The following is a 62,863-nucleotide window of genomic DNA, read 5'->3' as shown; positions in this document are numbered from 1 at the left end:
ATTAAAATGTTCAAGAGTATATTGCTTTTAGCCTAATAAAATAGATAACATATAATACTAATAGATCTTGTGGATTGATTTTTGTCTTTGGTACATGGACTGGTGAATAGAACACTTTTGTTTTATCGTCAATATACACTTTGGTACACGTAGCGTAATTGAAAGTTAAAATACGCTAAGTTTAAGTATTCTTAAGTTTGAATAAGAGATTATTTGAAATATTGTTAGATGTAATTACTGTAATATTTTTTGTGATGTGATATATATGAGATAAAAAGGCACTTGACAAGACAAAAAGGTTGATTGAAAAATATATTTACGATGCAAACAACTTTTTCCAATAATATCTATCAAAACAATTGTATAAGTACGAAAAACTGTTTAACATGTAATTTTTACAATAATTTATCTTTTTAAGCTTGCTTCACAATTATACACTTAGTTATGGCAAGTGTGGTTAGAATGACAACTAACTTTCTCCTTTAATTGAAATTAATGGAATTATTTCTCTAGGTATATATCTCAAAACATTTGAATATATATGCTGTCATGTAGAGAAGAAAGACAACTAAAATCATGTAGATTCTCAATTTATGTAGGCATATGGGTTTTTGTATGCTTTCTTCCTAGTACATGTGCCTTGTACTGTGTTCTGTGCCACTGATACTCACAAGTCACCATGTGACCCTTTTTTTTCTTTTTCTTTTTTACCCTTTCTTTATGTCAAAATTTAATAAAGGATCATATGTTTATTAAGAAAAGTGATTCTACATGCATCTATGTTTATTTCATTTTGTAAATAGAATTTCTTTTAAAACTGTCCACTCATCATTTTTTACTAACTTTTAGAAGCAATCAAATTCATTGTTTAATAATAGGAGAATTATTTGATTCACAAACATTCCTCCATTCAAATCATTTATTAAGATAGAGATTTCTTGCATTGGCCATTTATTTCCTTGACTAATTGCTGAATAATTTGTGAAAGTTAAGGTATCTGCCCGGAAGATTTATAATCTCTCTTCTAACTGGAGGTCACACGTTTAAATCTTGTATCAGGCAGTCTAAAAATATCCAAAGGATATGCCTTCTCTTGTATAGATGGGCATTTTCTTCTAACTCCTTATGAAACACACTTGGGTTGCTTTTCCTCTTATAGTAGGATAGTATATATGTTATTGATTATAATTTAAAAAATTGAAAATTAACAAATGCTTTTTGAATGAAACAAATAATAAAGAAAAATGATTCTTCCAAATTATAAACTACTATAAATAAGCACCATAATAAAAGCTCAAGATTTATCTTTAGATTTTATGTGAAATACTAAAGACAATTATATAGGCTCTAAATTCATAATAGTTATAATAGTATCTAAATGCATATGATTCAATTAAACAAAATAAAGCCAAAAAATTTCTTTAGTTAATTTTTCATAATTTTTTTTCAATCTCAAATAGATCATTATTTCCTTTTTATATTTTGACTTTTCTTTTATGTCTCTTTATATTTTTTTTTTGCATTTAAAGACTTTTATGCCTTCAAGAAAGTTAAAGGTTACCATAATTTTGCTAGAGGGGGCTAACTTCATTTAGGAAAAAACTGTGTACTGCACCACTTTTTCTTTTTTGGCCGCCCTTGTATTTTGAATCATACAAAGTCTATTATACTTTCACCAGTCAATTGTCGACTTTTTTCTTTTAAATTTTTGTTTCTTTTTTGGCTCTTCCAAGGGGTTCAAAGCTCTCTACTATTTGTCTCCCTATCTATTGTAAGTATTAGCATCCATATCATCGTGATACGTGTGTAAAATGATATGTGATATCTAATTTAGATATCTTAGGACATGCAAATATTAAGTAAAAATATGTCAAGATTACGACTACTTATCACAAAGATTTCAACATCAGATAAAGTTAGAAAATGTGCCCCATATATCCTAAAGATTCAACTAAATATCCAATAGTGGAGCTTGTTTGAAATTACATCTAAATCAATTCCACTAGAAAATTACAAGTTGTAGGAGTGTTCACCATTAGAAATAGCTAGAGGGCCAAAATATCCTGATATGTATTTTTATGGCACAACAATGTTTTGATATAAAAAAAAAGTATATACTTTTTATAGTGCTTTTGCATTTATCCTTGAAAGACTCAATAATGTGACGTTAATTTAAGTGAAGAAATCAAAACTGATAAAGCGAATACTTTTTCAGAAAATGAAATAAAAAGGAAAAGGAGTTATTTAATAGTATGTGTAAAGTGAAGTTCAATTTAAAATGGCCAAAGATACCAGTATTGAGTAATCTAATTTTCATTAACTTGCTAAAGGGATTTAATTTAGAAAACACTTGTATCATATGGCAAATAAATGTACCCTATAGAAGAACAACAAGAACCAAAAACGTTTACATAGACAGCCATATGAAATAAAGTTTACTGAGTAAAAGCATATAATTAATTTAAGGCCTAATTTAGAGCATAAATCCTCCACCTTGGTCAATAATTTGAATAGAAAGTGATGTTTATATAGTTCATCATTCAATTGTTCACTTCAACTGTAACCACTATAGCATAAAATATATTTCTCTCCATGATAGATAGATGTATACGACATGTAATAGGACCCAAATGACTATTTAGATTTCTATTTTTTATCCTTGAGTGGTATACGCATTCTCAAAAACTAAAAGATGCCTTTAAAATCGTGTCATGTCTAATTTTAAAGAAAAAATAGATACCTTGATGCATTCTTTGCATTATTCTTTTCTTACACATCACATGCAATTTCCAAAACCAAGTTAAATTGGCTCATCTCACTCACATCTTCCTATATTCGTCATCAAAATTATGCTATATCATGTTGTGAACAATCTCAAATTTATTCATTATCAAAGATGTAATCATTGTTGCTTTCTTTGTTTCATGTTTTTGTTTTGTAAAATTTATACTATAATTTTACAGCCATTAATAATTTTTTTTGGTGGTAAATTTTCACTCTAATCTAGGATGGTCGTCTTAGTTTTACATGAGCACTACAACTGCTTCATAAAAGTTATCTATGTTATGTTATCAAAGTTTATGTATGCCTTTTTGTGTTGGTAGTGATAACTACACATTTTTAGTGATTTAAATGTGCTCTATTATTTAGTTTTGGTATGTTTTACTTATTTTTATAGCTAATGGTCTAAGTGTGAAAATTTGCATTTCGATGGATTAGAGTGGTGAAAACTTCATGATTTTGTATATTTTAATGATTCAATCATCAAATAGAATGAATTGAGAAGATATTCATATGATTGTTGATGGTTTGAAGTAATTTAAAGATAATATGAAGTGCAAGAAGCTCAAAAGATGAAATACAATTAAGGATATAAGAAAGGGAATTTGACAGTTTTGACACCGGATTAAGGTGGTTATTGAGCAATTTTGAAGCTAACACATATCTCTACATTTCTTATGAAGCCATCAAAATCCAGTTCATGAGTTTTCCTAGTCAAAAAGTCCAAATACAGTTGGCCATTTTTGTTGTCAAAAGCTAAAAAAGAGTTTTGACCAAACAAGGTTATTTTGGTCATTTCTCAGTCTATAGAGCTCCAAATTGGGTGATTCTTGAAGCATTGGAAAGTTAACTCAAAGGGTTACAATTTCATATTTTTCACAAGAGTTAGTTCAGTCTCCAACATCAAGCAAAAAGCAGTGAAAATTGGTACAAAAATAGAGCAAAATTGAAAACTGATCAGAAATGAGGAAACCTGCAAAAAAGGCAATGCGCGGGCCAATATGCCACCTTATGGGTGCGTATTCTTCAAACGAACTTGCAACTTACACATCAACTTGTTCTGCATTCACACAACTTTTCCAGCTTATCTACAGCTCAAATTTTCGGTTGATGCTACCCAAGAAGACCTAGCAAAGTGTAAAAGAAGCTTTATGTTACTTCAATGAAGACTTTTTGACTCTCTTAACATCTTTATATTGCAAGAATTATTAAAAAAAAAGAGTAGTGAAGAAGTAGTCTAGAGGTAGTTTCAGAACAAGAACATGGTCATTTTCTTTTCTCTCATTAGGAGAGAAAGTCTTGTAAGGAGAAATTTGGAGAAATTCTTCATTGTACAACTCATTTTGGCGAAAAATTTGAGGATTTTGGAAGCTTGTTCATCTATTTGGCTAAGCTTTGCTTATCTATTTTTACTTGTCATTCCATATGAGTTCATGCAATGAATCTATGAGCTTATTTGTCTTATTTCACATCATGAGCTAAACTTTTAGATTTAGGGAGTAGATGAAACTTTTGGTACCATAACATGAGTTGAATGTGATTTATTCTTGATACCTCTTGTATTAACTTGTCCATTTATATGTACTTATTACTTGTTGTTACTTGATCACCAATAACAAGATGTTAGTTATTGTTACTCAATGAAAATTGATAATAATGATGGAACAAGATAAATGGAACTTAAGGAGTAAGTTCACGAGAGTAGAGGTATACTTAAATGGATTTTCTTACCATTTCATGGAGTTAAATAACTAGTTAGTTCTTTACCATGAGAATAGGAAAGACTAACTAGTTTAAGCCACTACATCATGAGAATGAGTTTTGGTACTATTGGAAATGAATCTCTAGTTAAACAAGAGTAGTAACAAGAGGAAAAATTCATTAACTTGTATTTTTGGACCATAAGTGGATTCCACACCCTAGAACTTAATATTTAGTAATTTTTCTCTAAATATTTCTCTCTATAAGCTTGTTAGTTAAAAAGTAGTAAGCAGTTTTGGTTGCTTTTTCCTGCTCTTTATTTGATATTAGTCTAAATAATAAGGTAAAATAAGGACTTAGTACTTGCATATTAGCTTCTCGTGGGATCGACTTGAATATACCCTAAACTACTAAGTTGGCCTGTACAGTTGTACTAAAATGGGTCTATTTGGCTTGTTGAATACATTACATATGCTCTTTGGATTTATTTATTCTCCTCTGATGGGAAAGTTTTATTGACAATTTTTAACAAACAATAAATCTTGAAGTCTTTGAGCTAATGAACAAGCAGTTATAAATAAAAAAGAAATAAAAATCTTGAGATGAAAAAACACTTAAAAGTGGTTTTTGTTTTGATATACATGTCAAGAGTAGCTTAACATAAATAGTTTTTCATTCCAACATACCTGCCCGATGGTCAACAAAACTAAATCTTGGAATTTTACAAACTTTTAGGGACCAATGCTTTGCAACTCATATCCCTCAGTTGCAATGTGAATAAAATTTCATCTTGCAACCTTTAACCTTGTAATTATTTAGAAAATAATGTATTCATGTCCAATACTACAAAAAGGCAAGTACACAAAATTAGACGTGATTTTGCCCATGCGCTTTAATCGTGTAATTTTTTGGTTAAAAAAAAATCCTCATGGTTCTTTTTGGCTAATTCTTTATTCTTGCTCCTTGTCATGAGTGCAGTATACTGCATCCCTTGAATTGCCAGGACACCAGCAACTGAGTCTTCATGAGTAAAACTCACATTCTTGGACTCCATTGACTCTTGAAATAGGTAATTTGTTGGAAGATAGAAATAAGTGGTAGTGATGGTCTCATCAAGCGTGCCAAAAATTTATAGCACAACTTTCGTTACCTTGAATAAAAGACAAGAAAACTTTTATAAATATCAAATATATTAAATTAAAGAACAAAAGTACATTATGAATCAACATATGTAGATTAGGTCTTCAAAAAAACCATCCAGAGCCTTCCTGCATTTAAATGACTTGTAACTTAAGAAATCCATTTAATTTAGACTTTAATAATAGACCGACTCAAATAGTTCAGTATGAATTAATAAATCAATTAATCCATTTCAATTTAAATGGACAGTACAAATTCGTCAACCCAAAACATAATAGACTTTCATATTTTAATTTAATTTAATTAAGATCAATTCAATTTATTTAATTTTGATAAAATAAATTAAATAAATTTTCTTTCGCTACCGCCAGCACAATCCCATATGATACCTCCACCACCAAAGGAGCTTGGGTTGCCAATTGATGAACAATCAATGTTAAGTTTAACTTAAGGTGATGTCAGCAAAGACCAAGGAAGTCGTAGTGAGCCTCATAGCTTGAGCCACCTAATAAATGGAACTATCCTGTGCTGTTGGAAAAGGTCATCCTCTGGGCTTCTTCACACAAATGGACAAGCAAAACTAACTGATTGAAACAATCCAAACACCTTACGAGATATTTGATCCGTTGTTGTTGCAATAGCATTTTTGAAATGAGCTTTATTTCTAGATTTCCATAACTCCCAACATATAAATGAGGGGATAATTAGAATAAGCTCTGCCCAAACTGAGCCACCCAAAGAGTGCATCCACCTACCTGAAGTTTTGAAATTATATCATTAGCTGAAGTACGTGCTGGTATTCCCAGGTTGTGCTGAAAATTCCCTCAAACAAGAGTTGCAACTCGACAACGTAAGAACATATAGGTTTGGCTATCTTCACTGCTGTAGAATTGAGCATTTAGAAGGCAGATGAAAGCTAATCTACATCAATCTGTCTGGAAAGGGTAGCAAGCCATTAAGCAACAACCACATGAAAAATGAGATTTTAAGTGGTGTATAAAGGCCGTATGTATTCTAAGGCTAAAGCAACCTTAAACATCCAACTTCGTAAAGGACACCATGCCAACAAATCTTGGCCTTGTGAACGGTGTATTTTGGAACTCAAAATTTACATTCTCTCCTGCAAAAAAAGAGTATCCTGTGCTGGTTCTAGACTCCAAACTCCATCTTGGAATAACTCACTGATTGTAACATTCGGATTTGGCAGCTGCAATTTATTTTGAGCAAGAGGCCCTGTCCCCAACCAATTCTCAAACCAAAATGAGTTGCGTCCATCCCTATGAAGAATCTGAGAATTGCCTTCCACCGAAGCTCGAGCTATAAGCATCCGTTTCCAGGTTTTGACGTGTACCAGCTTCGATTGAACTATATATAGTAATATGGTCATATCCATTTACATACTTGGTAGTCATAAATTGAGCACAAAGGCTTGTAGATGTTCTAATCTTCCACCGAAGCTTACGCCGGCCATCATTACATCGTTCAACTTTAGGATGCCAAGGCGATTCTCCTCTTGAGGGTAACACAGTTTGTCCCATTGCATCCAATGTCAATGCTCTTTGGCATCTAATTCACCCCAAAAGAATTTGAACATTATACTCTCCAATTGATTTAAGATACGTTGAGGGGGCTCCATAATTGCAAAATTGTAAGGGGATAGATGACGAGACATAGCAAACAAGTACGGCCTCCCATAGATAGTAATTTTGAATTTCAGCCAGCAAACTTAGCCTGCATCTTCTCAACAAGATGTTGAAAGTGATCTCTCTTCCGCTTTCCTTTTGCTAGCACATAACCCAGATAAACAAAAAAAAAAAAGGCTCCTTCCTTTCAATAGCTATGATTTAAGTCAACAATCTGGCTCGAGCAATTGTGCACCTATAAGACACCTACAAGAAATAATGATGGGCATTTGATATAAGTACAAGTTTAATTCCGAATTTTACCCGTTTGGACTGCAAGTATACAGGTCAAATTAGTAGGTTAGGGCAAATATCGGGTCGATCCCACGGAGAGCGATTTTTCAAGTACTAGGTCCTTACTTTATTATTTAGAATAACAATAAATTGGAGTAGAAAAAGTTATAGCTACCGTTAACTAACTAACTCTAACTAGCTTGCAAGATACAAAGGAGAAAATTCACTAAAAACTGGAGTCTAGGGATATAGATTCCACTTATGGTATAAACAATACAAATGAATAGATTTACCTCTTGTTACAACCCTTGTTTAACTAGGGATTCATTTCCAATATTACCAAATCTCATTCTCATGATGAAATGGCCTAGAATAGTTGTAAGGCCCAAAGACAACCTAAGAGGGGGGGTGAATTAGGTTGATTAAAATCTTAATCAAATTTATGCAATTTTTTGCTTAATAAAAATTTACCTTCTTTTCTAGTAATGATCAATCAAGTAGATTAGAAGAAGAGAGCAATATTGATTCGAAAAACAAGTATAGATAAGCAATGAGAATTTTATTAAACAAAAAAGAATAAGATAGAATATCAAACCGATTGTCTACCAAGTTTTCCTCAAACTTGAAGACCAATCACTAGGTTGAGCAACTTCTCTTTGATGAAAGATGATCAACTAGATGTACAATGGAGGGAGCACTTCCTCCTTGCCCTAAGCCTCACTTAGTCAAGCTAAGAAGTTTTACAATTACTCAGATAACCCTCAACAAAGCTACACCAAAGAAACTTTCAATCACAAAAGAAATGCTCACAAGAAATTCACACCACTTGGAGAACAAATCTAGCTTTGGAGACTATTTTCAAGCTAAAATATCTCTTGAGATCTTGTAAACAAAGTGTGCAAAAGTTCCTTCTTCGTTCAGAATCATTTGTATTTGAAGGGGACCAAAAATGGGCTTCATTAATGCTTCCAACGGATAGAAGGCAGATGAAGAGTCAGCTAGCCGTTGGGGCTGTCGGACGTCCGACAGCTTAGTCATCGTCCGAGCTTCTGTGTCCGAACGTCGTCCAAAGAGTTATCAAAGCTTTGTGGAATTTTTAGGACGTCCGATGAGATTGATGTGCGTCCGAAGCATGCGTCCGATCCTTCAAGACGTCCGATGCTTCCTTACGAGCGTCCGACAGAGTTTCCTTCTTGATGTTCTTCATCCTTTCGGACGTCCGACAGATTCCTTTTGGACGTCCGGTATGAGTACCCTGTTTTTGCTTCTTCTTTTGGTTGATTTTCTTTCCTTGATTCCTTTGTACCTGATTCTCTAAAAAACAAAACTTTTATATTTGGAGAGAATTAGATAAACATTTCAAAGTGCTTTTGTGATCATCAAAATCAAGAATAACAATAGTCTAGTTTCCCCTATTCTCATGGTGAATAACTAGTTCTACTCTTGTTTCTTTCATGAAATGCAAGTTTAATCCATTTAAGTGTACCTCTATTCTCATGAGTCTACTACTCAAGCTTTACTCATGTTGTTCCATCATTATTACCAATTTTCATTGAATAATAACAACTAAGAGTTTGTTATTGGTGATCAAGCAACAACAAGTGGTAAGCATGCACAAATAGACAAGTTAATACAAGGTGTAACAAGTGTAAATCATATTCACTTCATATCAAATAATCATAAGCTTCATCTACTCCCTAGATCTAGAAATTTAGCTACTCATGTAAGATATAACAAGAAAACACATTGTTTCATTGCATGAACACATCATGAATCACAAGTTAAAGATAGAAAAGGAAAGCTTAGCCAAAATAATGAAGAAGCTCCAATTGATATTCAATTCCTTCAACAAAATGGTGTACAATGAAGTCTCTAATTGTTCTCCACAAAAGGTCCTAGCTAGAGAGAACAAGACAAGACTTTCTTCTAAATTCTCTTCCTAAAATCTGATATGAACTTCTTCTAATATGATCTACGCCCCCTTCTCATGATTCTAACCTCTAAAAATGTTAAGAGAGTCAAAAAGTGGTTTTTGATAAGACATAAAGCTTCTTTTCTCTTCCTTTTTGCTTCAGAAGCATGTGCAGCCAAAATTCTCTCTCCAACTATAGCTGGAAAGTAGTGTGAAAACAAGGCAAGTGGCTGAGCAAATTGTAGAAATCAGGCTACAATACGCTACTTAAGAATACGCGACTTCACCCACATTTTCTCAAGTCGCGTATTCACTTCTGTGAATTTAGCCTCATTTCAACTGCTATTTTCTTTATGATGGGGGCCGAACTAGCTTTTGTGCAAAACATGAAAGTTGTAGCTCCTTGAGTTAGATTTTCAATGCTTCAAGAATCATCTACTTTGGAGCTTTGTGGATTGAGATATGATCGAAATACCATTGATTGGTCAATCCCCTGTTTCAGCTCTCGACCACACAAAGAAGCTTATGTGTTTCAACTTTTTGACCAGGAAAACAACTGAATTGGACTTCGATATCTTCATACCAAATGTAGATGTATCTCTTAGCTTCACAATGGTAAAGATCACCTTGATCTGATTATTGTAGCTCAAGATATAGCTAAAATACGAAAATGTGTCAAAACTTTCTTCACTTGCATCTCTTCATTTGAATGTTTGCACTTCATGTCTTCTTAAAACACTTCAAATCATCACTAATCATCCAATTCTCTTCTCAATCCACATCCTTTGATGATTGAATCGTTAAATCTACAAAAACATGAAGTTTTTACCATTAAAATCCATAGAAATGCAATGTTTGCCATTTAAACTACAAAATACATATTTTTACCAAAACCCTAGTTAATTAGTTACAAAACTACTTAAAACACACCAAAATTAACTAATAAAATACACTAAAAACACGTAAAATATACTCCTGTCAAATACCCTCACACTTGAACCATTACTTGTCCTCAAGCAATTAGAAATACAACCCAACAATGATCCAAAATTTTGAAAATAAACATATGTGCACAAGTCAACTTCATTTTCTCAAGACAAGGTAAATAACCATTATGCAATCATTCATTAATCCTCAAGTACTCATAATATTAAGTAAAGGAGAGTTAATTATACCTTAATTATGTTAGTTCAACTCAATTTCTCACATTTACCCAATGTCTCAAGTAAGTAACTCGTATGGTCAATAAAAATGCTATATAATCCCATGATCATCTTCTTATTCAACTTAGGGAGGGATTTATTCATATAATATAGTTAAATGTTACTCAAGTTGTGAAAGTGCCTTTTGACGCGAGGATCGACATTTTTAGATGAAGATCACCGGTTACTCAATACTTCACATACTCAAGTTGCCTTACATACTCTTAATTCGAGTACCATTTTACGCGAAAGTCGACATTTTTAGATGAAGACTCCCGGTTACTAAGTACAAGAACCATTGGAGTAGAGCAATTCTTATTCTCTTTTCCTCTTTCTTCTTCTTTATTTTTCAATTTTTTTTATATCATTCATTTTTTTCTACTTGTTTTTTCTTTTAAGTAAGATAATAAACATTTCCTCAAAAGAATAATCATGAGAAAAGTGTTACACTTATTGACCATATTAATCACTTAACTATGTAAAATTGAGTAAAGAGAAGAAATTTTACTAAACATGTAAAATGTAGGCATAATTTTCTCCACTTTACTAGATATACTTTTCTACAGATGCAAAAATTATAATCACATAATAGTCATTTCCAAGTTAAATGAGAAAGAAGTTCTCAAGTCACATATATCTATCTCAAAAGTAGAAGGAATTTGAACTACTAATAGTGTGAAACCCTTGGATAAAATCGAAAAAATTGAAAATTTTGGGGGCAATTTTGGACAAGATTTTGAAAAAATTTTGACAAAGTTTTTCCTTAAAATTGGATGAAACTCCCTGCCAGCAAACCCAAAAGAGACGACATTTAAGCACAAGAAATATTTCCAATAACATGTCCAAACATTAAACACAAAAATACTACAAGTACCACACATTTCCTCCCCCACATTGAAAATACACATTGTCCTCAATGTGTAGGGAAAGAAAAGAAACAAAAGCTAGAAAGAAGTACTCCCTAGTACAATGGTTGAGGTCCAGATCAACCATGAATCACGAACCGCTGCCAAAATATATAAAATTTACTCACACTGTTCCAAAGATGAAATGGAAGAGAAAAAGGACAAGTTAAACATCCGTCAATACGAAAATTAAAAGAACTAGAAAGAAAAGAAAGAAAAGATGAATCTAGAGATGCAGCTTCAATCATCCTCTTCGTCGTCATCTTCATCGCCCGTGGGATGTGGATGGATGCCAAGATGATCTTCAATGTGGAGTAGGCGGGTGCTCATTCCGGCAAGCTGGTTTTCAATGTCGTCCAAGCATCCAAAAAGTCGCTGCTAATTGGATTGGGAGGAATGCAATGGCAGAGGAGGTGGTGGTGCCACGGTAGACAGCCCGGCTTCTTCTTGAGCGCCTTTTGTCATCTTTTCCAACCAAGTCGAGGGATGGTTTCCGTGCCAACACCTAGATGACGAACGATAGAAGCCGATAATTCGGTTCTAGGCATAACAAATTGCCGTTGTATACCTACAAATTAACTTCAAAATGCTTGAACACCAAATAGAAGAGATGAGGAAATGGCAATATGAATGAAGTTATCCGCTGCCTTGCTGTAGACCTTATATGACTAATGATGATGTTCGGCAGGGGAATCCGACCGTAGGAGGAGTTCTGATTGTGAAACATATAATCGAGAAAATAAATGTCACTTTTGCGGACCTCCGTATGCCTGGTCTTCGTAGGTATGACGTTGTGGGCCATCATGTAGATAATGAGACGGTGGCGAGGTTCGAAAACACTCGCCAACATTGTCTCCTCTCTTAAGGATCGAAAAGGTTAGTACTCAAGACCAAATCTATTCATGGCCTATGACGGATCCCACCGCCTATTTGGTGCAACGAATCCCTTTTTCAAGTCGACCGCCCGGCCTTGATCACTACACCCCAAGATAGCAGCCAGGCGCTCACGTGACACGACTATACGTCTCCCACGCACCCAAGATTCCACCATCTCACCACTATGGCGTGCTTTATACTCAATGTTGGCGTAGAACTTGCGCACCAAGTCCGGATAGTAGTAAGTCGGCAAGGTGAGAATCGGCGCCCAACCAAGTTGATCGAACGCCTCCGAGATGCGATAAACCATTTCAACTTCTGGACTCACGTGCATCTCAAAAATGAATTCCAAATCAGTGTGCTCCTCGTGCCACTCTTGATTCCTTAGAGTAGAAAACCTGACACTGTTAAAAACGGACGCTACGGCACTACGAGAAGTGCCCTCACCCGGTTGTCGGCTAACCGGTTGAGGAGAAGGTGACCTCTCCTCTTCACTTACTTCAACCTTCTTACTAACCTCAATATCATTACTACTGGAGGACGAATATACAACCTGTTTTCCTCTAGCTATAGTACCCTTTTTTAATGGATCAAATACACCCTTAAAGCAAATCGCGGGATTGAGTTCCTTGATCAAATTTCGCATTTTCCACCTCAAATGGTCATCTTTGTCTCCATTTACCAAACCTATAACACAAAAACAACAAACTAACTTAATTGCACATGTTAAACATAAAATCATACCAAATTAACATCTTTAACAAAAACATTGGGTTGCCTCCCAACTAGCGCTTTTGTTTATAACCGTTGACTCGACTCAAAAGGTTTGGATCTTTTTTATGTCTTTGGGGAGTGATTTTCTCCCCACGGGTCGAAACTCCCGAGCCATTCCACCGTGTGACAAGCCGTGCATGTATTACCATCGTCTAACTTTCTCAAATGCCAAGAAGGAGTATTAGACTTGTCATATAAAGGCTCGACTTCACTTTGAAGTAGAATTTGCTTGCCTTTTTCGAGTCGATTTAACTTTTCACCTATTCCTTTTTGGAATGGCGAATTTATTAAGCCAACTTCCATCCTTGTCCTCGTCTCCCTTGCTCCTACACCATTGAAGTTAGTACTAAGGAGATTTTTAAATTTCACATCTTCACTCAATTCCTGGTTACCCTTTTCGTCACATGTCATATTAGAAACAAAAGCAATAGGCTCTATACCCCCTTCTTTATTAATCAAATTAAATTTCAATTCCTCACCATTAACTCGGAATAAAAGCTTACCTTTTTCCACATCAAATGGTTTGTGTAGTGGATAAAAACGGTCTTCCTAGAATAATTGGCATTTTCACATCTTCCTCAATATCTAAGACAACAAAATCCACCGGTATAATAGATTGCCTTACCCTCATAAGCACATTTTCTAAAAGACCAATTGGATGTGTAATTGACTGATCGGCCAACTGCAATGTAATATTGGTAGTTTTAAGCTCTCAAAGTCCCAATCTCCGGGGCAACTGATCGTGGCATAAGTGACACACTTGCACCTAAATCACATAAAGCATTAGAAAAATGCAATTGACCAATAGTGTAAGGAATAGAAAAGCTTTCCGGATCTTTCAATTTAGGAGGGAGTTTATTCGTAATCAATGCACTGCACTCCTCCATTAACGCTATCATTTCATTATCCACCAGCTTTCTCTTTTTTGACATGATATCCTTCAAGAAACGAGCATAAGAGGGAATCTATGTAATAGCATCAATGAAAGGAATGCTAATGTGCAATTGTTAAAAAATTTTAAGGAACTTGTCAAACTCCCTATCCTTTCTATCTTTCTTCAACCTATGAGGAAAAAAAATCATGTTGGAATTTAACCTGGAGGGAAGTGTATCAATATCAATGACAACATGATCATTTCGGCTTTCTTTCTCCCATTCAACTACCTGCTCCTTATCTTGTTCACCACTTGAATTGCCAACCTTAGGTCCCTCAACTATTCTACCACTTCTAAGAGTGATAGCATTGACATGCTCTCTCGGGTTGACTTTGGTTTTACTTGACAATTCTTCAGGGTTTCTATTGTTAATAGAGTTGGCGATTTGACGAATTTGAACCTCTAAATTGCTATACATCCCGGTCAATTGGTCCAACCTTTCTGATGTTCCTTTGGCCAATTTTTCTACCACAATCTCTCAATTCGGCTTAATATTCGTCTGTTGTGGCCTCAGTTGGAATTCTGGTGGGTTGGTCGGCCTTTGAGAATTACCTTGATCTTTCCAACCAAAATTTGGATGATTTCTCCACCCCGAATTATATATATTCGAGTATAGGTTGTTTTGAGCATTCCTGTTGTAATTATTAACAAATTGAGCCTACTCAACATCAACACACTTGTTAGGGTCGTGTTCTCCTCCACATTGTAAGGATCGAAGACAACCTAAGAAAGCGTGAATTAGGTGGTTTAAAAACTAGCAAAGATGTGAGTCACTTTTTCTAGAACTTGCCCTCTTTTTCTAAAGGACCTCACAAAGGAACAATTAATGAATAAGCAGAAGTGATTGTGAGTAGAAGAAATAAGCAATTTATATTGCAAGATAGTAAGTAGAGAGATAGAATAGCAAACCAAGTTTCAAACTCGACTTGAGTTTAAATATCACTTTATACAGCAAGTTTCTTCAAGTTGATCAACTTACAACCAATCTCTTGTGTACAAAGGAAGGATCACTTCCTTCGTGCCTCAAGTCTCACTTGATCAAGTAAGAAAGTTTTTCAATCACTCGGATAACCCTCACAAAGCTACACTATTAAAGAAATTGAAACACACTTGAAAAGCTTATTGAAAATTGCACAACTAAGAGTACAAATCTTCTTTTTGGAGTATTTTCACACTTGAGTCACTCAAGATCTGATGTAGTCTCAATGTGCAAAAGTAATTCTGAAGTGGTTGACTTTTTCTATTTATAAGGGACCAAAAAGTACTCCAATAAATGCTGTCAACGGATAGAAGGTAGCTGAAGAGTCAACTAGCCATTGGTGGTGTCGGACGTCCGATAGGCAGGTTTTCTGCATCCGATCGCAGGTAGTGAGTTCAAGAAGTTTTCTTGAAATGTTTATGACGTCCGGTACTTCAATACTTTGCGTCCGAAGTGTCGCACCGTTTGTCGGACGTCCGGTACTCAGGTATTGTTCATCTGAACGAAGTCAGTGAGTTTAGAGAGCTTGGCTCATTTTTCTTCGGACGTCCGAGAGTGAGTTCCTTACGCGTCCGAAGTTACTCGAAGGTTGTCGGAAGGCCGATGCAGACTTTTTGTGCGTCCGACACATGCTTCAACATTTGTTAGTCAGTTTTGCTCCAAATCTGAAAACATCTATTTTAGGGAATATTAGTGTCATCAATTTGTTTTGTCATCATTAAAAGATACGGACTGAGATGAACAATCTCCGCCTTTTTTATAATGACAAAACAATGGATGGAGCTAAAGAAATTTTAAGTATAGCTCTCCCTTACACATACTCCCCCTTACATAATGCATCTCCTTCTTTGCATCTCCCTTCAGCTTAGAAGAGGTTGACTCCCCCTCACATAGAGAGTTCATATTCAATCCATTTCTCCTCCTTTTTGTCATCATTAAATCAACCATGGCCATATTAAATCAACCATACTCAGCATTCATGCAACAAATCATGAGTCAACAAATCATAGGAATACCAAATTCATTACAGACCAACAGACATTCATCCAAAATATTGTCCAACAAATTCATATCCAGAATATTGTCTAACAAACAGTGTCAACCATTCATCCAAATACATAGGAATAACAAGTCACAAGTTCAAAGCACACAAAATATCTAAATATTCTTACAGACCAGCAGTGAAAGAAAAAGTAGAAGTCTTAATGCAAAACACATAAGGTTTGAAATGCAAAGGATGCCAAGAGTTAATTATGAACTACCATGAGGTGCATATGCCCAGAGGTGCCTAAAATGTGATCTTGGAGGATCCAGGTCTTCTTCTAGCCAAACAAAACTAAGCAGGGTCTTCTTCCTCAGTATCCTCATCCTCATTATCGTCCTCCTCTTCTTCAGTTTCTTCTTCAATTGCCGGATCTTTTCCCTTGTCTTGTGGTTGAGAACTGGAGGCATGGTACTCTAGAGTGGCCTCAGTGGTTGGCTCAGTTTTAGACTCCTTTCGGTGTGCATTTTCATTTTCAGGAGGAATGGGAGGTACGAGCAGATTCCTTTTGGCAACAAAGGTGGCTTGTTGATCAGAAGTCATGGTCATCATCAAGCCATCTTCAAGAAGCAAGATATGTTGTTTAAGGTCCTCAAGCAGAGTGATGACCTCAAGGTTGGATGAAGGAAATTTAGAGACTGATTTTCTGGGATGAATGGTAAAGGGTGTCACATACATTGACTGGTCACGAGAAGTCCTAGGGTGACAGGGGTTTCATGAAGATTTTTTCTCCTAGACTCAGAGATAATGTTTTTGTAGCACCAGTGACCCTAAAAAAATTTCAGATTTTTCCTCTCAAAGTAAGTCTTTGAAAACACAGTTGATGCACTCTCTTTTGGGGATTTGCCAGTAAAAGAAATTTAAAAATGATTGAAAATAGGAGTCAAAAATTTTTCATAGGACAGTTTCCTACGGCTGTCAGAACTTATCTTGAGCAAAAACTTACACATGACAAAACCAAAATTAATTCAGATTTTTTCCAAAAAATAGTAGAACAAGTAAAGTTTCACTTTATTTGCATCAGTTCGGTGGCCATCAGTGGGCACCAACAAGTTTGAAATTATGGTGAAAATAATCAGATTCTGAGGGTTCAGATCCTCTAATCTAGCCTCAACAGGAGTATTAAAATGAGATTGAAAGTAGGTCATTAATTTTACAACATGAAAGTGATGGTATGCAGAGGGAAATTCCTCGTATGAAAAGAAGTTTACAATTTTGCCTTTAAAACCACTTCAATTTTGGTTTCCAAAACAGAGTTAACAATGTCAGGATTCAGTTCAATGTTAACAGAGTTGACACGAGAAATGAAATCAGTATGTGATCTGCCTTTCCTAAGATTAGCAAAAAACTGATGGAGCATGTCAGGATAGTATGTGTTTGGAATGGTTAACAGATGGGTCCATTTTTGGAATTCAAACAGGTTGAGAACAGGTTCAAGATCAAGATTACGGAATTCCTAGGGGATGATGATCCTCTGGGTGATGAAGTCCTTCTGCGAAATCCATTCGAACCTGTCTCGGGCTTCATCATCGATGAACTTGGGTAGAGAAGTGGGTTCAGTAGCAGTTTGAGTCTCAGGCTGCTTAGGCCGCTTTCTTTTTCTACTGCGCTGAGCAGATTGTGCAGCACTTTGGACACCAGACCTTGTCCTTGGTGATTTCCTGGTAGATGGTTCCTCATTTTGCTGATCCTCAACAGTTTTTTCTGCATTCTGTTGATCCCCAGAAGGATCAACAGTTTGCTTTTCCTTGGGTTGAGCAATACTCTTCCTTTTTGCAGTCCGTTTTCCTTTCCTGGGTGATTTGGTTACAGTTACATTTGCATTGATGGGCTGCGCTGGTTCCTCTTCGTTGTCACTCATTGGATGCTTCTCAGATTACTGTTCCTCCATCTGCTCAATAGATGGTTCAGCAGATGGCTCTCTGGTCTGCACATTCTGTTTTTTCTTGCAGATTGTTTCGTTTTTCCACCACGATTTCCAGTTTTCTTCTTGGATGATTTGATGGAGGGTTCAATAACTTGATCTTCATCCTCTTCATCACGCAGTTTGAAAGAGCGTCCGGCACTCACGGATCCCCCTCTAATTCTCACCATGATTGAAATGCAGTGGTGTTTGTGTTGTGTGATATAGTGCAAATGAGTACTAAACAGTGAAAGAGTTCAGTATGAACTATAATGGATGCACAAATTGTCCACAGAGAGTGAGTTTTAGTGATTTTGGGTTTAGGATAGAAATTGAGATTTATAGTGTAGTTGGCGGTTGGGGAAAGATATGAAGTGCAATAAACACACAATAGGTGTGAGAAGGTGTCGGTCAGAGTAATTTCTTGAAACTTGTTCCAAAGAGAGACGAATTTGAATTTTGAACTGAGAGAGAATGTGAAAAGTTGCGTCCAAGATGAATGGTAAGAATGAACTGAACGACGCTGAGAAGTTCTTTATAAGACTCAATTTTTGAGTGTAGGACGGCCGAACGAAGTGAAGCGTCCGACACAGTCGTTCGAACCAAAATTTTTTTGGAAAAGAAATGAAGAACACTGTCGGACGTCCGATAGAGAAAGACCAGAAAAAAATCTTAGAAACTTTTTTCTGAAACGCCCAGTTTTGTTCTCAGATACACAAATTAATCCAGTGGGAGGGCTTTTGTGAGGATATCAGCAATTTGATCTTTAAAACAAACATATTGAACACAAATTGTACCATTGTGGACAAGATCATGAATGAAATGATACTTTATGTCTATGTGATTAGTCCTAGAATGCTGAATAAGATTTTTTTGTCAAATTGATGGCACTAGTGTTATCACAATACATAGGCACACAATCATACACCAAACCAAAATCATTCAATGTGTTTTTCATCCATAACAGTTGAGCACAACAAGTACCGGTAGCAACATATTCAGCCTCAGTTGTAGACAAAGAAATAGCATTCTGTTTTTTGCTAAATCAAGACACTAAGCAATTTCCAAGAAAGTTACATATACCTGTTGTACTTTTTCTATCTACCCTACAGCCACCAAAGTCAGCATCAGAGAATCCACATGGAGGAAGTTCATGACACTTAGGATACCAAAGGCCAAAATTCAAGGTTCCTTTTAGATATCTAAGAATCCTTTTTACCACATTCAAATGTGATTCTTTTGGACAAAACTGAAAACGAGCATATAGGCACACAACAAACATAATATCAGGTCTACTAGCAGTTAAGTAAAGCAAACTACCAATTATACCTCTATACTTCTTTTCATCAACTTTTGTACATTCTTCATCCTTGTCAAGCTGGGTAAATGTGCACATAGGTGTTCCAACTTGCTTTGAATCCTCCATTCCAAATCTTTTTAGCAGCTCCTTGGTGTATTTGGTTTGATTGATGAATGTTCCATCTCGAATTTGAACCATTTGAAGTCCAAGGAAAAAATTTAATTCTCTCATGATGCTCATTTCAAACTCTTTTTACATGATGTTGAAAAAATTCTTGCACAAGCTCTCATTAGTAGTACCAAATATGATATCATCCACATATATTTGCACAATTAAAAGATCACGTGAACTTTATTTAGTGAAAAGAATAGTATCCACAATGCCTCTTTTAAAACTATTTTCAATCAAGAAACCACTCAAACGTTCATACCATGCTCTTGGAGCTTGTTTCAATCCATACAAGGCTTTTGAAAGTTTAAAAGCATGATTTGGATAAAATTCATTTTCAAAACCAAGAGGTTGATCAACATAAACTTCTTGATCAATAAATCCATTTAAGAAAGCACTTTTAACATTTATTTGAAATAATTTAAAGTTCTTGAAGCATGCGAAGGCCAAAAACATTCTAATCGATTCTAGCCTAGCTACGGGTGCAAATGATTCATCAAAATCTATTCCTTCTTCTTGAGTGTATCCCTTAACTACCAGTTTGGCCTTATTTCTTACTACTTCACCTTTGTCATTCATTTTGTTTCTAAAAGCCCACTTAGTGCCAATGATGGGATGATCTTGTAGTCTAGAACTAATATCTAAACCTTATTTCTTTCAAATTGATTTAACTCCTCTTCCATAGATAAAATCCAGTTCTCATCTTACAATGCATCAACAATATTTTTGGGCTCAAAATGTGAGACCAAAGCAAAATTATCTATTAGTTGTCTAGAGGAGGAACGTGTTCTGACCTTTTTGGATGGGTCACCAATGATAAGTTCTTTAGGATGGTTTTGGACAAATTTCCAGGCTCTTGGAAGATCATCAGGAGTGGTAGTGTCTCTGTTGTTGTTTTCTCTAGTTGGACTGTCTTGAGTTTCATCTTCCTTTGAATCATTTTCTGATGAAGCAGTACCTTGGTCACTGATTGTTAGCTTCTTTAGTTTTTCTTGAACACCTGCAGCATCATCTTCACCACAAGTCATGGAAATGTTACCATTAGATTCATCAAAAGTAACGTATATAGCTTCCTCTATAACTAGAGTTCTAGGATTATAGACTCTAAAACCTCTCTTATTCTCACAATATTTCAAGAAGATTCTCTCATCAGATTTTTATCAAACTTTCTAAGGTGTTCTTTGATATTTAGAATGAAGCATCTACAACCAAAGACTTTAAAATATCCAACAACAGGTTTTTTTATCAAACATCAGCTCGTAGGAAGTTTTGTTCAAAATTGGTCTTAAAAGAACTCTGTTCATGGTATAGCAGGCTGTGTTTACAGCTTCAATCCAAAAATACTTTGGTAAATTACATTCACTAAGCATGATTCTAGCTGCCTCTTGGAGAGTTCTATTTTTTCTTTCAACAACCCCATTTTGTCGGGGGACTCTTGCAATAGAAAATTCATGTGTAATGTCATTGTTATCACAAAATTTTGAAAAACCGCAGAAACGAAATTCTGAGCCATTGTCACTCTTTATTTTGATGATTTTCAAACCAATCAGATTCTGAACGTTTGCAAATAGTGAAATAAAGTTTTTGAAAGCATCATCTTTGTGTGCAAGGAACATCACCCAAGTGTATCTAGAATAATCATCAACAACAACAAGACAAAATCTTTTGCCACCTAGGCTAGTGGTTTGAGTATGACCAAATAGATCAAGATATAAAAGTTCTAGAGGTTTTGAAGTAGAAACACATTTCTTGGGTTTAAAAGATATCTTGATTTGTTTTCCAAATTGGCAAGCATCACATATTCGGTCTTTTTCAAATTTGATTTTTGGAAACCCTCTAACAAGTTCTTTTTTGGAAATTTCTTTTAGCAAATCCATATTGAAATGACAGAGCCTTCTATGCCACAGCCAGGGGTTCTCATTTGCTGCTTTGAGACAACTAAGGCTAGAGGAATCAACTTTTTCAAGGATAACTACATAAATGTCATTTACTCTTTTTCCTTTGAAAATAGTGTTGAATTTTGAGTCAAGAATAAGGAATTCATACTTTTTAAATAACACCAACAAATTCCTATCACACAATTGACTAGCACTTAGCAAGTTGTATCTCAAATTTTTAACTAAAAGAACATTGTGAACAAAGGTTTGACCATTCTTACCAACATCACCAATTCCAACAGTTTTGGCTTTGTTGTCATCTCTAAAAGTCACTTTTCCTCTTGCTTTTGGCTTGAGCTTGATGAACTGTGATGTATCACCAGTCATATGTCTTGAGCATCCACTATCTATGAACTACTTTGATTCCTTAACAGTGTTCATCAGGTTCATCTACATAGAAGTCCACAAGATAATTTTTGGTACCCTTTACTTTTTGGGTTCTTGAGAGTTAGCATTATGTGACCATTCACATGCATCTCATGCCATTTTTCATATTTTTCCTTACATAACAATTATTTTTTATGTGGTCAAATTGACAACATAAACTACATTCAGTTAAAGACTTATTCAAATGAACAGGTTTAATAAATCTGACTTGTCTTTTCCTACGAATAGCAAACTCATTTGCATTTTGATTCAGTCTTATCTGATGAGTGCCAAAATGAGGTTTTGCGTCATTCCTTTGAAACCTGTTTTGTTTCTTATGTTGAAGCATATGATTAAGATCATCCATTCTTCTTTTCAAGTTGCTTTGTTCATTTTTGAGCATGTTACAGAGCTTTGTTTTTCTATCAAGTTCAGCATGCAAATCAGTTTCAATCCTTTTCAGGCTCTCATTTTCATTTCTTAGACATTTTTTTGTCGAAAAAGACTTGTATTGTCTTGTATCAGAAAGTTAATTTTCTGTTTTAATTCCTTGTTTCTAACATAGGATTCTTTCAAACTGTTGTGTATTTTTTCTAAAAACAAATTAACATCATCATCGGATTCACTATCACTATCAGTTTAAGAGTTATATGTGTTTACCTCTTCATCACCAATGGCCATGAAAGCCACTTGGGCAGATTTCTCTTCTTTTTCGACTTCACCTTCTGAATTCCAGTCATTCCAGATGATCTGAAAATTATTGAACTTTGGTTTTCATTCAACCTTGCTCTCCTTCTTTTTCTTCATTGGACACTCATTTGCATAGTATCCAGGTTGGCCACATTCAAAGCACTTATCAGTTTGCTTTCTGTTGAACTCTGACTTTCCTTTGTTTCTTAAGTTGTTGAACTGATTCGGAAAGGAATTGCTAGGTCCACCTTTTCTGAATCTTCTCTTGTTGAGTATTCTTTTGAAACCTCGTGTGATGAGTGCAATATCACTGTCATTACCTTTCATGTCATCTCCATCCAGGGAGGCTATATCATCTTTATCTTGTGAGGCCTTCAAAACAATATTCTTTCTCATCTTTATGTCTTCTTTTTTCTGTACTTTGGACTTGAGTTTTAACTCATAAGAAGTCAGTGAATTAATAAGAGATTCAATAGATAATGTATTTAGATCTTTGGCTTCCTCAATGGCAGTCATTTTACTCTCCCAATCCTTTGATAAGGCATTCAGAATTTTTCTATTTTTCTCACCTAGAGAGTAATCCTTCTCAAGCACTTCTAAATCCTTAATAAGATCATTGAATCTGCAATACGTCTTGTCAATATTTTCATGAGGTTCCATCTTAAAAGATTCATACTTAGTGACCAAAATGGATTTCTTCTGTTCTCTCACATTCTCACTTCTCTCATGGATTTCTCTAAGTTTATCCCAAATCTCTTTTGCAGATTTGTAGCCCTTGGCTCTAATAGATTCATTTGAATCTAAAGCACTATATAGTACATTCATCGCCTTGGCATTTAGAGTGAGATGAGTTCTATCTTCAGCAGTCAGCTCACTTCTTATTTTTGGTCTCGACCTGTTTGTATCTTCATCAATAATAGAGGCATCATATGGACCTTCATTGACAATAAATCATAGCTCAATATCAATAGATTATAAGAAAATAATCATCCTTTCCTTCCAACTCATATAATTTGATCCATTGAACATTGGAGGTCTAATGACTGATTGTCTCTCGAAGAACATGGCATTGTTGGTTGTCATTTTTACTCCAAAACCGATTGAGCTTAATCTCTAAGAGACCAAGTTCTGATACCAATTATAAAGATCGAAGACAACCGAAGAGGGGGTGAATTAGGTGGTTTAAAAACTAGTCAAGATGTGAGTCACTTTTTCTAGAACTTGCCCTCTTTTTCTAAAGGACCTCACAAAGGAACAATTAATGAATAAGTAGAAGTGATTGTGAGTAAAAGAAATAAGCAGTTTAAATTGCAAGACAGTAAGTAGAGAGATAGAATAGCAAACTAAGTTTCAAACTCGACTTGAGTTTGAATATCACTTTATATAGCAAGTTTCTTCAAGTTGATCAACTTACAACCAATCTCTTATGTACAAAGGAAGGATCACTTCCTCCTTGCCTCAAGTCTCACTTGATCAAGTAAAGAAGTTTTACAATCACTCGGATAACCCTCACAAAACTACACTATTGAAGAAACTGAAACACACTTGAAAAGTTTATTGAAAATTGCACAACTAAGAGTACAAATCTTCCTTTTGGAGTATTCTCACACTTGAATCACTCAAGATCTGATGTAGTCTCAATGTGCAAAAGTAATTCTGAAGTGGTTGACTTTTTCTATTTATAAGGGACCAAAAAGTACTCCAATAAATGCTATCAACGAATAGAAGGCAGCTGAAAAGTCAACTAGCCGTTGGTGGTGTCGGACGTCTGATAGGCAGGTTTTCCGCGTCCAATCGCAGATAGTGAGTTCAAGAAGTTTTCTTGAAATGTTTAAGACGTCCGGTGCTTCAATACTTTGCGTCCGAAGTGTCGCACCGTTTGTCGGACGTTCGGTACTCTGGTATTGTTCGTCCGAGCGAAGTCAGTGAGTTTAGAGAGCTTGGCTCATTTTCTTCGGACGTCCGAGAGTGAGTTCCTTACGCGTCCGAAGTTACTCGAAGGTTGTCGGATGGCCGATGCAGACTTTTTGTGCGTCCGACACATGCTTCAACATTTGTCAGCCAGTTTTGCTCCAAATCTGAAAACATCTATTTTAGGGAATATTAGTGTCATGCATTTATTTTGTCATCATCAAAAGATACGGACTGAGATGAACACACATATGGAACAACAAACAACTTGTGCATTAGTAGAAGAACTCGGACCATATCCGGTTTGACGACGTAACATTTGTATCATATTGTTCATTTGCGCACTAAGCATGTTGATAGCATTAGTTTCAATCATACCTGCCGGTCGCCTTGGATTACCTCTTTCATTAGCCCATTGATAGTTGTTGGCCGCCATTTCTTCAATCAAATTTTGAGGTTCTTCGGGTGATTTACCCATTAAAGCACCACTTGCGGCTGCATCAATAGTCGTTTTAGAAGATAAAGATAAACATTTATAGAAGGTTTGTACAATGAGCCAATCAGAAAATCCATGATGTGGACATCTCCGAAACAACTCTCTAAACCGTTCCCAAGTTTCATAGAACGATTCACCATCAAATTGACTAAAACTAGTGATTCCATTCTAAGCTTAGCTATTTTACCCGGTAGAAAATATTTATTCAAAAATGCCTTAGATAAATCATCCCAAGTGGTGAAGGTATTAGGGACATAAGAATGTAGCCAAATTTTAGTTTTATCTCTTAACAAAAATGGGAACAACCTTAGCCTTATTGCATCCTTACTAACTCCATTCATTTAAATAGTATCATATATCTCCAAAAATGTGGCTAAGTGTGCATTTGGATCCTCTACGGCATTACCTCCAAATTGAGATTGTTGCACCATTTGGATTAATGATGGTTTAATCTCAAAATTATTAGTGTTTACCGTTTGCCGCGCTATACTTGTTTGGGATTCTTGAGTTCCCGGTAGAGCGAAATCCCTTAAAACTCGCCTATTTGTTTCGTTTTCCGTCATTTCTTTTTCAAAACGTAACTCTATTGCAATTCCCTCTATTGGTTGAATCTCTTCTTCTTGTTGTTGTGGTGCATGCCTTCTTTGTCTACAAAGTGTCCTTTCAATTTTCGGACCAAAACGTGCTACTACCTGTAACGCCCGGTGCATACACTACAAATAAAAATAAAAGAGATTATGTAGCAATTAATTAACAAAAGCTAATAAAAATCCTAACTTAATTATAAACAATTTGACTAGTAAATACAAATAATGTCTAAATTAATAAAGTTAATTAGGCCCTAACATTGCCGCTCCCCGGCAACGGCTGTGACGACTTGAAAATTTGCTTATATTTTCTTATAATTCCCTTTTATTTTAAATAAATTACTTTATAATATATTTACTACTCATTTACTCCTTCAATAGTCATAATAAATAATCGAAATAAGAGTTTTACCTTTAGTTTTATAGTTAGGGTAAAATAGGATTTTGCGTATTTTGGTAGTGTGATTAATTGGTGAGGTGTATGTACTAAATTTGGTGGTTAAGAGTAAGTTTTAGATAAGAGGATGTGTGTAATTACAAGTGCTATTAATAAGTTAGTGAATCAAAAATTAAAATACAAGTACGCGAGAGTTAAAGAAAATAAGCTTGAATCGACGTGCACCGTTTGCTACCGATTGAGTGCACCACTTGAACAATATTTTATTACTTTATTCTCCTTATTTTTATTTCAGAAAAATCAGCCCCAAAATATCCCTCAAGGCAGCTGAAATTCTTGGCTTAGAAAAATACAGAAAAGAAAAAAATTTTGAGATTAAACCATAGTGTGACACTTGTTAGAAAACTAAGAAGTTTTGACCAAGCAAATTCCTTTCCTTCTTATCTTCTAATTTGGTTCATCTTCTTCACTTTTTCTTCTTGGTTGGCCGAGAGCAAGAGAGAAAAAAAGAGTGAAGGAAACTTTTCATTTCCAACATTGAATCAAGCCTTGTTTGAGTGAAATCAACAAACTAAACCTATTAAAGTTTCATCTTGGTGCTTAGGAAGTTAGGAGCGGTGAAAATCTTGGGAGATAGTGGTTGGTTATTCACTTTCATAAAGGCTTTTGGAAGGTATAAGGCTAAAACTTCATTTTCTCTTGCTTAATCTTACTAAGTTTGGTATAGAAGCTTTTAATCTTGACTTGCTATGGTTGATTTTGTAGCTTTGATGGTGTAGTGGAATTTTCAGCTTGGGTTTGCATTTTTCAGTTTTGATTATTGTTGTTTAACTAGCAAATGTTATTATTGAGCTTGGAAATGGAATTTGTGAAGTGATTATTGGCTTGATTGTTACATTTTAGAGTTAAAAGTTGAATTTCCAACTTTTGGTGGTGAATTTCGATCAATTTCCTGAGCTTGTCGGTAGTTGTAGGAGATGAACTAGAATCTGATTTTTATACCGTTAGAAACCTCTATGAATCTAGTTTTAAACGCCGCTGACGAAGCTCAATTTCGATTTTCCTACACCAAGTTATAGCCATTTTACCAAAACTGTTTAGTTGTCCTGTTTTGGCTCTGACAGAATTTTTATGTCTCTATTTTTGCCAATTTCGACCCTAATAATGCTTGAATTGGAGTTTGATTCCCACATCAAAGTTGTAGGCCTATGTTTTAACTTCGAAACATCATCAAATTTACCTCGATCCGATATACTTAGCTACAGTTATGACCAAAACACCGAAAGATGACAAATCTGTCACGTATCATTTCTTCTTTAAACTAGTTTCCAGTTTTGATATCCATGGTGATAAGTTTATTATCTGGTTTGTTTGGTTGGTTTTGAGACCTTGAATAATGGAAAAATGGATAAATACAAAGGGCGTGCTGCCCAACTTTTCGCTCGAGGGATAAGCGAGTAAACTTGAAACTTGAGCGACGATTTGAGGTTGAAGTGAACTTGGATTGTCTATGGTAGTCAAGTTACCATTAGTAGTGGTATATAAGTTGAAATTTTGCTAAAACTCGTACCCTTTAAAAGATGGAAGTAGCGACCCTTATAACTACGACTTTCTCAATCTTTCATATCAAGTGCAAATTCAAAAGTTTTAATCGCTTCTTTATCGAAACTAAAAGAGCGAGCATGAATTTTCTAGAGTTTGATAAGCCATATGACTGCTGACGGGATTTTTTTTTATCAATGCAAGTTTAATTCCGAATTTACACCAGTTGGACTGCAAGTATACAGGTCGCAATTGTAGTACGAGATGTGTATCGGGTCGATCCCACGAGGAGCAATTTAAAACAATTATTAGATACTAATTTACTCTATTATTTAGACTCACAATTAATTTGAGCAGAAACTTCAGATTTTAATTCAACTACAAAAATTCTTAAATAGATAAATGCAATTTCACAATAGGAGTAGAATTCACTAAATATTAAGATCTAGGGATGTAGATTCCACTTATAACACAAAAGATCTAAAATGAATTAATTCAACACTTGTTACTGCTCTTGTTTAACCAAGGATTCATTTCCAGAAATACCAAAATCACATTCTCATGATAATAATGGGTTAAAACAGATTAGTTTTTCCTAATCTCTTGGTAAATACTAAATCTGTTCTTATTCACACATGAAATGCAGATTTCATCCACTTGAATGTATTTCTATTCTCATGAATATACTACTCAAGCTCTACTTATGTCATTCCATTATTTTTACCATTTCTCAATGAGTAAAAACAACTATAAACCTGCTATTGGTGATCAAGCAACAACAAGTAATCCAACATACACAAGTAGATAAGTTAATACAAGACATAACAAGCATAAATCACAATCACTTCATATCATTTGGCCATAAGCTTCATCTACTCCCTAGATAAAGGAAATTAGCTACTCATGAATGATGAAACACTCATAACTTCATTAATGCAAATCATCATGAATTTACAAATACAAAAAGAGTAAAGAAAGTCTTAGCCAAGATATGGTTAAGCCTTCCAAAAATCTCCTTGTCTTGAACTTAGATGATTACAAGATGAAACCTCAATTGTCCTTTGCAAGTACCTAGCTAGAGAGAATATGTTTTTCTGTAAGAAGCTAAGCTACGAATGGATCCCAGATCTCTCCCCATATCTCTGCATAAAAAAAACACTCAAATGCTCCATTTTTCCAAGTCAAATTCTCTCCTTTGATTCCCAAATCTCCACTTTGTTAGCATAGTCAAAAACCAATATTTTTGACTTGAAAATAAGCCACTTTTCTTGCCCTTTTGTCTTCTGAAGCATGTGCACCGAATTCCCTTGCATCTTATAGCTGGAAAGTGGTATGAACACAAGAGAATTGGCTGAGTCAAATTGCAGAATTTCGGCTATAAAACGCGCCTACACAAAACGCGGTTACAAGTCACGTTTTGTGTACTCGCGTATTCACTTTGGCCTTATTTCATCTGCGATTTTCTCTATCATAAAGGCCGAACTAGCTTTTGTGCAAAACACAAAAGTTGTAGCCCTTTGAGTTAGCTTTCCAATGCTTCAAGAATCATCCAAATCGGAGCTTTGTAGCCTGAGATATGATCGAAATACTGTCACCTGTTCAAACCTCTGTTTTAACTTCCGACCACAGGATGCAGCTTCTGTATTCCAACGTTTTGCCCATGAAGATGGCAGAAATGGATTTCGATGTCTTCATACGAATTGTAGGTCTCTTTCTTAGCTTTAAAATGGTATAAAAAGCACCTCAATCCGATAAGTGTAGCTCCAGATATGGTCAAAATACTGAAAAGTGTCAAAACTGACTTGTATTGCATTTCCTCACTTGAACGTTTTTCACTTCATTCTTCTTGTTGCCACTTAAATTCATCACCAAATCTCTATTTTTCACCTCAATTGACCTCCTTTGGTGATTGATTCATTATTCCTGCATAAAAATGAAGTTTTTACTATTAAAATCAATAGAAATGCAATATTATCCACTTTTACCAAAAATATATAATTTTACCAAAAACCTCTTTATTTTAATTATAAAACTAAATAATCAACTCAAAATTAACTAATAAAATGCACTAAAAAATACGTAAAATAAACTCTTATCAAATACCCCCACACTTGAATCATTGCTTGTCCTCAAGCAATATAAAATTCCAACCATCAATGATCCAAAAATTTAAAATAAACATATGTAGTATTTCAACTCCATTTCCTTGAATCAAGGTAAATAACCCTTATGTGATCTTTCCATTAAGTTCAAGTACTCATAATATCAAGCAAAGAAGAGCCAAGTATACCATAATTTTACCAATTCAACTCAACTTCTTATTTTTATCCAATTTCGCAAGCAAGCAACTCCTATAGTCAATAAAGATGCTAACTAATCTCATGATCAACTTCTTATTTTTCTTAAAGAGGGATTTAATTTACTTTATATATATATATATATATATATATATATATATATATATATATATATATATATATATATATATTTTAAGGATTAAATATTACTTAAGTTGTGAAAAATGCCTTTTGACGCGAAGATCAACATTTTTAGATGCAGATCCCCGGTTACTCAACATTTCACATACTCAAGTTGCTTTGCATACTCTTAATTCAAGTACCTTTTTACGCGAATGTCGACATTTGTAGATGCCAACCCCCGGTTACTCGGTACGAGAATCATTGGAGTAGAATAACCATTTTTTTTTTATTTTTTTTAACAATATATAATAAAATTCCCTCTAAGAGTAATCATGAGAAGAGTATGACACTTATTAACCATATTAATTTCTTATCTTATAAAATTAGATAAAAAGAAGAATTTTCATCAAATATACAAAATGTAGGCATAATTTTCTCCACTTTACTAGATATACTTTCCTATAGATGTAAAAATTATAATCACATAAAAATCATTTCCAAATTTCATGAGAAAAGAAGTATCAAAACCGCATATATTTATTTCAAAAGGATAAGTGACAAAATTTTATTTATTTATTATAGTTAATAACATATATATGTATAAGGTTTTGGAAAAATTTTGACAGAGTCTCCCCTTAAAAGTGGACTAAATCTCCCTGCCAGCAACCACAAGAAACACCATTTAAGCACAAGAATTATATCAAACACAACTAAAATCACAAGTACCACACATTTCTTCCCCCACACTTAGAATACACATTGTCCTCAATGTGTAGGGAAAGAAAAGAAAAGAAACAGAAGAAAGGAACAAGTGACTCCCCAAGTGAGATGACTGCGGTCCAGTGAAGCCTTGAATCATGAGTCATCGACCGCTCAACCATCCACAGTCAACGATCTACTAGTTACTAAATGATCTTCAATTCGGTCCAGGCGAGTATCCATTCTGGCTAAATGATGGTCGATGTCGTCCAAGCGACCGAAAAGCCGCTGCCAGTTGGTCTGTGGCGGAGGAGGAGGTGGTGCTGCAGTAGATGGTCCAGCTCCATCGCGACCATGTCTAGCCTTTTGTCTCCGCTCCTGAACAGGGCGTGGAATGTCTCCCGTGCCAATACCAAGGCGGCGAAGAGTAGTGATAGTCATCTCAGCACGTGGTGGAACATACTCCCGCCGCATGCCTTCCAAGGGAACTTCAAAACGGGGGAAGAATAAAGTCAGTAGACGAGGAAATGAAAGTTTGAAAGAAGTTGTCTTACGCCTCGCCGTAGACCTAATGTGGCTGATGATGATGTTCGGCAATGAAATTCGAGCATACGGGGAAGTTCGGTTGTGGAACATGTAATCAAGGAAGTAAATATCGCTCTTGCGAACCTCCGTGTGCCCCGTCTTCTTTGGGATGACATTGTGAGCCATCATGTAAATGATAAGCCGATGACGAGGTTCGAATACATTTGCCAATATAGTCTCCTTTCTGGTAGAGCGAAAAGGTTGGTACTCGAGACCAAACCTAGCCATGGCCAATGATGGATCCCACCTCCTATTCGGGGGAACAAACTCCTTCTTCAAGTCTACTGGACGTCCGTCATCCATACACCCCAAAATAGCAGCCAAATCTTGCCGTGACAAGGTGATTCGTCTTCCACGCACCCAGGACTCAATTATTTCTCCACTATGGCGCGCCTTACTTTCAATGTTGGCGTAAAACTCGCGCACCAGGTCTGGGTAGTAATGGTTTGGAAGGGTGAGAATCGGAGCCCATCCTAGCTGAGCAAAAGCTTCTGAGATGTTGTACATCATCTCAACTGGTGGACTGACGTGCATCTCAAACAAAAACTCCAAATTAGCACGCGCCTCATGCCACTCCTGATTCCTGCGAGTGTTGAACCTAGCACTGTCAAATACCGATCTTCCCGCTCCACGGGAGGTGCCCTCACCAGGTCGACGGTTAATTGGTGGAGGAGAAGGTGAATTCTCCTCTTCAGTCACCTCCATCTCTTCATTAACCTCCCTCTCCTCACTACTAGAGGATGAAAGTACCGCTCTTCTTCCTCTTGGCATAGTACCTAAAAAATATTTCAATTATTCACATGTACTACAACTCATTTTTTTGGCAACAAAAGTTCAGCATTAATCCAAATAACCTCAAATACAATTGCTCAAGTTCTAATCATTCAATGATCGTACAAGACATATTTTCTGCCTAAAGTTGCCCAAAATCACCAAATTACACAAGATATGTATCAATTATAATTCAATTAGTGAAAATAGGAGCAATTATGATTATAACTATTTAGAATTAACAATAATAATATGCTTTTAGCTATAATCATGTTTAGGCAAAAATTAAACTAACTAACTCACCAAATCAACCAAATTACTCACTATACACAATGCACATGCTTAAACATCATCAACTAACCCTTTTTAACCATAATTTAACATCACCAATGGCTCAAAAACATCCTAGTTCCTTTTTCCAATTTCATCTAAATATAGCAATTGTGAATTTTAAAGTACTTGAAAACCAATAAATTGCTACATTTAAACATTTAAACATGCTTAAACAATCATAATAATCATGAATAAAATCAAAAATAGCCATGAACCTCATCAAATTTTCGAAATTAAAAGATGTCAGATAGCTCAGGATAAAAAATATGAACTTCTAAAATCAAAAGATTTGATGAAGAAACTTACCTCAGTCACGTAGAAGGATGTTTGGTGATGCTAAAAATGCAAAAAGCCCTATGAAACAACCTCCAATTGACCTCCAATTGAAGAAATTGGAGTTTAAGAACCCTAACCTTCAATGCTTCAAAAACCTGATTTTAAGTGTTTTTCTTGAATTTTAATCGGTTAAAAAGGTTGTATGAAGCTCAAAAGGTGTTGGGGTGATGATTTCTAGCAAGATTATGGAGTAAAAATGAAGATTTGTGAGGTGGGTAGAAGAGAAGAAGAAAAACGCGCCTGAAAAATTAAAAAGAGAGGAAAAAATGAAGCTGAAATCGCGTTTCTGAAGGCTATATTCAGACACACAAAACGCGACTCAAAACGCGCCTTCAACTCGCGTTTTGAAGTCGCGTTTTCTGCCCAAATCTTGCAGGAATGAAAACGCGACTGTGTTTGAAAACGCGACTTCGAGTCGCGTTTCTGAAGTCGCGTTTTTGAGTCTTGATCCAGGCTTGAAAACGCGAATTCCATTAAAACGCGACTTTGGGTCGCGTTTTGAAGGCGCGTTTTCTTTTCTGCAGGTGCAGAATTGAAAACGCGATTCTAGAAACGCGACTTGTAGTCGCGTTTGCTTTGAAAACGCGTTTTCTGCTTCGATTTTTAGCAGAATTTCAACTTTTGAAAAATTACAAAAGGTACCCCAATGACTCAAAATGCATCATAGATCATTTGTTTGCCAATTTTAATGGCTGGAACAAATGTAAAACATTAAAAACATGCATTTTACCCCTTTATAATGAATCAAAAACACCTTTAACGCAAATCGAGGGGTTGAGTTGTTTGATCAAAGTTCGCCTTTTTTGTACTCAATTGGTCTTCCTTGCCTTCAATTGCCAACCCTACATTACAAAAACAACAATTTAGCTAAAACATTGATTCAAACCGCAAAATCACACCAAGTTAACAAATATAACCTAAATATTGGGTTGCCTCCCAATTAGCGCTTTTGTTTATAGTCGTTGGCTCGACTGAAAAAGTTGAATCACTTTAGAGCATTAGAGAGAGATTTTCTCCCCATGGGTCGAAACTCCCGAGCCAATCCACCATGTGGTGAACCATGCATTGATCTTCATAGTCCAATTTCCTCAAATGCCAAGGAGGAATATTAGACTTGTCATAGAGAGGCTCAACTTCACCTTGGAGTGGATTTTGCTTGTCTTTTCTGAATTGGCTCAACTTTTCACCATTTTCTTCATGGAATGGAGAATTTATTAAGCCAACTTCCATCCTTATCTTCTCCTCCTTTGTTCCTACACCATGAAAGTTAGTACCAAGGACATTTATAAATTTAACTTCTTCGGTCCTTTCTTGGTTAACCTTTTCATCATATGGCATATTAGAAACAAGAGCAGTAGGCTCTATATTCCCTTCTTTATTTTCCAAATTGAATTCCAATTCCTCACCATTAACCCGTAATATAAGCTTACCTTTTTCTACATCAATCATAGTTCGTGCAGTGGCTAAAAACGGTCGTCCTAGAATAATTGGCATTCTCACATCTTCTTCAATATCTAAGACAACAAAATCCACAGGTATTATAGATTGTCTTACTTTTATGAGCACATTTTCCAAAATACCCGTGGGACGTGTGATTGACCGATCCGCCAATTGCAATGTAATATTGGTAGCTTTTAGCTCTTGAAGTCCCAATCTCCGGGCAACCGATAACGGCATAAGTGACACACTTGCACCTAAATCACATAAAGCATTAGAAAAATGCAATTGACCAATAGTGCAAGGAATAGAAAAACTTCCCGGATCTTTCAATTTAGGAGGGAGTTTATTCTTAATCAATGCACTACACTCTTCCGTTAATGCTATCATCTCATTATCTACAATTTTCCTCTTCTTTGACATGATGTCTTTCAAGAAACGTGCATAAGAGGGAATCTGTGTTATAGCATCAATGAAAGGAATGTTAATGTGCAATTGTTTAAACATTTTGAAGAACTTTTCAAACTCCCGATCCTGTCCATCTTTCTTCAACCTGTGAGGAAAAGGTATCACATTAGAATTTAAATGAGAATTTAATTTGGGATGAAGTGCATCAATATCAATGATAACATGATCATTTTGACTTTCTTGCTCCCCTTCAATTGCTTGCTTCTTGTCTTTTTCACCACCTGAATTTTCAAAATCGAATCCCTCAACCGTTTTACCGCTTCTAAGAATGATTGCATTGACATGCTCTCTCGGATTCACTTCGGTTTTACTTGGTAATTCACCAGGGTTTCTATTGTTGATCACATTGGCAATTTGACCAATTTGAACCTCCAAGTTTCTGTACATCCCAGCTAATTGGTCCAACCGCCCCTCAACTCGCTCGAATCTATCCGAAGTCACCTTAGCAAGTTTTTCCACCGCGATCTCCCAACTTGGTTTAGTTTCAGCCTGTGGTTGCCTTGGTTGAAATCCCGGCGGATTGGTTGGCCTTTGTTGATTGCCTTGATCTTTCCATCCAAAGTTTGGATGATTTCTCCACCCCGGATTGTAAGTATTCGAGTAGGGATTATTTGGAGCATTTCGGTTGTAATTATTGACAAATTGTACCTGCTCAGAATCAACACACTCATTAATATCATGTTCACCTCCACAGAAAGAGCAACAAGCTACGTGTGCATTAGATGAACTTGGACCAACTCCACCTTGTCTACTTAGCAATTTCATCACATTATTCATTTGAGTACTCAGCATATTGAGAGTGTCCATTTCTATCATACCTGCGTGACGTCTCGTATTACCTCTTTCATTGGCCCATTGGTAGTTATTTGCTGCCATTTCTTCTATCAAATTATGAGCCTCTTGGGGTGATTTACCCATTAAAGCTCCACCTGCGGCTGCATCAATAATAGTTTTAGTGGAGAAAGATAAACCATTATAAAAGGTTTGTATAATCAGCCATTCGGGTAGTCCATGGTGTGGACATTTCCGTAACAAATCTCTAAACCTTTCCCATGCTTCATATAATGATTCTCCTTCCATTTGACTAAAACCAGTGATATCCATTCTTAGCTTAGCAGTCTTACCAGGTGGAAAATACTTATTCAAAAATGCCCTTGATAAATCATCCCATGTGGTAAAAGTGTTAGGAGCATGAGAGTGTAACCACATTTTTGCCTTATCTCTTAATGAAAATGGGAACAACCGTAACCTTATAGCATCATCACTAACTCCATTCATTTTAATTGTATCACATATTTCTAAGAATGTAGCTAAGTGTGAGTTAGGATCTTCTACAGCATTACCTCCAAATTGAGATTGTTGAACCATTTGGATAAGTGATGGCTTAATCTCAAAGTTGTTAGCATTTACCGTAGGCCTTGCTATGCTCGTTTGAGATCCTTGTGTTCCCGGTAGAGCAAAATCTCGTAGAACTCGCCTATTTGCTTCATTTTCAGCCATTTCTTCCTCAAATGGTAGATCTATTGAGATTTCCTCTATAGGTTGCCAAATCTCTTGTTCCTCTTGCTGTGGTGGATGCCTCCTTTGTCTACGTAGTGTCCTCTCAATTTCTGGATCGAAAGGTGTAACTTCCCGAGACGCCCGGTGCATACACTACAAACAGAAATAAGAGATATTATGCAATTTCAATTGTCAAAAACTGATTACAATATAAGATTAAATATAATCTAAAAAAAATAAAACTGTCTAAATTAATAAAGATGATTAGGCTCTAATATTGCCGCTCCCCGGCAACGGCGCCAAAAACTTGACGGGATTTTTTTTATCAATGCAAGTTTAATTCCGAATTTACACCCGTTGGACTGCAAGTATACAGGTCGCAATTGTAGTACGAGATGTGTATCGGGTCGATCCCACGAGGAGCAATTTAAAACAATTATTAGATACTAATTTACTCTATTATTTAGACTCACAATTAATTTGAGCAGAAACTTCAGATTTTAATTCAACTACAAAAATTCTTAAATAGATAAATGCAATTTCACAATAGGAGTAGAATTCACTAAATATTAAGATCTAGGGATGTAGATTCCACTTATAACACAAAAGATCTAAAATGAATTAATTCAACACTTGTTACTGCTCTTGTTTAACCAAGGATTCATTTCCAGAAATACCAAAATCACATTCTCATGATAATAATGGGTTAAAACAGATTAGTTTTTCCTAATCTCTTGGTAAATACTAAATCTGTTCTTATTCACACATGAAATGCAGATTTCATCCACTTGAATGTATTTCTATTCTCATGAATATACTACTCAAGCTCTACTTATGTCATTCCATTATTTTTACCATTTCTCAATGAGTAAAAACAACTATAAACCTGCTATTGGTGATCAAGCAACAACAAGTAATCCAACATACACAAGTAGATAAGTTAATACAAGACATAACAAGCATAAATCACAATCACTTCATATCATTTGGCCATAAGCTTCATCTACTCCCTAGATAAAGGAAATTAGCTACTCATGAATGATGAAACACTCATAACTTCATTAATGCAAATCATCATGAATTTACAAATACAAAAAGAGTAAAGAAAGTCTTAGCCAAGATATGGTGAAGCCTTCCAAAAATCTCCTTGTCTTGAACTTAGATGATTACAAGATGAAACCTCAATTGTCCTTTGCAAGTACCTAGCTAGAGAGAATATGTTTTTCTGTAAGAAGCTAAGCTACGAATGGATCCCAGATCTCTCCCCATATCTCTGCATAAAAAAAACACTCAAATGCTCCATTTTTCCAAGTCAAATTCTATCCTTTGATTCCCAAATCTCCACTTTGTTAGCATAGTCAAAAACCAATATTTTTGACTTGAAAATAAGCCACTTTTCTTGCCCTTTTGTCTTCTGAAGCATGTGCACCGAATTCCCTTGCATCTTATAGCTGGAAAGTGGTATGAACACAAGAGAATTGGCTGAGTCAAATTGCAGAATTTCGGCTATAAAACGCGCCTACACAAAACGCGGTTACAAGTCACGTTTTGTGTACTCACGTATTCACTTTGGCCTTATTTCATCTGCGATTTTCTCTATCATAAAGGCCGAACTAGCTTTTGTGCAAAACACAAAAGTTGTAGCCCTTTGAGTTAGCTTTCCAATGCTTCAAGAATCATCCAAATCGGAGCTTTTTAGCCTGAGATATGATCGAAATACTGTCACCTGTTCAAACCTCTGTTTTAACTTCCGACCACAGGGTGCAGCTTCTGTATTCCAACGTTTTGCCCATGAAGATGGCAGAAATGGATTTCGATGTCTTCATACGAATTGTAGGTCTCTTTCTTAGCTTTAAAATGGTATAAAAATCACCTCAATCCGATAAGTGTAGCTCCAGATATGGTCAAAATACTGAAAAGTGTCAAAACTGACTTGTATTGCATTTCCTCACTTGAACGTTTTTCACTTCATTCTTCTTGTTGCCACTTAAATTCATCACCAAATCTCTATTTTTCACCTCAATTGACCTCCTTTGGTGATTGATTCATTATTCCTGCATAAAAATGAAGTTTTTACTATTAAAATCAATAGAAATGCAATATTATCCACTTTTACCAAAAATATATAATTTTACCAAAAACCTCTTTATTTTAATTATAAAACTAAATAATCAACTCAAAATTAACTAATAAAATGCACTAAAAAATACGTAAAATAAACTCTTATCAACTGCTACTTAAACAAGTTTCATTTACTTGATTTTCTTGAAGCGAAACCCCTATGTTTCAAAGACTAGTGGATTTTAAACTCTTAAATGATATTTTATCGTAGATTTGAACTCCAACCAAGGAATTGCACCTGAGCGTGATTTTGACAAGCACTAAATCTTTGGTGAGTGCTTTCAAGTGCATGATTGTACTTGATACTTGCTTTTAAATATTTTACTAATATGATTTGACAATATTTGACTTGATTGGACGGGTAAAGGTGTACTTTATCGCATTTGCCCTAAAAGTGACTTGATACTGTGCATTGATTGCAATTGATTTGATATACTTGTATATGACGTGAGCACTCTCTGCAATTCCAGAAATCCTATGGCAAATTACTCGAGTCGAACCGGCAAGGGTTTGGTCGATTAGGTAACGAACCCTGGGTCTCTTGTTTTGTTGAGTGAAGTGTTATCTCCTTGACTAATCGGTATGCTCAAATATTACAACCAGTGTTTATTTTGAAGTTCGGGCCCAGTAAGGGGTTTGAATGGTGGACGGAGATTGGAGTTAAGTGGGGCACTATTGGACTGATTACTTTACTTGAAAGTTGATGGAGTGTTAACTACTACTTGATCAAGTTATGGTGGAGCTATTTTGCAATAGCGGCTGTATCCTTTTACTTGACATGTTAAATATCCAGAGATTTGCTACTTGAAGTGTTATTGCTCACTTTTATGAACTTTTATGCTCGCTACTTTGATATTACAAGTTTTATATAATGGTCAACTTGCTCTTTGGGTCTGCATGATGTTTTGGAACCTCACTGAGTTTTAACTCAGTCTATTAGTTTTTGTTTTCCATACAAAGGGTACGAACGAGGGCTTGAGACTGGTACAGGATAGCATAGTCTAGTTTTTGAAATTTTGCCATTGTACTCGTACTAGTCGCTCGATTAGAATTGAATGTATCTAGAACTTAAATCTTTTGATGTATTTGGAATTGTATGAATGTTTGAGATAGAAATGAATGTATTTGCACGTTCCAAGTTTGGAAACTATTATTTCTTTTACTCTTGAAGTTGCAACCTATTTTCTTGAAGTGAGTGAGTGAGTCCTGACGAGAGTTGGGCAGGTAGTCCGCTAAACCCTGGGGTAAGCCCTAGGGGGAGGTGGGGTCGTCACGGATGGTATCAGAGCTCTTATCGAGCTCGTGTCGGGAGAGGATTTTCGGACTGTGGGGATTGGCTTGTTAAGTGTGGAAGAAATGTCTATTGTTGGGGACATTAGATATGTATGTTGGATAGGAATATCAAAAGTGGTCGATTTCCTCTTGAGACTGGCCAGCTCAAATGGTGAATTATCATATTTTTTGATTCTTGTACCCGAGTACCAAAGAGTGATACCTTTATGATAAGTCGATATCTCAAGTAATATTAGGATAAGTCTGGATGGCGAAAGTCAAGGCACGAGAAATGCGAATAGTCTGGATTTGGAAGATATTGAAGATATTAGTGAGAATTGGGACCCTTAGTATGCAAGTGTACATATCTGGTTGTACTTCTTCGAGTTTTGATTAAGTGTCGTACTTGAGCAATACGTGGGGTTAATGTCCCATAGGATATGTGAATTGCTATGATATGTATATAAAGAAAGCATGTTATTTTAAATGTGCGCTATGATTTGAAAATGCTTTTATTGAGCTTCATAGCTATTTTATTTTGCTTATATCTATATAGTCTATTGTCCAATAGAAGCATGGAAGGTAGGAGAAGTCAGGACCGTGAAACTAGCCAAGGACGCGGTTCTAGCCTTGGTCGTGGGGCTAGACAAGCACAAGACCCAGTACGGGAATCGAGAGAGGAGAGAGATGCAACAGTTGAGCCACAACCTGGACCTTTACGGAGGATAGGCAGGTGCATTTCACTGTATTTCAATTTGAAGGACTAGCCAGAGTCTGGTGGATTGTAGTTAGGGCTAAGTGGGAAAGAGAGGGGACCGCATGGACTTGATTGAACTTCGTGCGAGAGTTTAACGAGAAGTATCTCCTACTGATAGTCTAGGAGAAGAGGGAGGACGATTTTATTAAACTCCGTCAGGGAACCCTAAGTGTATTTAAGTATGAGACTCAATTCACTAAACTATTCAAGTTTGTTCCCGAATTGATAGTTACAGAGCAAAGGAGGGTAAGGAGGTTTGTACAGGGACTAAATGTTGAAATACAAGAAGCCCTAGCGGCAGCTCAAATTAATACCTTCACAGAGGTTCTGGAGAAAGCCCATAGAATAGAAATTGCAAGAGCACAGGTGAATTCCTTTCATGCAAAGAAAAGGGGTGTACCTAGTGAAAGTCAAAGGTAAGAACAAGATGATCTAGATATGCTACCCTTTAAGGTGAGTCGAGAAGCTGGTGGTGTAAGAATTTCGAGGACACCTAAGGAAGTTACTCCGAGAGGTGCTTCACAAGTAGATCAAACCTCAACCCCTCACTTATCTTATGGATATTATGGAAAAACCAACCATGCTGAGGATAATTGTTGGAGAAAGACCCGAAAATATTTATGGTGTGGTAGTGTGGAGCACCAGCTTGCAACCTGTCCCCTCAGGTCAAACCTTAAACAACCAAATGTAGAAGGAAATAAACCCAGAGTGCCTGCCAGAGTATATACCTTAAACCACCAGTCAGTGCTTAACCCGTCTATTGTGGTAGAAGATACGATTCGTGTTTTCCTTTGTTTGGCTAAATTTTGGCTATGGTGAGACTTGGGAGCTAGAAATGGACATGCAAGAAAAATACTCTGAGTTATTTACAAATAAATGTATGAATTTTGAGGTCGAAATTCTTTTAAGGGGGAGAGAGTGTGACGACTTGAAAATTTACTTATATTTTCTTATAATTCCTTTTTATTTTGATTAAATTACTTTATAATATATTTACTACTCATTTACTCCCTCAATAGTTGTAATAAATAATCAAAATAAGAGTTTTACCCTTAGTTTTATAGTTAGGGTAAAATAGGGTTTTGCGTATTTTGGTAGTTTGATTAATTGGTGAGGTGTGTGTACTAAATTTGGTGGTTAAAAGTGAGTTTCAGATAAGAGGACGTGTATAATTAGAAGTTCTATTAATAAGTTAAAATACAAGTACGCGAGAGTTAAGGAAAATAAGTTTGAACTGACATGCACCGTTTGCTACCGATTGAGTGCACCAATTGAACACTACTTTATTACCTTAATCTCTTTGTTTTTATTTCAAAAAAATCAGCCCCAAAATATCCCTCAAGGCAGCTGAAATTCTTGACTCAGGAAAAGACAGAAAAGAAAAAAATTTTGAGATTAAACCATAATATGACACTTGTTGGAAAACTAAGAAACTTTGATCAAGCAAATTCCTTTCCTTCTTATCTTCTAATTTGGTTCATCTTCTTCACTTTTTCTTCTTGGTTGGCTGAGAGCAAGAGAGAAAAAAAGAGTGAAGAAAGCTTTCCATTTCCAACCTTAAATCAAGCCTTGTTTGAGTGAAATCAACAAAACTAAACCGATTAAAGTCTAATCTTGGTGCTTAGGAAGCTAGGAGTGGTGGAAATATTGGGAGATAGTGGTTGGTTCTTCACTTTCAAGAAGGCTTTTGGAAGGTATAAGGCTAAAACTTTCTTTTCTCTTGCTTAATCTTGCTAAGTTTGGTATAGAAGCTTTTAATCTTGGCTTGCTATGGTTGATTTTCTAGTTTTGATGGTGTAGTGGAATTTTCAGCTAGGGTTTATATTTTTCAACTTTGATTATTGTTGTTTAACTAGCAAATGTTGTTATTGAGCTGGAAAATGGAATTTGTGAAGTGATTATTGGCTTGATTGTTACTTTTTAGAGTTAAAAGTTGAATTTCCAGCTTTTGGTGGTGAATTTTAGTCAATTTTCTGAGATTTCTGGTAGTTGTAGGAGATGAACTAGAACCTGATTTTTATACCATTGGAAACCTCTATGAATCTAGTTTTAAACGCCACTGATGGAGCTCAATTTCGATTTTCCTACACCAAGTTATAGCCATTTTACCAAAACTGTTCAGTTGTCCCGTTTTGGCTCAGACAGAATTTTTATGTCTCTGTTTTTACCAATTTCGACCCTAATAATGTTTGAATTGGAGTTTGATTCCTTCATCAAAGTTGTAGGCCTCTGTTTTAACTTTGAAACACCATCAAATTTACCTCGATCCGATATACCTAGCTACAGTTATGACCAAAACACCGAAGGATGACAAATCTGCCACTTATCATTTCTTCTTTAAACTGGTTTCCAACTTTGATATCCATGGTGATAAGTTTATTATCTGGTTTGTTTGGTTGGTTTTGAGACCTTGAATAGATGTACGTTGTTGGTTATCACTTGTGGTTGGATTGGAGGTTTGTTGGCTTGTGAATCTAAGTTGTACTTGGATGGGAAAATGGATAAATACAAAGGGTGTGCTGCCCAACTTTTTGCTCGAGGGATAAGCGAGTAAATTTGAAACTTGAGCGACGATTTGAGGTTGAAGTGAACTTGGATTGTTTATGGTAGTCAAGTTGCCGTTAGTAGCGGTATATAAGCTGAAATTTTGCCAAAACTTATACCCTTTAAAAGGTGGAAGTAGCGACCCTTATAACTACAACTTTCTCAATCTTTCATACCAAGTGCGAATTCAAAAGTTTTAATCGCTTCTTTATCGAAACTGGAAGAGCGAGCATAAATTTTCTAGAGTTGGATAAGCCATATGACTATTACTTAAACAATTTTCATTTACTTGATTTTCTTGAAGCGAAACCCCTATGTTTCGAACCCTAATGGATTTTAAACTCTTAAATGATATTTTTTCGCAGATTTGGACTCAAACCAAGGAGTTGTACCTGAGCGTTATTTTGACAAGTACTAAATCTTTGGTGAGTGCTTCCAAGTGCATGATTGTACTTGATACTTGCTTTTAAATGTTTTACTAATGTGATTTGACAATATTTGACTTGATTGGACGGGCAAAGGTATACTTTATCGTACTTGCCCTAAAAGTAACTTGATATACTTGTATATGACGTGAGCACTCTCTGGAATTCCAGAAACCCTGTGGCTAGTTACTCGAGTCGAGTCGGCAAGGGCTTGGTCGATTAGGTAACGAACCTTGGGTCTCTTGTTTTGTCGAGTGGAGTGTTATCTTCTCGACTAATCGGTATGCTCAAGTATTACAACTAGTGTTTATCTTGGAGTTCGGGCCCTGTAAGGGGTTTGAATGGTGGACGGAGATTGGAGTTAAGTGGAGCACTACTGGACTGATTACTTTACTTAAAAGTTGACGGAATGTCAACTACTACTTGATCAAGCTATGGCGGAACTATTTTGCAATAGCGGCTGTATCCTTTTACTTGACATGTTAAATATCTAGAGATTTGCTACTTGAAGTGTTATTGCTCACTTTTATGAACTTTTATGCTCGCTACTTTGATATTGCAAGTTTTATATAATGGTCAACTTGCTCTTTGGGTCTGCATGATGTTTTGGAACCTCACTTAAGTTTAGCTCACCCTATTAGTTTTTGTTTTCCTTACAGGGGGTACGAGCAAGGGTGTGAGACTGGTACAGGCTAGCATAGTCTAGTTTTTGAAATTTTGCGATTGTACTCGCACTAGTCGCTCGATTAGGGTTGAATGTATCTAGAATTTAAATCTTTTGATGTATTTGGGATTGTATGAATGTTTGAGATAGAAATGAATGTATTTGTACGTTCCAAGTTTGGGAACTATTATTTCTTTTACTCTTGGGGTTGTAACCTATTTTCTTGAAATGAGTGAGTGAGTCCTGCCGAGAGTTGGGCAGGTGGTCCGCTAAACCCTGGAGTAAGCCCTAGGGGGAGGTGGGGTCGTCACAACGGCGCCAAAAACTTGATGGGCATTTGATATAAGTACAAGTTTAATTCCAAATTTTTTCTATTTGGACAGCAAGTATACAGGTCAAATTAGTAGATTAGGGCAAATATCGGGTCGATCCCATGGAGAGCGATTTTTCAAATACTAGCTCCTTACTTACTCTATTATTTAAACTAACAATAAATTGGAGTAGAAAAAGTTGTAGCTACCATTAACTAACTAACTCTAACTAGATTCTTGCAAGATACAAAGGAGAAAATTCACTAAAAACTGGAGTCTAGGGATATAGATTTCACTTATGGCATAAACAACACAAATGAATAGCTTTACCTCTTGTTACAACCCTTGTTTAACTGGAGATTCATTTCCAATATTACCAAATCTCATTCTCATGATGAAATGGCCTAGAATAGTCTAGTTTCCCCTATTCTCATGGTGAATGACTAGTTCTACTCTTGTTTCCTTCATGAAATGGAAGTTTAATTCACTTAAGTGTACCTCTATTCTCATGAGTCTACTACTCAAGCTTACTCATGTTGTTCCATCATTATCACCAATTTTCATTGAATAATAACAATTTAGAGCTTGTTATTGATGATCAAGCAACAACAAGTGGTAAGCATGCACAAATAGACAAGTTAATACAAGGTGTAACAAGTGTAAATCATATTCACTTTATATCAAATAACCATAAGTTTCATCTACTCCCTAAATCTAAAAATTTAGCTACTCATGTAAGATATAACAAGAAAACACATAGTTTCATTGCATGAACACATCATGAATCACAAGTTAAAGATAGAAAAGGAAAGCTTAACCAAAATAATGAAGAAGCTCCCAATGATCTTCAATTCCTTCAACAAAATGGTGTACAATGAAGTCTCCAATTGGTCTCCACAAAAAGTCCTAGTTAGAGAGAACAAGACAAGACTTTCTTCTAAGTTCTCTTCCTAAAATCTGATATGAATTTCTTCTAATATAATCTACTCCCCCTTCTCATGAATCTAACCTCTAAAAATGTTAAGAGAGTCAAAAAGTGGTTTTTGACAAGACATAAAGCTCCTTTTCTCTTCCTTTTTGCTTCATAATCATGTGCAGCCAAAATTCTCTCTCCAACTATAGTTGAAAAATAGTGTGAAAATAAGGCAAGTGGCTGAGTAAATTGCAAAAATCAGGCTACAATACGCGACTTGAGAATATGCGACTTCACCCACATTTTCTCAAGTAGCGTATATTGGCCTCATTTCAACTGCTGTTTTCTCTATGATGAAGGCCGAACTAGCTTCTATACAAAGCATGAAAGTTGTAGCCCCTTGAGTTAGGTTTCCAATGCTTTAAGAATCACCCAATTTGGAACTCTGTGAACTGAGATATGATCAAAATATCATCGACTGGTCAATCTCCTGTTTCAGCTCTTGACCACACAAAGAAGCTTCTGTGTTTCGACTTTTTGACCAGGTAAACAACTGAATTTGACTTTGATGTCTTCATACCAAATGTAGATCTATCTCTTAGCTTAAAATGGTAAAAATATCACCTCGATCCGATTATTATAGCTCAAGATATAGCCGAAATACGAAGATGTGTCAAAACTGTCTTCACTTGCATTTCTTCATTTGAATGTTTTGCACTTCATGTCTTCTTAAAACACTTCAAATCATCACTAATCATCCAATTCTCTTCTCAATTCACACCCTTTGATGATTGAATCATTAAACCTATAAAACATGAAATTTTTACCAAAACCCTAGTTAATTAGTTACAAAACTACTTAAAACACACCAAAATTAACTAATAAAATACACTAAAAACACGTAAAATATACTCTTGTCAAATAACATAGCCGCTCTTGTGCTTGCTAACCTTTTGCCTAAACCTCACTGATATAGTTCCAGGAAATCCATCAACACTTTCACAGATAGCCGCTGACCCTCCTAGTGAAATGTCATCTGCAAAGTTCAAGTATCATACGGGAACACAATTCCTCGGCAAAGCATTTGGCAAGAGCTAACTAGTGAAAATTGGCAAATTGAGGCCTCCTCTGAGAGCTTCTGAAACTTGTATAAAAAAGATGAGTTGTGTGTAAAAAAAATTAAGGGTCCATTTGGCATTCATATATTTTTGCTTGTTTTTAACAGAAATTTTTTGTTTTTTTCAACTTCAGCTATAGTAACTTGTTAAAACACCCTAATGGCCCGTTCGGAATTATGGTAGCTTATTGAAAAACACTTCATCAATAGAGTTTTTAATATAAGCACTTAATAAGTGCTTAATCGCTTTTAACTATATTGTTTGCATATTAGTTTAATAAGTATTTATTGTATTGGATAATGTTGTAATTTGAAATTTTTTAAATATATTTATCTCTTTTTGAGTTTATAATATAGGATAAAATGATTAAATTTAATATTTTATTTTTTTAATAACACAAAAACTATTCGAAAAGCGCCAAATTTGAGTGTTTGCTAAAAGTGTTTTCAACACCAAAATCTCAACTTCTAATTTACGGGATAATATTCACCAAACATTTCAATAGTACTTTTAGTATTTAAAAATGATTTTTTACCAAAAATATAGTAATCCTAAGTGGGGCCTAAATTTTATAAAACAAAAAACACACCTCAAAATACCTAAACACACACTTGTTTACCTCAACCACCATTCTCTCTGACATTTTCACTTCCACCACTATTGCCCCACCTTATCCCACCACTATTCGAAAAGCGCCAAATTTGAGTGTTTGCTAAAAGTGTTTTCAACACCAAAAACTCAACTTCTAATTTACTGGATAATATTCACCAAACATTTCAATAGTACTTTTAGTATTTAAAAATGATTTTTTACCAAAAATACGATAATCCTAAGTGGGGCCTAAATTTTATAAAACAAAAAACACACCTCAAAATACCTGAACACACACTTTGTTTCCCTTAACCACCATTCTCTCTGACATTTTCACTTCCACCACTATTGCGCCACCTTATCCCACCATTGCTGCCATCCCCTCCGCTGCCACCACACCTCTTCCTCGCCTCCCCTCTCTCCCTCTTCTCTTCCCCTGCCATCCCCTTTCCTTCTTCATCTCTCCCCCTCCTCCTTCTCCTGTCACCCCCTCTCCTCTCCCTTCTTCCTCTCTTCCTTCTCCCTTTCCCTCCCTTGTTCTCCCTCTCTCCCTCCCTCTCCTTTTATTACTTTCTCGTTCCCTTTATGATAGGTGTTTATTTTGCATGTTCTTAGTGTGTTTATTTGATTGTTTTTGGTGTAAATTAGGGTCTTTAGAGACAAAACTTGCTTTTTAACCTTCTATTTTTTGTCTAAGTTTCATGTCAGAGCCAAAGTGGTTCCTTGAGCAGTTTAATGTGCAAACTTGGTTTTATTTGTAGGATTGAAGAGCAGTGATCATGTTGAATCACTTAGGATTTATGCAAATTATGTTGGACGCAATTCAAGGATGATTTGAAGAAAATTAGAGCAACAAATGCAATTTTTTGTCCTTAAAACGTGATCTCAAAACTTAGGCATCTGTATTTTTATCTCCTTGATGAAGTTGGAGCAGAAAAAGACAAAAAAAAAAAAAACAGGGGAAGCAATTAATACGCACCCTCAATATGCAGCCTTAAGGGTGCATATTCTGTAAGTGATTATACAACTTGCACAACTTGTTCTGCTTTCCCAAAGCTTTTCCAACTTATTTCCAGCTAAGAATTTTGGCTGTAACTGCTCAAGAAATCCTAGAAGATTGTGAATGAAGCTTTATATCACTTTAAACAAGACTTTTTGACTCTCTTAGCATCTTTATATTGTAAGAATATAAGAAAGAGAGTTAATTAATTTTAGAACAAGAGTCTTAGTCCATCTTTTTCTCGCATTAGGAGTGAAAGTCTTTTAAGGAGAAATACTTCATTGTACAACTCATTTTGGTGAAGAAATTGAAGATCTTGGGAGCTTGTTCATCTATTTGGCTAAGCTTTTCTTATTTATCTTTACTTGTGATTCAATATGAGTTCATGCAATGAATCTATGAGTTTTATTGTCGTATTTTTTATTATGAGCTAAATTTTTAGACCTAACGAGTAGATGAAGCTTTTGGTACCATAATATGAGTTGAATGTGATTTATTCTTATTATGTCTTGTATTAATTTATCCATTTATGCATGTTTATTACTTGTTGTTGCTTGATCACCAATAACAAGATTCTAGTTATTGTTACTCGATGAAAATTGGTAATAATGATGGAACAAAATAAATAGAACTTAAGAAGTAGGTTCAAAGAGTAGAGGTACACTTAAGTGGATTTTTTTACCATTTCACGAAGCTAAATGACTAGGTTTAGTTCTTTATTATGAGAATAGGAAAAACTAAATTAGTTTAAACCACTACATCATGAGAATGAGTTTTGGTAATATTGGAAATGAGTCCCTAGTTAAGCAAGAGTAGTAACAAGAAGTAAAATTCATTCACTTGTATTTTTGAACCATAAGTGGATTCTACACCCTAGAACTTAACTATTTAGTGAATTTTCTCCAAGTATTTCTTTCTATAAATTGGTTAGTTAAAAAGTAGTAAGTGGTTTGGTAGCTTTTTCTTGTTCTTTATTTGATAATAGTCTAAATAATAAGATAAGTTAAGGACCTAGTACTTGTATATTAACTCCTCATGTGATCGACTCGAATATATCCTAAACTACTAAGTTAGCCTAAATACTTGCAGTAAAACGGGTGTATTTTAGAATTAAACTTGCATACATATCTTAAACCCGTCACTTTCAGCTGTCTATTTTGCGGACTGTTTAAGTCGTTGAGATCAATTTTGTTAAGGGATTGCATCTTTATCTTGCTTTTAGAAATCTGCTTTAAATTTGATTTTAGAACTTCAAGTCATGTAATCCTCTCAATTCTATGAAATGACAAATACCTATTAGATGACTTGACTATACTTGTTTGTAGTACTAGTTTTGGGGTGCCACGCATTGGCGTGGCACTGCCCAGGTTTGTGTTTAATATGTATATATAATTTTGGTGTTATTTATGAGAAGAGTGTTGTATGGTAATAGTGATGCAATGACGTGACAGAGTTTAGTTATTATGAGCAACACATACAAAAGAAAAAATAAAAAACTAATAAATAGAAGAGAACCTGAAAGAAAGAAGAGAAGAAAGCTCCCTGTAGCCTAACCGAAAGCGAAAAATAACGGAGTTAAAACTGACATCACAGTCACCCAGCGAACTCGGATCAATCCAGCATTTGCTCAACAATGACCAAACGTACCATGCAGCAGCCAGCTGGACAATGACTCAACGCACCATATACACAATATAGCGCCACGCAGTCACCTACAACAGCACCCACTAAGATGCACCCGATTCAATAAACTCCACTAGAAGGCAATGCCCAGGTTTAAGCTTAGCATGTATAATTTTAGGGTTCTGTTTATAATGCAATGCATGTAATGGTATCCAAATGGAAATTCATGTGCATGTGGCGCGAATATTTGTCTATAATAATGATATACGTGTTATTGAATCTGGAGTAAATATACTTACAGGAGAGATAATTAATTGTATTAGGTTTGTCATGCCTAAATGATTTTTGTTGATAATTTGGAAAGGATTATTTTGTTTTATTTTTTATTGTTCCTTTGATATGTTATAATTTCTTTTATGGGTTATCCCAATTTTTAGGCTCATATAATAACTTAGGTAGTAACTAAGTTACTATAGTTAAATTCTGATTTTTTTTAACACTCAATTGAATTCTAATTATCATCTACTATTAGCTAGTCAATAGTTTTAGTATAGTTAAATTAGTTAAATTTTTCATTTTGAATTCAAAATTTGATTTTATTATAGTTAAATTAGTTAGCTAGTCAATAGTTTTAGTATAGTTAAATTAGTTAAATTCTAATTAGCTAGTCAACACTCAATTAAATTCTAATTATCATATACTATTAGCTAGTCAATAGTTTTAGTTTAGCATAGTTAATTTAGTTAAAATTTTCATTTTGATTTTATTATAGTTAAATTAGTTAGCTAGTCAATAGTTTAAGTATAGTTAAATTAGTTAAATTTTTCATTTTGAATTGAAATTTTGATTTTTTTTAACACTCTAATTGTAATTAGGAACGATTAGTTCCTTGAATTGGCCAATATTACACCAATAACCGGTCTAGTGTGGCTAATATTACACCAATTTGATTTTATATCATATATTTCTAATTGTAATTAGGAACGATTAGTTCCTTGAATTGGCCAATGTTACACCAATAACCAGTCTAATGTGGATCCATGCGATCACCAACAAATGAAGAATAGTTATTGGCACCACCGTAAAAGGGCCCTCAAATTGGTGTAAATTACTGCAATAACCCACTAAGAGCACAACCCACTAAGACACCCTAACCAAAGGCCCCTCAAATTGATGAAAATTACCGCAATAACCGGACCACAATTGCTACGGTAACTTTTTTTTTTTTTTTTTTTTCCGAAACGATAAGTGATTTTATAGATGAACAAAACCTTTACAATTTCAAGTAAAGACTTGAGGGAACTACACAGTCAGTGCTAACTATCACTGAGGAATCCAAAATTCCTGGTCAACAAAAAAGTCTAGCGCATGAGCGCTAATCCTATGAGTAATATGGTTAATATCCCTGTAACTTGAGCTTGGTACTTTTATATCTTGTAAGATTTTCAAGGTCTTACTGGCATTCTTGATAGATCGATGACCTCTTTGCCAAACTATATCTAACTTTTGATTGAGGACCGAAGATATCAATTCCTCCTAGGATCAGTTGCTTTCATCTTTCAAATTTCTAAATCACTCTCTAATCCTTTCATTAATCATGTTATGAATAGTCACCATTTGATAACAATGATATAGTGCTTCTGATGGAATTTGCTTTTGAAATTCTAGGATGAGGAGTGCGTAAGTTGATTAACTGCTTGAGTTGCCTGCAATTGGATTTTTTCTCATGAATTGTCGCGATCAAGAAGATATCGTCTTTACAGCCTAGACCAGTGTGGATGTGAACAGTTTGGTTGTGTGCTATCATTTACTTTTCCTTGGTGATCATGCAAATTATGTATATATAAATTAGGAACATCAAAAATTGTCTAGATATTGATTGGCCTATTTATCTATTCAATAATCTGTCCCTCGTATTTGTTCTCTATTGAAGTTCGAATTGTGCATTCCTATAATTCAAGTGTTTGGCTTCAGGAATTTATCACAACATTAGCTTTTATCTTTAGATAGCATTATCCTTAAATTTCCCACATATAGGAGCTTACTTCATAGTTGATTTTGGCATGTGCAGGACTATGGGATAAAAATAGAGGTGTTAAAATAGGTAACTAAAGCAGATTTGGGTGGGTCATAGTTGGGTAATGAGTATAATTGGATCAACCAATTTATACCCATTTAAATAAATGAGTATAAATACCCATTTATGCCCATTTAATAAATGGATAAAGGTATACCTAATTATCTATTTATGAGTCACTTACAATTCTACTTATATCTTTTATTTTTTTGTATGTTGTTTGACAAGAAATAATAGTATTTTATTGTTATTAAATTGGTAAAAAAATAAAATTTGTTTACTGAACACTCACTAAAATTTGAATTTAAATGTATAATTATTTTTAGGGTTAATTACACTTTGTCTCCCTAAACTTGGGCACTTGTAACACTTTGCCCCCCTAAACTCCAAATATATACAATTTACCCCTTGTAGTCAGTTTTTTGATGGGTTAAGATGAAATTATATTTTTCATGACCAAAATATCCCTAGTTAATTTTTAAACACACATAATAATTGTAACATAATAAATATCAATTTCTTTAATATTTGTTATATGCATTTAAACACAATTACACCATGCATTTCGATCTTTTAGCACTAAAATGAATTAGATAATTCACAAAAAAGAAGTCTAAGAAACTCAATATGTTTATTTCAATGCCGTAGCAATACTTATTTTAAATAAAATAAAATTAATTAGTACATTTGGAATGAAAATTATTTGCTTTTATTTTTTCATTGTAATACTTTTTAAAGTGTTTTATATGAGATAAAAATGTATTGAAAAATGTATTTAGAGAATTTTAAGTTTTTTTAATGCAGGATGCAAACAATATACAAGCAAGGTATGAATGTGGCATAAAATTACCAAATAGCATCTTATTGACTCGTGAAAATCTTGTGAAAGCTACAAAATAATGAAAACTGATCCATTTACAATTTAAAGAAAGAAAGATAAGCGATGGGAAACTTGTGCAAATGCTTTATAAATTTTTAAATTCTTTTTTATCCACAATACAATTTTTTAATTCTTTGGTATTACACCATCTTTTATATTTTAATTTTTTAAATCATATGACTTTTTTTTTTTAAATAAAATATTTCATATTCTGATAAAAAAGTATAGCATTATTTTAGAACTATTATGTAGGGGCATTAGTGTAAATTTGTTAAAATTTTGAACGGAGAATTCATCATTAATATTTGACTTATTCAATGAAGGGGGCAAAGTGTTAAAAGGATCAACTTCAAGGAGGCAAACTATAATTAATCCTTAATTTTAAATAAGTATAAATGGGTGAGTCGAATCAACCCACTATCTACCAATTAAGTGGGTATAATTGAGTACCTATTTAAGCCCATTTAAAATTAATGGACGAGTCTAGATGGATTATTAGGATGCATATTTGGATGGGTCAACATAATTGAGATGTGAATGACATGATAAAATGCTTCATCACTGCTGCAAGTGGCAATCATGTACCAATTGGGGCTAAGCTTACATATATATGCAGCAAGCTTACTGGATCAAATGATTTTTAGTTTTTCCCTAATGGGGCAAGTCTAATCAATTTATAATGTAGTACTATATGCTTTTGATTGCATCCCACGTTGAGTAGTCTTTTAAGATTTGAATCCTCAATGATGCATAAAATTCACATTGTGTACTACAAGACCTTTTACCTGTGCAAGATAACAAGACAGCAGGAGATGATTTGAATAAGCAATGGGAAAAGATTGCGAAATAGTCTTGAACCATGCAAACGTTACCATCCAACTTAGAATAATTTATAAATTTTTTTTTATCATTCTATATGAACATAAATGGTCTTTGCTCAAACATAATTGTAGAAAACTGTATCTATACATTAACGTGCTTAACTCATTGATAAGAGTTTATTTTACGTATTTTTAAGTGCATTTTATTAGTTAATTTTGAGTTGATTATTTAGTTTTATAATTAAAATAAAGAGGTTTTTGGTAAAATTATATACTTTTGGTAAAAGTGGATAATATTGCATTTTTAGTGATTTTAATGGTAAAACCTTCATTTTTATGCAGGAATGATGACTCAATCACCAAAGGATGGCAAATGAGGTGAAAAATAGAGATTTGGTGATGAATTTAAGTGGTGAAAAGAAAAATGAAGTGAAAAACGTTCAAGTGAAGAATTGCACTTCAAGACAGTTTTGACACTCTTCAATATTTTGATCATATCTGGAGCTACACTTATCGGATTGAGGTGATCTTTATACCATTTTAAAGCTAAGAAAGAGATCTACAATTTGTATGAAGACATCGAAATCCAGTTCTGCCATCTTCATGGACAAAAAGCTGGAATACAGAAGCTGCACCCTGTGGTCGGAATCTGAAACAGGGGTTTGACCAGGTGATAGTATTTCGATCATATCTCAGGCTACAAAACTTCGATTTGGATGAATTGTAGAGCATTGGAAAGCTAACTCAAAGGGCTACAACTTTGGTGTTTTGCACAAAAACCAGTTCGGCCTGCATCATGGAGAAAATCGCAGTTGAAATAAGGTCAAAGTGAAAACGCGAGTGAAAAACACGCGAGTTGTAGCCGCGTTTTGTGTAAGCGCGTTTTGTAGCCGAAATTCTGCAAATTGCTCATCCATTTTCTCTTGTGTTCATACCACTTTCCAGCTATAAGATGCAAGGGAATTCGGTGCACATGCTTCAGAAGTCAAAAGGGCAAGAAAGGTGGCTTATTTTCAAGTCAAAAACATTGGTTATTGACAATTATAACAAAGTTAGATTTGGGGAATCAAAAGTTGGAATTTGACTTGGAAAAATAAGCCTTTGAGTGTTTTTTTATGCAGAGATATAGGGAGAGGTCAGCATAACCATACGGAGCTAGTTTTTCATTTTGGTAACATTTTTTCTCTCTAGATAGTAGTACTTGGAGAAGCATTTTTTGGAGAGTTTCACTTGTAATCATATTGTGCAAGAACATAGCAGGAATTGGAGAGCTTCACCTTCAATTGGCTAAGCTTTCTTTTATCTTTCTTATACTTGTACTTTATGATGTTTTGCATTAATAAACTTGTGAGTTTGATTGTTAAATCATTCATGAGTAGCTAAACTCCTTCATCTAGGGAGTAGATGAAACTTATGGCTAAATAATACTAATTGAATGTGATTTACACTTGTTATATCTTGTATTAACTTGTCTACTTGTGTAGCTGTTATCACTTGTTATTGATTGATCACCAATAGCATGTTTATAGTGTTATTATTCAATGAGAATTGGTAATAACAATTGAAACACATGAGTAGAGCTTGAGTTGTATGTTCATGAAAATAGAGATACACTTAAGTGGATTATTGAGCATTTCATGAAATAAAACGGAGTAGTAGTAGTATTTCACCATGAAAATAGGGAAATCTATATTGCTCTAGGCCATTTCATCATGAAAATGAGACTTGGTAATCTTAGAAATAAATCTCTGGTTAAGCAAGAATAATAGCAAGAAGTAAATCCATTCATTTGTGTAGTTTATGCCATAAGTGGAATCTACATCCCTAGAATCTTCATTAAGTGAAATTTCTCTATTTGCATTCAGCATTTGTTAAACTAGATTTGTATATCAGATTTGTAGATTACAGCATTAGACTTTCTCTGCTCAAAATTAATTGTAAGTCTAAATAATAGAGAGAACAAGGGCTTAGTAATTGTTTAAATTGCTCCTCGTGGGATCGACCCGATACACATCTTGTACTACAATTGCGACCTGTATACTTGCAGTCCAACGGGTGTAAAATCGGAATTAAACTTGCATTGATACAAAAATCCCGTCACTCATATGCCTCCTAATTATAAAAAAATATATGTATTTTTGGAAATAATACAATTACATTGAACATACCACCTATTTGACATCACACCGCACATCATGCGATGATCCCCTCCTAGTTTCACTAAAAAAAAAAAAGAAGCGACATCTTTTTCTTCTGCCATTGCTACTTCCCTCTTTTCTTAACTGGCACAATTCCCTTGATAATTCACCCCGTGTTCTTCCTGTATCTCATCCGGCCATACACATGCCAAATTCTCTTCAATTAAATACAAAGGGGTACTGTATACTCATGGATATATCCAATTAAGCTGTAGGCATCTGAGAGGTCACGAAGAGAGGAGTCATCTCTTGTGCTCGATTTTGTGTAGATGATGTAGATGTAACTTTAGTTGGCCCTATGGCTTGGGTTCTTTGATTTTGCCTTGTGCAAAGCTTGTCTCCCCAATAATTATAATAAACACAAATGCACAAATTTCCCTACTGTTCTTTGATGCTTTCGACTAATATTTACTTGAAAGAAAAGGAGGCGCTTTCCCACTGATGTAGTTTCGATGCTAAAGTCAGTGAATGAAACAAAGAAAATATGTAAAATTACGAGGAGTTACGGATGGTAGAAAAAGTTTTACCTCTTGATGTGGTGTGGTAACTATTCATGTATATCATGAGTGGGTTAGGCGGGTATTGTAGCCATAGTGCTACATGCATAATTGTGACTTGAGACCTCGAGGCCTTGAGGTCTCATGTGATGTGTCTTTCTCATTTTCTTCCATCACCCTTTGGGGTCTCTTTCCTCATCACACTTGAGGACATGTGTCAATTTACTTTTTGAGGAATTACTATCTATCTTTTTCTTTTGTTATTTTTACTCCTTCACTTTGCTTTTAATTCAAATCTCAGCTAGTATTTACTATTTGTCAGTTTCTTTGCCTTCTATGCTTCAAGAGAATTAATGTGGTATGAATTTTGTGGATTTTTACCTTGATTTGGGTAGAGGAAGAATGGAGGAACCATCAACAACCCGCATCCATTCTCAGCCCTCTTAAGGAGCCCCTTTAGCAGGTCTCATTCTAAAAATTTGACACCTGTAATAACTCACGTGATTTCATTAATCCATTCCTACCCCGAAATCTATTTGGTTATTCCCTCCTCTTGAATATTACAAAATCCAGTCAATGCATCAATGATCCAACCAATGAGAAATCACATCAAACATAAATCTATAAAACCTAAATCCATAATCAGAATTATTCTCAACCCTCTCAACATTCGATGGTTTCTGTCACTCTTTACGCCTTTTTCTTTTTTAATTTGAATATTTGTGATTGATTTGAAATTCCAGAAAATCACTCTTAAATAACTGTGATTTACTTGATTTAGAATTCTAAAATATCACTACTCCTATTATGAAAAAAAAATTGTTTGCAGATGTCAAATTGTCAAATTTTTTAAAGTGAGATCTGATAAGGGGCTGAGGATCGGATGCATCACCTACATCGCGGTTTGTGTCCAATTTTGACAAATAAGCTATGTTTTCAGAACCGGACCGGATAGCGACTCGGCCGAGGTCAGGGGTCAGGGGTCAATGGGTTCGACCGGGGGTCGATAGGGGTCGAACCGGATGACGTCATAAATAAAAATTATTTAAAAATTAAAATATTATATATATAATATCTAATAATATATTGATATTAATAAAGGTATATTCATATATATTTGATGTTTCAAATATATTTAACAAGAAAATACAAAGAAATTAGAACAATCAAGTAGCAATTTATATTATTTAATAAATATTAACAAGTTTAGAATTAAAATTATGAATTTAATTGAAAAATAACATCAAATTTTAGGACAATATTTATAAAGTATCAAATATTTGAGGTATATCAATAAGTTTTAACAATTTAGGGGGCCAAAACATAATATTAAAAAGTTTGAAAATTTTTTTAAAAAAATTACTGTTGAACCGGAAAAACCGGTTTTTTCCCGGTCAAACCCGGTCAAATCCGGTTTTTGACCGGCTTTGACCGCGTCTTAAATTTCCGGTTTTTTAATGTGACTCGGACCGGCTACCTGGCCGGTTCCCGGTTCGACCGGTTCGACCGGCCGGTCCGGTCCGAGTTTGAAAACAGAGCAAATAAGAGGCCAAATTCGTGATGTATGTTAAAAAAGCAAGTATAGGGTACAATTATTGTTAAATCCTGGTGCTGGACAGTCAGCAGTTGGCAATGAACGGTGATGTCAGGTGCTAGCCCTGCTGCCAATATTGCAGCATTGGTTGACTTCTTCCAACATAATATACAAGGAAGGAGATGAAGTAAAAAAAATGGAAAGAATGACGAAAAGAAGTAGCTTATGATTTCTTTAGGCTTTCAACTTTGGCACTTACACGTAGTCATTTCACTGGCTTTGTATAGAGAAATTTAACAGAAGTTACCTGTAAAAGACAAGGTTTGAAACTTCAGAGTTAAGTGTAATTTAACCATCAAAATTTCCTCCAACAAACTTATCCTCTAGTGGGGTTGATAAAATTGAAATCTGAAATTCAAAATTTGAATTCATTAAATTAGTAAATTGTTAATATTTGAATTTGATATAACTCATTATCTGAATTCGAGCATTGAACATGTTATACTTGTTGAATAATAATAGACAATTGTATATAAAATTTAATATTTTATAAAATTATTGAAAATAAGATATTAAAAAAATAAAAAATGGACTATAGAATAAACATAAAAATATATTATAACAAATTCATTTGAGAAGAAACAAAAATTAGAACAATCTTTAACAGTTCTTTTGCTCCTTTGTTAACATTGGTAGATGTGATGAAAAAAATTTATTTTGACATAGTTAAAAGTAATAAATCTTTCATTTGTTTTCTTTTAGTATAAGTGGGAAGACTCAAACCCGATACTTCTTACTTACACTTCCTTCCTCCGAGTCATCCAACACATCCCTCCCTCCCATCCTATTGCATTTATAGTAAGTGATCAATGAACATTTTATCACTTAATTTTTGGAGTATATTTTGTTTATATAATTTAGAGTCATTTAATTAATTAAGATATTCTAGTTTTGATAATTAAAGGAAGGGCGAATTTCTTAGTATATTGTGAAAACAAAAAAATACCACAAAAGTGGTGTTGGTTGGGGTTGGATTTTAGTTTAAGGGTCGCCGCAAATGGTAAAAGGGTCTTCATTAAAAAGTTGTTTTAAATTTCAATTTTTTTTTTGCCAAGGAAGGAAAATGAGTGATTTTTTTTTTGTGTGAAAAGGCTTCGCCACATCTCAAATGAGCGGTGAAACCTTTTTGTAGAAAGGGATCGCCGCTGATTTGAGGTGCAGCATATGTTTAATTTTTTTTTTAATTCCTAAAAAGGAATTGAACAAATCCTAACCCTAAAACTCTAATCCCTAAACCCTAACACTAAAACCCTAATACGTAAACCCTAACCCTAAAAGCCTAAAATTTAATTTACCTAAAAAAATTGTGCTAAATTCATAAATTGCCCCAAAATTGTGCTAATTTCCTCAAACCCTAACACTAAAACTCTAATACGTAAACCCTAACCCTGAAAGCCTAAAATTTAATTTACCTACAAAAATTGTGCTAATGTCATAAACGGTGATTAATCATCCTATAAAAATTTGTTAAATTTCCAGTTGAAAATTACAAAATTAATTGAAAATGAAATATGCCCAAGTCATCCATTTTTGAATTTTTTGGTTTTAATGTTAATGTAAATAATGATAAATAATGTAGCATTCAACGATAAATGGGTACGATAATTAAATTAAAACTTCAGTGATAATTAAACAGGAGGTTTGATAAGAAAAATTCTTAAAATCTGAATATCACCCACCAACGCACCTCTTGCCCTTAACGCACGGAAAGGTAGAGCAGCCACATTTCCAATGTATCCTCCCATGTAGTAGATCTTGATGCAACTATAGTCATTTGGACTTCTGAGGTAGTGCCTACATTCTTTCAGGCGTTTGGTCCTCGTCATCATCAACCGAGCGGTCCACCATTGGAGTCTGACCACATTTGGGACAAGAACGATCTAGAACGATCTATAGACATTTTGGACAAAGCATGAACGGAAACACTGTTGGTGTCCATCTAAAAAACACGTGAGAAGCCCATCGAGACTCCTAGTGTCACGAGCTGCTTAAATTCCTATAAGCCAACACACCATGTTGTACTAGCGATTGTTCAAGACTTAAACTATGAATAGTTAGCTAGTTCAGCCTTATGCCTATGTGGGCGGAAATATGCGGAAGCTAAAGTAGTGAGCAAAGAAGGAGAATGTTAGAGGCTAAGGAAAGTTTATATTGCACTTGTGAATACTTACACAAGATTGATTACAAATAAGGGGTTTCAGACTATTTATAAGCAAGTCAAAAAAGTTATACAAGTCTCTAGAGAATTCTACACAAAGTGTTCCTACATTTAGTATCTAGATCCATCTACAAAAGTCCACTCTTATGTACAAAATCCCTTAGGTAATTCCACAAGACTCTTGAACAACTTAGAACATTTCAGAAGCTTTAGGGCTTACTACATACTTCTAGCAACATTTGGTGTAGCCCCCATGCCTTAGGCAAGCCTTGAAGGCTTGGCACTTGCATGGGGGAATGAAGTATGGGTCTACTAACGGTCCTAATTTTTCTGCTAAAACATTATGTACAGTGATGCCTGATTGGCTGGCCGAGTACGGTCGTGAGCAATCATGCCCGCAGATAGGCACGGTCGCATGCGAATAGAGTGAGATCCATGTCACCCTCCCCCACTCAACCTTGGCATCACCCCAATGCCTTAGCTAGCCTCATACGCCCGTATGAGCTTCTCAAATTGCCACAACTTTTTGGCCGGCTCCCAGCTTTTCTCTGCTGTCAATAGCCCACACCATTGCACCAAGTACTCCTTTTGACGATGCATGATTCTTGTGCTGGACATTACGGTCGGTCATGATTTTCTCATCAACCTTGTCGTACTCATCGCTCATGCTCGTGGGTGCTCTTATCGACACGTTCCTTGACAGATCATGCGGATCTTGATAGAACGGCTTAAGCAAACTGACATGAAAAATTGAGTGGAGTTGGGATAGTGATTCGGGCAACTCTACCTTATATGTTATGTTCCCTACCTTCTTGAGCACGGTAAACGGCCTTTCATATTATCGCATCAAACCCTTGTGTACACCACGGACACGTCCATGTTGGTAAAGTTTAACCGACACTTGGTCTCCCTTCTTGAATTTGAGAAAAGTCCATTTACGGACGCCCCATTTCTCCATCTGCTGCTAGGTCTTCTCTAAGTACAGTTTGGCCGTTTTCGCTCGTTCTTGCCAGTCCTTGGCAAATTGATATGTAGTAGGATTTGCACCCTTATAACCACCAACAATGTCCTTCGGGTTCAATAGTTGGAACCCAAGCACAATCTTGAATGGACTCTTGCCGGTGCGTTCGTTCCTTTGCAGATTAAAGCAAAATTGTGAACATCAAGCAGCTTTGCCCAATCTCTTTGGTTAACTATCACATAGTGCCGAAAATAAACTTCTAACATATAGTTCACCCATTTCTTCTACCCGTCTTTTTGAGGGTGCATTGACATTGATATATTGATCCCTAACCCAAACAAATAGAATAACTCCTGCTAGAACCTTTCAGTAAACCGTGAGTCGCGGTCACTCACGATCGTTACTAGTAAACCCTAATACTTGATGACATTGTTCATAAAAAGTTTAGCCATCACTTCAGCCATGCACTTTGAGATAAATATTGCGTACTTGGATAGTTGGTCCAAAATGATAAGTATGCTCGTGCATCCCTCTAAGTTTGGCAACCCTACAATGAAATTCATGGAGACACTTGTAGACACCAAATTTTTAATTTAGCTTTATTTATTATTTATTCTTATTTTTATTTTAATTGATTAAATGATAGTTAGTATTCATTTTTGCTTATTAGGCTCATAATTTTTGTTTTAAGATATTTTTGCATTAAAAATTTTGAAAAGGAAAATCTTCACAAAAATAGGTTTTAATCATCTTAGATTCAATTTCTTTAAAATGAATGAGAATTTTGCAATGTAACTTCTTTTAGGAATTAACTGTCTTTGTTTACCTAAATTACTTTATAAAAAAAAAAAATTTCACGCACGCGCGCTGTCCTTCTTCATTTCTTTTGCAACCGTGAACCAGAGACGGTACCAGATTTGCAAGCTGGCATTTTGGGAAGTTTTTTTTCACGGAATTTGGTTCCTCCTAAGTTCCGGTACAAGGACACCTCATCTATTAAAGATTTGATCAAGAAGCTTCTGAAAATGAAACCATCAAATGGTTTAGAAATCTGCCAGCAAGACAAGGGTTTCACCGAAACCCTTGAAGGTAGGTTTTAGCAGCATTTGCTCCATATAAAAGCTGAGGAAAACACAGAAGGGAGAGGGGACATTTGGAGTGGCGGCTAGGGTTAGAGAAAAGAGCAACGGGAGAGTGAAAGATAGAGTGAGAAGGGAGAGACCGAGAGGAGAAAGAAAGGAAGAGAGAGCTATGGGTTTGGAGAGAAAAAACCAGAAACTAAGGAGGAAACCAGGAGCTTCGGGGGCTGGAAAAACAGGAAAGAAAAAGAGTTTATGGGATAGAAAGAATAGAGAGATTTGCGAGGGAGAAAGGAAGAAAAACAAAAGAGAAAGAAATCGCAGCTGAGCAAGAGAGATAGTAGAGAAAAATTTTCCAGAAAAATAGTCACCAAGGCTGACTTTCTGCTATTTTTGAAGGCAAATTTCACTACTAAATCAGTTTTTTAGGCAGAACTTTAACTTTCATTCAGAGATCTTCTTGAAACAACGTTTGGAAGTCATCCAGATCGGGGTTCAAAGGCGGGAGCGCGTCATCTCTATCTGGGTTTCGAGTCAAAGGTTTTCTCTCCATCTTTCACGACCTCTTGGGCTTATTTCCAAAAACGCCGGCTGGATAGAGGTAACATTACTCTGTCTTTAGTTCTTGGTAAAATTTCCATTTTAGCTTCAAGATTTGGTGAATTTGTATAGGGATTTACGGTCTTCTGATTTTGTGTATTCATGGCTATGATTGATGTGGCTGATTTCTGGTGAATATGGCTTTATGCCCTCTGTTCTTGGATCCTTTACCATGGTCAAGTCTATCAGGTCTCCTAAAAAGAGACCTGCGCATGAAAAATTTCTGCTGCAACAAGTGCAAACATTTTGGTTTGTCGCAGCAGTGGTTGCAGATCCATTTTTGGATCCCTTGGTTTGTGTGAAATTTTTGATGTTTGATCAGGATACCTTCCTTTTTTTTTCTTTTGCTTGTTGTCATGCTCTCAACCCAAGTCTGGTGACTTATAATCAACGCTGGTTTTCGAAGTTTTCTTTTGTTAGGAACTTATGGACAAGGTTCATCAGTTTTTCTTTCATCCGTGAAATTGAAGTGATGTGAACCACGGATTGTGTGTTTCATTATATTGTTTGTTATGATTTGGGGCTGTTTTGTTTTTTGAAGATCTGGGGGGTTTGAGGTTTCGCCAAATGTTCACGGCATTTTGCTGCATTTTATGTCCAGTTGTTGGATTTTCTGAGGGTGAGAATGATTTGGACTGGGTTTTGGGGGAC

General features: G+C 35.2%; 1 protein-coding gene and 2 non-coding genes across 3 annotated transcripts; 2 read left to right on the top strand and 1 right to left on the bottom strand.

Annotated features, from left to right (window-relative positions):
• Positions 1–25,003: 25,003 nt before the first annotated feature.
• Positions 25,004–25,109, top strand: LOC113702575 (small nucleolar RNA R71). The gene has a single exon (XR_003451212.1). It is a non-coding gene; the product is annotated as a small nucleolar RNA R71 (small nucleolar RNA).
• A 5,643-nt stretch (positions 25,110–30,752) lies between these two features.
• LOC140011383 (uncharacterized) lies at positions 30,753–33,495 on the bottom strand. The gene is made up of 2 exons (XM_072060172.1): positions 33,334–33,495; positions 30,753–31,939 (listed from the first exon to the last, which is right to left on the bottom strand). Exon 2 carries the CDS (start codon positions 31,932–31,934, stop codon positions 30,753–30,755), a length of 1,182 nt encoding a protein of 393 aa, XP_071916273.1. The 5' UTR covers positions 31,935–31,939; positions 33,334–33,495.
• Positions 33,496–35,514: 2,019 nt separating this feature from the next.
• LOC113702570 (small nucleolar RNA R71) lies at positions 35,515–35,621 on the top strand. Its single transcript, XR_003451207.1, has one exon. It is a non-coding gene; the product is annotated as a small nucleolar RNA R71 (small nucleolar RNA).
• Positions 35,622–62,863: the final 27,242 nt, after the last annotated feature.

The sequence above is a fragment of the Coffea arabica genome, chromosome 7e, assembly GCF_036785885.1.
Source record: "Coffea arabica cultivar ET-39 chromosome 7e, Coffea Arabica ET-39 HiFi, whole genome shotgun sequence".
In the NCBI taxonomy this organism is placed as follows: Eukaryota; Viridiplantae; Streptophyta; class Magnoliopsida; order Gentianales; family Rubiaceae; genus Coffea; species Coffea arabica.
This window is presented reverse-complemented; position numbering and strand designations above follow the sequence as displayed.

Coding starts and splice junctions, on each gene's coding strand:
- LOC140011383 (XM_072060172.1), bottom strand. CDS start 31,934: ATGCCAAGAGGAAGAAGAGCGGTACTTTCATCCTCTAGTAGTGAGGAG.